The 72,089-nt window shown below is 39.1% G+C and overlaps 2 pseudogenes; one reads left to right on the plus strand and one right to left on the minus strand.

Moving 5' to 3' along the window:
- Positions 1-16,942: 16,942 nt before the first annotated feature.
- Positions 16,943-17,530, minus strand: LOC149170328 (pentatricopeptide repeat-containing protein At4g18520, chloroplastic pseudogene; annotated as a pseudogene).
- Positions 17,531-17,567: 37 nt separating this feature from the next.
- Positions 17,568-37,892, plus strand: LOC149170329 (putative long-chain-alcohol O-fatty-acyltransferase 5; annotated as a pseudogene).
- The last annotated feature ends 34,197 nt before the right edge of the window (positions 37,893-72,089 follow it).

Here is a 72,089-nt window from a genome sequence, read left to right on the forward strand (position 1 = left end):
CATTTCTTATTTTTTTAAGAATATTTTCCGAGTTTAACATGTTTTCACCTTTTCCAGATCAAGTTTTTCAAGAAGAAGAGGAGAAACATGAAATGGCCCTTGTAAGGGTTAGTTTTTCAAAGGTTGATAAAAAACAAAAAAAATAATATCCAAATAGGAAGGCACGAAAAATTAAAACGTTCAACTATAAATGATTTTTATATATGAATCAAGGATCTAATTAAAAAGCAACCCATGAAATGAGGTTAAACATTAACATGCACATAAATCAAAATGTAAATACTAAAAAAACAATGAAATGTTTTTGTTAGTGACTTTCTAACATTTGGAAATTAGCCAACAAGTGTAATGGAAGGGAAAACCTAACCATTTACCACGGAGTTGTCATCGTCTTTGTTGTGGATTATTATTGTTAAACTATAATAAAAAATAATAAAAAAGAGATAAAACAATGGTAATCTAAAAAAAGTTGGACCTAGCTAACCTAAAGAAAAGTATAAAATATAGATAGGGAAAGTAAAGAATGGAAAAAGAAGACTCTTGATAGAGCAAACAATAAGGAAAACATGTGTTCCAATTTCCCTTTAAATATTTAACATTCCTGTAACCAACAAACTAACCCTGTATGAGCTTGTTCATTCACTTGCAAAATATATTGTAAAATATATAAAATCAATTGTTAATGGTTAGAAATATGAAGTTATGACCAAGAAAAGTGGTAAGAAAACTTATTAACCAAACCTCTTGGGATTACTTATATAATGAACAAATCTACAAGTATTTCAACCATTCGCAAATAAAACATCAAAATCCTAAGAACTAGGAAGGGAAACTCTATAACAATCACTAACTAGATATCTTAAAAAAATTATGCATAACATAGATACTTTCATTTATAAATTCCCTTAAAATTTGTACGCAAGCATCTCATTTATGGGGTGGAGAAAGTGAAATTGAACAACCCATAAGCATCAAGGACTTATCTTGGGGTTTCAAGTCACTTGTCATGAACTAGAAAAGTACATGTGTCGCTTATTGAACCTTATAATAATTTTCAAAAGTCATGCCTCATAAAGTTCCTTGGGGGGTCGGGGTGAAGGGTATTTTTGCAAAAAAAAAGAAAAATTCAAGGGGGAAGAGGGAGAAGAGAGAGAGGGATATGGGGAGAAGAGAGAGGGTGAGATGGGGATAAGAGAATACATGCATGAGAGAGGAATAAATAAAAAATAATGAGTAAGGCTAAAATGAATCTTTTAAATTGGGAAGGAATGTCTCAATTTTCCTTGGATTTTTTCTATTAAGATTCTAGATCTACTGGGCACACATGGGGCATGTACTAGTGTCCCTTAGTGAACTAAGAAGTAGTAAATGAGATGCTTGATTACAATTCTATGCGAAACTAGTGAGTGCAACCATCAAACTTGTGGGGATTCAGAAAGTTCAGGGAAATATTTACCATGAGGATTCTACATAATAAATTTATTCTCCCATGCCCAATTATAGTTAAGTGAAACCTATTTTTCCCTTTGCAGTGTTGTAGCCTAGCTCAGGAGTGGCCAACAGTGAGGGATAGAAATTTAGTTGGGCTATAGTTGGGAGGAAAGTTATTCTTCCTTTGTTGTTCACAAATATTAATTCTCAGATAATTATTACAATACTTCTTAAACTCATTTGTTTGATAAATTTGAATTCTAGTTAGGTATACAATTTTCTATTTTGTATTTAAATACAAGGTGATGTATTTTATTTCTTATGAATGAAACTTCTATGCTTACCATGGAAATGACATAAATTCATTGGTGGTTATTACACATTAAATCACTTAGTAAGCATGCAAATTTTCATTCATAGTTTGTGAATGATAAATTTGGGTTTAATGTTAAGAATTTATCTCCATTTACATTGAGGTATAGGTTGGATATTTTGGATATAAAAGCTCGTCAATTTATTTCCATTATATATAATGAAGAATGGCATGAAATCATGTATATATTTACATATAATTATCTTGTTGTTAAAATAAGTTATTTTAATATTCCTTTATGAGGAAATTCAATTATTACAATGCCTATTTTTAATTTAATGAAAAGAATCGATTTCTTCCCTAATGATTGGGTAATATATATTTATCCCTAAATTATTGTAAATCTTGGTTCCTTTTCCTAAAATAATGGAAAAATTGCGTTCTCTTTTCATGTAAAATGAGAAATTTGTAATCAATGTGAATTTCACATCACTACTATGGTGAAATGTTGTAAAAAATCACATGCTTGGGAAATAGATCAATTTAAGCAAGCTTAATAGTATGGAACTTCCTTGAACAATTTATGGTGTAATTTGCATAGTTGTGCCCCCTATATGTTCAAGCATCTAGACTCTCTATTCTGATGGATCTCGAAAAATGATTGACAATCATTCTAAGGTATTTGGAGATATTCTTAAAGATCTTCCACCTATTTGAGATCATGACCATGTTATTCGTTAGTAGTAAGGAAGTGTCCTAAACAACATAAGACCTTACAGGTACCCATATATGCAGAAGAGTGAGTGAGCATATAGTTTTACAAGTGTTAGAGGCTAAAATCATTCAACCAACCCATAGTGATTTCTCTTCACTAGTGGTAATGGTTTACAAAAAGGAATAGTCATAGCATATGCATCTAGATTATAGAGAGATAAATAAGATGACAATTAAAGATAAATTTCATGTTCATGCCATTAATGAATTATAATGTGAATTACAAGGAATTTTTTTTATAAGTTAAATATTCATTGTGGATATCATTAAATTAGAATGAACCAAGAAGACATCTCAAAAACAACCTTTATAACACATGAAGATCATTGAGTTTTTGGTGGTGTCATTTCACCTTACCAAAGCACCTTCCACATTTCAAATTTCTATGAATTATATTTTCAAATCCATGGAAATTTTATATTAGTATTTTTGATGATATACTAATCTACAATAAATATTGGGAAGAGCAAGTATAATATGTTGATATGGCCTTAAAACTATTGGAGGAGCAACAACTATATGCAGTTACTTCCAAGTGTTCCTTTGGAGTTTAGGAAGCGGGATATTTTGGTCATATTATATCTCTTGAAGGTGTTAAAGTGGACCATGACAAAATTAAAGCTACGGTGTAATGTCCCATTCTTAAAACCACAAAGATTCTTAGGAGTAATGGGATATTGCTTCAAGTTTTTAGAGAATTATGGTCAAATAATAGAACCTATAATAAATTTATTAGAAAAAGGGGCATTTTATTGGATTCAAGAAACAAGTTTCAACTAAATATTTGAAAACTTAAGGAATTGATATAACAAATTCTCCTTAAGCTAATGTCCATGTTATGCATTTTTATGTTAAACTCCATCTACAATAATATCTTGAAACTTCCGTGGTGCTGGATATATAAACCAATTAAGAAGTTTATCTAATTAACAATTAATGAAGTCCTGGGTGCTAATAGAATCAATCAACATTATTACATTTTTAATTTTGTTATATCCTTCTATATTGAGAGTTTGTGAAGTGTTTTTTCTAGCCAATGTATGAAAATGTATTGTTGGAATAGTCTCTTGTAGTTCTAGCTCATGTAATGGTTTTAGCCCTTGATATTCTTCCTCTTCACAATCCATGTAGAATAATTTTCTCTGATTGCACTTATTCCCCTTACAATACTTATTTTCATAATTAAAACACAGTCCCTTTCTTTTCTTTCATCAATTCATTAAGATGTCAACCTTGTGGGATGAGTAAGGTTAGGAACATGACACTATCTATAGTTTCTAGTGACCACTCTTCTAGTATCCATTTTTTTACTTTCAACTTTTTTTACCACAATGAAAACATTCTCTAAGGATTTATATTCCAAGTGACACACTTTATATTGAATTCTCTCCTTTAAAGTGCCCATACATAGATCTAACAAGTTATCCTCCAAAATGTTTTTACTCTCAGACTTAGCTTTTGAAATTATTGAATGTGCTTTATAATTGGACCTCTTTGATGGATATTTTTTAATGGAAAAAAGAATATCTTGCTCCTAATATATCCATAATGTGTTATCCATTCATGTATAAAATTGACCAAGAGACAACACAATCCTTTTTCATTCAAAATTCCATTTGAACTAGATAAATTGATCAGGTTCTAAAAACAAGGATGCAAGAGTTACCTTTTGTAAATTTGGTACTTGGTATAGATTAAAATTTTTCTCCATCTAGAATATGCATGTTATATGATATTTACCATTAAGCTTCCCCACATCGATCTTGGAAATTAAGAAATTCGTCATTGTTACATTGAACTGACAATCTTGGATTTTAAAGGTCTCTTCTATCAAGGGGAGGGTCTTTCCTTTATTACCACTTTGTCTATTGTAAAATTATAAGTTAGAGGATCTTATAAGGGCTCATTTGGGGGTGGAAGGGGTATATTCGTTTTTGATAGGGTGGTGATGCTTAAACTGTCCTACCCACCAGATGGAATTCTTCATGTGTTTGTTGATATCATTATTGGCCTTCGAATGATGGATTATGATGTGCCTAATGCCAAAGAAGAATTTGATCAAAATTCTACATGTTTATGATACAAATGATTGCATCCATATATATTATTTAACAACCTGGTTGATATCTTCCCAAAGAAACTTATAGATGCCCATTTCCATGCAAATGCTAGCATATATATTAATGTGTCATTGCTCTTTTTCTTCACTCATAAAGTGAAAATTACCAATAACACTTCTATCCCTTCTAATGAGAAAAAGACCCATAATTGGACAGGAAGCTTTTGGATCCTTACCCAAACTGGTGTAGGGGACAAAGAGCCCATACATGGGTCAAAAGTTGGGAACCACTATTGGAGAACTAAGGAATTGTCGAAGTGAAAATTAAGGAATTCCAAGAAGAGGTGGTGTTGAACATCATTATAGTACCAAAGCATAAGCACACATATCTTAACATGTGGAATAATGCGCAATTTGATTATCTTGATTGATGCCATTGATGAACATACCCGTAAGATCATCTTTATATATCCCACAATATAATTTACTTTGATTGAATGAGAAAGACATATTAAAATTTGGTCATATTTGGCATGCCTTAATCTCTTGTATTTATGCCTCAACCTGCATAATAGTCCACATAGTCATTACCACCTTTGATTGTCCCAAATAACTAGTTGCCTACTTAGTCAACCTTCTTAGTCAACTAACTATCTCAATAATATCCAGAGATTAGATGAATGTGTTATTACAACACCCCATGTCAACACAATTCTATAGATATCTAGGAGGTGAAATAATATTTATATGTCCCCACATAATTAGAAATTTAAGAAGCTCAATAATATCTTGATGCTTCATACTTAGATTTTGTTAATGGATTTGTAAATATATTAGTGATTTGGTCATTTTTCTTGCAATAAATAAGAGAAAATAGTTTCAAATGTATCAACTTTTGTATTTAATGAGCTCAAAGCTCTACATGCCTCATCTTACTATGAGAAACAAGGGTTTTAGTTGCTTGTATTGAAATTTGATTCTCTCCATTCACTACAATTGATCCTTTAAAGGAAAATCAAAGCTCACACATTAGGTTGTGAATCCACACTGCCTATGTTTCAACATTAACCACATCTATATATTTAGCTTTAGTGATCAAAGAAGAGACCACATCATGCTTTTTACAAGACCAAACTATGGGTCTAATCTAAGATGAAACATATATGTTAGGCCCCTATACTACTAGTGTAACCCCTTATTGTTATTAGTATAACCCACTTATTATATTTATGTACCCATGTAGTGCCCATATTGTTACTATTGTGCCCCATAGAAGCCCACTATTGTTATTATTGTGCCCTTACATTATTATTGTTATGTCGGCTCTGATTATGTTATGACCCCTTAGACTCCTATATATAGAAAGGAGGTATTTTCATTTGTATTATTCAAGAATTGTTCATTTATGTAATGTAGAGGAGGTTGCTCCCTCGAAGAGGCTGAATTCTAAGGCGTTGATCTATCTTTTCTATCTTTTCTTGAGCTGGTTTCATAACATTTGGTATCAGAGCTTTGGATTCTAGGGTTTCGCTGCTCCAAATAGGTCATCGTGGCATTTTCGCTATAACTTTTTTTCTGTGACGTTTCAGAAGTCGCAAAAAAAACCCATTTGAGAATAAATCGCACTGAACCTTGGGTCCGAATTTTAGAGCTTTTCGCACGATATTTTCGGAGATATGATCTGAGGAAGTTGGTCTTTTTGGAGACTCCTGAATTACATTCAAAACAGGTGACCTGGGGAAAGTTGTCTTAACTTTCTCTCTGAGCATCGGATTGAAATTTTAAAAGAAGGTACAGAAAGAGGATGGACATTAGTTTTCGTTTATATATTTTTTAGAGTCAAAGCTTGAAACAGTGACACGTGGAACTTCATACAATTTCGCTCTACTGAACTAGTCTACAATCAGGTCACTGCGGGAGATTGTGCATAACTCTTTCTTGGAGAATCCAATTTGGATTAGACTAGTGGCATTGAAAAGAGGACACAGATGGCTACTACAGGTTGCAATTTCAGAACTTAAAGATCCAAAATTACAGAGTTACATTCGTTTCAAGGTCGAGATCCTAAAATCAAGAAAAAGCAAGATGAGGAAGTTTGATGGCAAGGATCCGGTAAATTGGATACTTCAGATGGAGCAATATTTTGATCTACATGGTGTACAACTGTTACAAAAGGTATGTATTGCATCTTCATATTTAGAACCAGATCAATTTTTATGGTACAAAGTGCTTTGTTCTCATAAACAACTTGTTACGTGGTCAATTTTCACGGAGGAAATGATAGCACATTATGAGGATACAAAGAGCAACACCTTCTTTAGAGCAACACCACAACAATTGGAAAGAGTAAAAAGGCTTTGTGACATAGTGGAAAGAAAAATTATGGAAACCAGGAAGCATACCCCTCACAACTATAAAGATGGAAGTGTTGTTTCTCCTAGCCTTCCACAACCTACAAGGGTTACACCACAACAATTGGAAGAAAAAAGAGAAAAAGGGCTTTGTTACAATTGTGATAGCAAATGCACAATATATATATAGAAGTCAACTTCTTTCCATCTCCATCTTCATCCCAATCCAAGTCAACATAACCAACTTATAGGTTCATATTATTACAAAAATACTCAATCCTAAGAAAATAAGTACCCTTGAAATAACAAGCAATCCTCATTGTGGCATTCACGTATCTCCACTTTAGACCTTGCATGAACCTAGAGACTGCATTAACACAAAGGAAATATTATGTCACTATGAGTTAGATGAATGAGGCTACTAACAAGTTACAAGTATAGAGTGACATCAAATTTCAAATATTCACACTTTTTATTCATTTTCACTCTTGATTGATAAGTAGTAGCACATGGCTTAGATTGTTCCATCTTGAACATCTATTCCATATTTAACACATAAAGGTTGAGAAATAATTATATTGTTACCCATTTGCAAAACTTGGATGCCAAAAAAGAAATGTGACAAGATAAGCTCAATAATTTCAAATGTATTTACTAATTGTTTTATCAAACCCAAAATTAGATCAAAAAAACTTCTAGTAATGACTAAATCATCAACATATAGTACATAAGGTATCATCATTTACTTGTAAATCATAATACTATGCTTTAATTCATAGCGTTCAAAGCCAAAACTGAGAAATAACTATTTGAACTTGTCATACTATGCCATAGAGGTGTTTTTAAAATCATTTAAGTATTTCTTCAATTGGAACACAAGAATGCCATCCTTCATAAATCTCAGAGGTTTCTCCATGTAAATCTCCTCAACGAGATCACCATGTAATGAAGAACTCTTGGCATCCATCTAATGCGTGGTTTTTAACCCTATAAAGTTAATTGTTTCATATTGATTCTTAATAAAAGAATAAAAGAGAAATGACACACTAACACATTTTACACATTTATTTTACCGTAGAAACCCAAATTGGGAAAACCAAAAAATTGTTTAGCGCCACACCTATAATTTTAACATTATTTGCAATACGATATATATAATCCCACAACATCCAAAACCCTAATCCATTAACTTGAATTATATTACAATCATAATTCCTTACTAAGAATTGGAAACCCATGGGCTGAATCCTTATCCACCACAAAACCACCAAAAGAGGAAACCATGTGCGGAAAATCTCTAAAAACACATGCAAAAAATCAACTTTTTTTTTTCTTTTTTAAGGGGATCTAGACTTCCTATGAAACCCCCCCCCACCTAACCCTCCATTGCGTTGGGTGCATATGAATCATGCATGGTGATACTTGTGTGAATAAAATAACACATACCCAACATTACCCCCCTTATTGTTTTCTTTGTATGCATGGGGTCACAAGAGTACATAATCAACAATCTAGGGAAACAATGTCCATTTTATACCATGACAAATTCTCAATGCTTGTATATTTTTCAATGAGTATGCAACATTCTTCAAAGTGTCCACCTTTAATAGCAACACCTTCTTTTCTTTAACCATGTTTCTCATAAAGTGATAATAAAATATCACTATGTTTTGTTTTAGACTGATAATTTGGGTTCTTTGCCAAGAAGATTGCACTGTGACTATCACAATATATCCTTACATCTTGTTGTACCAAACCAATACCTGAACATAATATTTGTAACCATACTAATTCCTTGCTTGCATGAGTGGCTACCATGTATTCAACTTTTATAGTTGAGAGTGCCACTCCAAACTGTCTCTTTCCCATCCAACTAATTGATCACCCAAATAGGTTAAACACATACCCACTTATAGATATTCTGTGATCAAGATCTATAGCCTAGTCTATATCAACAAATCCATGTATATCCAACACTTTCTCCAATATTTGTCTTCCTTGTTAGTGCAATCCACAACTAATATTTCCATGCAAATACCTGAAAACCCTCTATATTGTCACTCAATACTTCTTCCCTGGATTTGACATATACCAACTCAAAATTCCTATTACATCTGCCATATTTGGTGTAGCATAGACCATTGCATAAATCAAACTGCCAACCACATTGTCATATGGAACATGGGACATATTCTCTTCCTCTTCTTGTTTCTTCAGACAATAATCAACATATAACTTTACACCTACATGAATAGGGACCTTTATTAACTTACATTTTTGCCTATTAAACCTTTGCAATATTGCCTCAACATGTTTCCTCTAATTTAACCAAAGTTTCCTATTTGCCTAATCCCTTTTAATATTTATGACCAAAATAAAATTTGCAGCATCAAGATCCTTTGTGTTAAATTTAGAGGAAAATTGAGTTTTCACATCCTGGATGATTTCCTTGTCATTTCCAATCAACAACATATCATCTGGAAACAAGATCAACTAAATAAAACAATCACCAACTAATTTGAAATGCACACATTGATCCACTTTTCTCTTTGTGAAGCCAAGTCCCAATATGCAAGTATGAATTTGTTTATACCATATAATTGGTGATTAATTTAACCCATATTGGGACATTTTTAGCTTGCACACAAACTCTTTCTTTCCCTTCACTACAAAGCCTTTTGGCTACTTCATGTAGATTTATTCCCCGAGATAGCCATGCAATACTGTTTTCTTCACATCCATTTAATAGAAGTTGGCCACAAGAGAAAAAATGATCACTAAAGACAATTTCGTCTACCTGGGAATAACATTTTGCTACTAATTGAGATTTTTATTTCTCTGAATTTCCTTTTGAATTCAACTTCTTAATTCCCCACTTAAATCTTATCCTGCAAATTTTATTAATTTTTACGTTATATGAAAATATTGAGAAATATTGGTCTAATATAAAGTTCATGATTTCTATTATTCAAATTCCCAACTTGCCTTCTCAAATTGAATCTTAGGTAGGATATGGTCTCCTTCCATTTTTTCAAATAATATATATATATATATATATATATATATATATATATCTCACATTCCCCACTGTACCCTCACATTTACTTGGGAGAAGACATGGTCCTTTCCAACTAATTATCAATATATATTTTCATTTCACATTCCCCAATGTACCCTCACATTTACTAGGGAGAAGACATGGTTCTCTCTATTTAATTACATCTCATGTTCCCAAATGTACTCTCACATTTACTTGGGAGAAGACATGGTCCTCTCCATTTAATTACATCTCACATTCTCAAATGTACTCTCACATTTACTTGGGAGAAGACATGGTCCTCTCCATTTAATTGCATCTTATTCCCAAATGTACTCTTCTCTCACATTTACTTGGGAGAAGACATAGTCCTCTCCATTTAATTATCAATATATATATATATATATATATATATATATATATATATTCATCTCACATTCCCAAATGTACTTTCAGATTTACTTGGGAGAAGACATGGTCCTCTCCCATTAATTTCCCAATTTTATATTCATATCACATTTCCAAATGTACTCCCAGCTTTACTTGGGAGAAGAGAAGTCAACTGTAAGGATGGATGAGAAGTTATTGACATTAATGAGAGGTGGTTGAGATGGAGAAGAGAGGGAGGGTATAAAAAGGGAAGGGGGAAGGGAGAAAAGGGCATGTGGGGTCTTGCTTGATTTTGGGATTGGCTGTGATTTGTGTTGGCTGTGATTTTAGGATTGTTGTGATTTTTGGAGACCTTAGGAATCTATGGAGGTTTCTTGGGTTGTTGAGAGGAGGGAATTATTGTTGATATTGGTATGGATCAGTCATCTTGGACATACACCCTACATCTGGTTGGACTTGGGCTCGGAGGGCTAGGGAACCTGTGGAGGTTTCCTAGGCTAGGGATTTATTTCCTAGTTGGCTGGGAGGTAAATCCTGTTGGGTCAGTCAAGAGGAGTCTTCAGCAGGAGCAGCAGCTCAAAGGCATCTCGACCAGCCACGGATACATGTATTCCTCTATAGATTACTCATGTAAATTTATTAAAATGAAATGTTCACCATAAGTTATAAGGATTAGAATATAAATGGTAAAACTTTATTTGTTTAAAAGTCTTGTAAAAAAGTAAGCTATTGCCTTTTATTGCATTTAAATTCATTGGAAATAGATTTGTTAGAAGACCCTAGGATAGGGATCTTGTTAGCGCTTGAAATTTCACCTCAGGCTGAGAAAGGTAAACCTCAAGGCTACATCAAACCATTCAGCCTCGTAGCTAGCCCTACGGGGCAGGAGAAGGCTCTCTCCGGTCAATCTCGGTAAATTTTCAATAGAAAGAGATGACCAATCAAGGTAACACTGATATTAGGCTAGTAAACTGATTTGAAGGTTGGTTTGGGGGTTTTTGGGTTTTTTGGTGGCAAATTGAGGGTTTTTTGGTGGCAAATTGAGGAGCTGCAATTTAGGGTGCGGGGATTGGACACAGTTTCTGCAGGGGGGTCTTTGGGGCGAGGTAGGAGCTTGTATTGATGTCTTTAGCTGAAATGGGTGATTAGGAAGAAAGATAAGAAGGCTAAAGAGAGCAAACAATGAATCTGAATTCTCTTTAGACAGTAGAAAACATAGAAATTAAACAAATTTGAAAGCAGAGCATGGCAAGCATGAATTCTAACTTTATCACTTCATTTGTTTAATATGCAGCAGTATAGAAAGGAAATGAATCACATAACAAAGCTTACAATAACATGAAGAGACACACCATCAACACAATGAGTCCACAAGAATCCCAATGATGACTGCAAAACCCTGGTCTTCCTTAGCCAAAAATTGCAGAGATACAAGTGAATAATACAATGATAGTTCCTCCCTCAAGAGTCCAACCATGAAAATGAGCATGAAAGTACATAATATAGATTATCTAACTTCTTTCCCTGCCTCCAACGGTCGAGCTCACTATCCTAGGAGCTGTTTGAACAACTTCTAAACTAAGCACTACAAAATAGGCAGTCAAAACAACTTGCCTCTAAAAACTTGGAAACCAGTTCATACAGTCAATTTTACCCTTTTACATGAGAGAAACTTCTAGAAGAGTAAAACAAGAGTAAAAGCACCCAAAAAGTGCCACAAGTACAGTCAAAAGGATCATCATCGACCTCAGCAAGTCAAACTGGATCTAAACTGCAAATTCTGGGCTGAACTGGTCAAATCTGGCAAAGTTCCCTCAACGGGTCGCGCACATCCAGCTCAACGGGTCGCGCACTTTGGAGCCCTATTTGGAGGCCTTCCCAGTGTCAGAATGAGGTGCAGGATAGCTCGTTGGAAAGGTCTCTGAGTCTACTTTCCAAACCAACTGGAATTTTTGGATTGGGAGGTTATTTGCATAGTCAAAAGTCAATTCTCCCAAGACTACTTCTGCAGCTCAAAAAAGGGGCAGAAAGTCAAAATTTGGCTGTATTTTGACCTTTTGGAGGCCCAAAACTCCATGAAAACTCAAGGTAATGCATGGGCATATGTAACTTTGCATGAAAAATCCAAAAATGCTGAGTTTTTGCAAAACAGAGCTACGATGACAAAGGGTCTCACCGGGGGTGAGACCCGTTGAGGAGCCAAAACCTGTAAATTTCCAAAAATTGCCAAAATTACCCAAAATTCTCAAATTTTTTTGGGATTTGAACTGTGGCTAGGCTATTGAGTGCCATCATCTTTGAGTGAAGCCTCAGCCAAGATACGGAGGGGATTTGGCTTCTTTCTCCTTTTTTGTGCCTTGGCCAAACTCCTTGGATCCGGCGATTGTAATTTTGAAATTTCTCTAAAACCATGACACCTGTGAAAAAAGTGAAGGAGGTTTTTCTTCCTTGGCATGTTTTGAGCAAAAACCTTTCTCATTTTTGCAAAATTCATCTCTGATTGCTCTGAAACATCATTTGAGTGCAACTTGTCCCGATGTGTGAAACAAGGGATTTTGTCGAAATGGAGCGAAATGAAGGGGATAGGGGGCTTCTAAATTCTTGGGGAATTTTTTGGGAGTGGGGAGGGATGTTAGGAAGCAGGGGAAAGTGGAATCTTAGAGATTGAGTGAGGGGAAGGGGTCCAAAAGGGCAAAACACAGGCCAAACCTAGAAAATTGCCAAGTTGTAGCTAGAAACTAGGGTTTGTGGAAAAATGAGGAATTTGGCGGATTTAAGGGATGGGAAGTGTTTGATAAGGTACTTTAAGGATAGGGGATGGTGTATGAACATCAGGATACAAGTTTTTCCAATGATTTGACCGCCCAAGAGAAATTGCCTTCAAAACTCTAGGAGAGGGAAATGACCTTGCCTAGGTGCAACTGAAGCATGAACAAGGTGTGAAATGACTCATTAGACACTGACATGATAATGACAACCCTATGAATGATGATAGACTCAGCTGAATGATGACATGGACTGACATTTGGGCAAACCCTAGACCTAATGCATAGTGACCAAATTTTGCTTGAAGACTCACTGAAATGACAAAATTTGACCTTGACACTCTGAGACCACTTTGTAAGAGCATATTTGATCACTGTAGGAAGGCTGGAAAGACTGACACTAACAGATCTTACACATGGTATCAGAGCCTTGGTTCAAAATCTGGACCTTGAAGCCTACATGTTGGAAGCGTGGGACTACTACAACATCCTAAATTGGTAAGAACCTTTGAGCTTTTGATTTTTCCCCTTTCCAGGTCTTCAAAGATGTTGTTTTTAGCGTAAGTGATTTCAAAACTTCTGAATTCATTTTTTTGAAACTCATAGACATTATGTTTATGATAAGTCTTCGAGAACAGTAAGGGTATTTTGTGAGATTTGAGCGTAAACGGTAGAAACATGCCCAATATTTATTAATAGTTTGGGAACGTTATTTTTTTTTTTTGGGTCAATGCAGATTTCTTTTACCTGAAAGCTATCATTATTTAGAAGTGTCTTACTTGAATTCTTTCACAAAAACTTTTGGGGGCAATCTCGTAATAACCCAAAACAATGGTAATTCGAACTTTTTCTTGTTTTAACTTAAAAACTTTGACTGAGGTTTGCATCTCGTGTTTTTTTACCCTTTTAGAGTTTAATAAATGTGGGTTAAAATGATTTGATACAACAGACAAAATGTGTGTCAAATACGCAACTCATTAAGGAAGATTCAACAAGAAAATTCAGTAGAGACACAGGCACAGCCTCGACAAGTCAATATGAAAAGCAGTTATTTCTTTTCTATTCTCTCTATAGACTTCTTTCAAAAATAGTAGTTTTCGCAGCCTACTCTTTCCTTTTTTTTAAGGAGACTCCTAAAACTGTCAAACACCAAAATCTAAAGGATTCCTTAAAATTCATAACCAAGCAAACAAAATTGTCTATTAACTAAATTTGCTAAAATAAATTAATGGATGTGGTTTCTTATCAAATCTAATTACATCAGTTTTGGTCTTTTTTTTAAAGCTTACTTTTATTTATCAAAATTGGAATTACATTATTTAGATGCTATTCAGAAATATATCAGATTGGAGAAATATATCATGATTTTTTTCTTCAATCCCTGAAAAATTCCGCCTATCCACAACTGTGCTATATAACATTCCTCATAAACTAGAGCTTAGATCTCTAATGTTTCCAGAAAATATTATATTCTTCAAAGTGCAGTCAGTATCGTAGATATCTACCTACAACCCTTTATGCAGAAATACATGTATGTTGACTAGTGGTTTTGTTGAAAATAAAGATCAGACAGAGAAGCACCATATTTTGTTTTGATGCTCGGTCATATGGAGCATGCAGAGGGTGCGATATTTTATTTTGGCATAACCCAATTAGAGTGGCTTTGTTTCATAGTTTCCATTGAGCTTGGCATTCTAAAGCAAGTAAGTAGCTTAGGTCTTGAAACCAAATACAAATAGAGCCATTCACGCCTCTCAGTGAGTAGCATTTTAGAAGCATGATCTCAGTTGACAGTGACTGCAGAGACATACAATTTAATTCCTCAAAGAATAGTGGGATCCATGTTGGTAAGATGAAAAGGCCACAGGCCTACCGTTTACTGATTAGGTGGGGAACTTATTTCCCGTGTGGATTTTGCAATCCACTACTTGATGGTTGATATGAACCATCTCCAGCTGTAGGAGGCACCTCAGGAACCGTCTCCAACTACACAAAATAGTTGTTGCTTCGAATGATTAATTAAAAAAAAAATTGACAAAGAAAACATGTGGAAGTTTTTGTAGGGAAAGAGATTTTGTAGCGGGGAGGGGATGGGGACCCACATCAAATGGGAGAACTGTTATTCTATGTTAAGAGCATGTGTTTCCTCTTGGATGTGTCCACCATACGAATGAGTTTTACATTTAATGCTCTGTTTCCTCCTCCATAATTTTAACCATACCAATTCTATCCACCTGTGTATGCATGTCTCTGGATTCAGATTCACCTTAACTACCTGTGTACGCATGTCTCTGTGTATTGTGTTATGTGTTTGTTGCTTTAATCCAAGGCTTTTAACATGTCAATTAAACCCACAAATGAATTTATTGAGTTTAATGGAACCATCTTCCCGCTTCTATCATCTTGCGGTTACCCTTCCTTTCTTTTGACAGGTTTATTAAACTTTCAAATTAATATATAATATCCATTTTCAAATTAATAATATATATATACATACAACTCTGTTCTGTGGGTTACTCTTCTTATCATCAATGGTTTATTCAACTTTCAAATTAATAATAATCCAATCCAGCTCAGCTCAGCTCTATTCTTTCGCATCAACTGAAAATTCTCAGTTATATATGTATAGCCCTCTTTAGCGTCAATTCCCTAGACTTAGTTACATTACAACCTTCGCCTTCTTTGGGGATTCAACGCCCCCCCATCAAGTCTGGTCTAGTATTAGCTAGTCCCTATACCATTCCTACTGTTTTTTCCTAGAGATAGTTTAAGCCACATAAATTGAAATGGCCTTCTACATATGTTGTTTTATATTTTTCACACAGCTGCTGGAAAAACCTCTCATACATTTTAAAAATCAAATTAATTATATCATTAATTACGATATATAATCGTAATTCATACTATATATTTTTATTTAAATTATGTTTATCATTTTTTGGGTTATTTTATGAATAACAATATTTGTTTATTTATTTATTTAAAAACAAAGCATCTAGTGTTTCTTCCACCATCCTTAAAACAATGACTTCTGAGAGTGCATATAATTTTCATCTGATAGGTCAGGATCATTTCTTTGATTCTCTCCTATGGCTAACATCAGGAAGCCATACTCTTTGTTTCTTTGATTTTTTATTTTATTTTACACAACATTATCTAGAAAAATATTCAACTCCCAAAAGGTATGCTCTGGTCTAATAAATTATCTGTTTGGTCAACTATAGACGAACATATTTTACAACGTGGTTTCCTTGAGGAACATTAGTTTACCTAGATCATAATCCATGAGGAGCAATGTTTCAATATTCTATTGTGTATTGAGGTTTGAAAAGTTTATGAAGTGTTACATTTTCTCGATTCCAGCATCTTTCTTAGTTGGAATTCCACTTACAGGTGGCAGCATAACCTCTTTTCTTCAACCTATCCTTTATACCAGAAACATCATTGAGTCGAGAAAACTTTTGAGCATCATATTGTGCTACAGAAAAAAAATAAAATTCAAATGAGATTTCTTTGAAGATGCCATCCTAATATTCAACCTTTAATTCTTCCAATGGTTACTTGAGAAGCAAACAAGAAACCTTCCATGAAATATTCACCAGTGACAAAACTCTTATAGTTGAATCTATGCACAATTTAAAATTTTCCCATTATATTCTATCTAGCTATGCAATCATACCATAAAAACTTGTGACCTAAACCTACACTAATCTAAAAATTAATTCCAACAACCACATATTGTAGCTGCAAAACAAAATTCATAGTGTCTAACTCATTTGGCTATGAAGTTAAGATTTCATAACAATAAATCTTCTTCAATATTTAAAATCCTGCAACCATTGCATTATATGATACCAAGTTTGGTTCAGGCATATTGTCGAGCACATTCTGTGCATCTTCCGTTGTTCCACATTTCCCATACATGTCTACCAGGGCACTGCCAACAAATACATCTGATTCGAATCCGGTTTTAACAACATAGGCATGAACCTACTTACCCTGTTGTTCTATAGTCTGGGCTATACCACAACCACAACATGCTTTAACAACACTGGCAAATGTGAACTGGTCTGGAATAGCACGTGTTTCTTGCATTTTGCAAAATAATTTTAGAGCGTTCTCATTCAAGCCATTCTCAGCATACCTTGCAATCATAACATTCCATGACACCGCATCCTGATAAGACATATTGACAAACACCGCTTGTGCACATCGGATATTTCCACATTTTGAATACATGGTAACGATGGCATTCCCAATTGAGACATCCGATTGGAGTTCATTTTTAATTACCTGCACATGTAGTTGAACACCCAATTCCATGAGTTTCAACATACCACATGATTTCAGAATGCTAATAAAAGTGAATTTATCAGCAAGGATACCAACTATAGCTGTGTGCATCCGCATCCGCAGGTAAAATCTCAAGGCCGTTGAATATCTGCTCTTCCACCATAACTGATGTTATTGGAGAGCCTGTGCTTGAAGATGTTTGCCATGGAAGGCTTTAAGAGCAGCTTTGCAATAGCGGGTACCATTTTATGCGGGATAATCTATTCATATTATGTTGTATTAAAGCTCCTGAGGGGGCTTCCACGCATTGTAGCAGTCTTGCCTGTCATTGGTATGTACATAGTTCTGCCATGGCAAGTTTCTACTGTGCATATGAGAGGGATTATGTCCTTTATGTTTATGTGGATCAACTCTTTCAAGCTTCTAATGCTTCTTTCGATGTTGGTCCTCTAGAAAAGCCATGGACAATGCTAAATCTAAGGAATTTCATGGCTGTCTCCATTTTCCCTATAGAGATTCATGAGTTTGGGTCCAAACCCAACTCAGCAGGCAAATTCAGAACATTGAGAAACGTAGCTCTGGAAGCATGTTTGTTATCAGTAGTTATATATTCATATTCATTCAGGAATTCGTTTTCCCCCAGTTTTATAGTATTGCTTTACTGTTTGCATATTTACTTAGCTCTGGATATCGTACAGGTATTCCTTGCTGCTCTTGCAAATGTTTGTCTTGGGGTGCAATTAGAGCCCCAATTCAACAAACCCTATCTTTCGAGATCCCTGCAAGATTTCTGGGGTAAGAGGTGGAACCTTATCGTTACCAAAATTTTCCGCCCATATGTTTATGATCTTGTCTTGTATTTCTGCTGGAAGGTCCACATCAAGTTATACAAGAAAATTAATGAAAAGAACTAGCCAAAGGAAGTTGGAGGGAAGATCCCTCTTTGGGCCCGAGCAGTTGCAGTGTTGTCTGTGTTTGTAGTTTCTGGACTAATGCAAGAGTTAATATTCTATTACATGACAGAGACCAAACCCAGTTGGGAGGTTACAACTTTTTTTACTCTACATGGATTATGCCTGACAATTGAAATTGGTTTGAGAAGAAAAGTGCCTCCATAGCTAAAAGTACCCAATTTCATTGCAATCCCTGTGTTGAGTCCCAAACTTGCATCTTCCCTACACACCTTTTCAGCCTTCTTTTCCATTTACTTGGCCCACCAAGCTATCAAATCATTGCATATTAGTTTAAAAAGAGCTTATAAAATGGTTTCCTAACTATGTTTGTCACTGCTGTTTGGTTTAGATTTTTGTTCAATCAGCTGCGGAAACTTGTCACTTTCCGCAGCCAGCTCAAGTTTCCACAGCCATTTTGTTGAAGACTATGTTACAGGTGTCCACTGGAGAATCCGGCCACATGGGCAAGCTGCAAATGACATGTACATGGAGCGTGTCCCCTTGGTTCAGCCGAACCACTCACAAACAGCCATGGTCAAGGACGGTCAAAGGAGTGGTCAAACCAAGAGTTTTGCGGTGGCACAGCTCTGTTTTTCCCATGTGAAGTTTTGCATGGCAAGTTCCTCAATCTCTGGAGGTGTGCTAACACCTGTGGATCAATCCGTGAACCAAATCGAACAACCACCACTCCATAGATTTATTTGTCACGACTTCCATACTGCTAGATCTCAGGACGTGGAGATTTACGTGTCTGTTTGGTAGCGTAGAATTTAGGAATCAATTATAGCATCTTCAGTTATAAATAACGCATTATCATACGCTTGATAGTTAGCTTTTTACATGTAATCTTGACTGTGTTTGCGAGCCCACTGTGTCGTGCTCTATCTTTATGTTTTGACTGCACTTTAATATATGAGAAGACAACATTCTTAAGTTCAATTCGTGACTGAGTATTGATTGGCCGAGGTTGCAAAGGGCCCCTGTACACCAAGGCTCTGTATCTACTGTATAGTTTCTCACTTTCTTTCATTATGTCACTTCTTTCATAATCGTTTACTTGTATATTATTCATGTTAACTGTTATCCATATTTCCTTTTATGCTTTCTCATGATTGTTAGCTGATCAGTGTTTTTCTTTCAGGTTCTTGTAGGTAGCCCGGGCAATTTACATAGTTTTAGTGACTAATGACATGAGATCATCTTGTCCTTTCTGTTGATTCATTTTCTGAGTTTTAATTCCAGCATTGTCATTTCTTTCAGTTTTGCTTTGCTTATTTACTTTTATGCAATTTAGATATCATATTACTCATTTGTTTATGATTACCTTCCTATAGCCAAGCGACTCAAATAGTGAGGAATCAGAATATTACTTGATGTAGTATGATTTAGTTTACTTTCCTGCAAGTTAGTGATTAAATTACTTATGTCATTTTCAGGGATTGAAGTATGAATGAGTAGTTTAATCTTAGTTTCATTTTATGCAATTTCATTTCCTGCAATTTAGATATCAGATTACTCAATTTGTTTATGATTACCTCCTATAGCCAGAGCGAGTCGAAAGGTGAGGGATCAGAATATGAGTTGAAGTAGTGTGATTTAGTTTGCTTTGCTTACAGCCTTTTAATTGCTTTGAGTTCAATTTTTATTTTCTTTTTATACAGTAGTAAGGATACTGGGCTTCATTGTCACTAGTTCACTGTTTTGTAATATTTTTATTTTCTTTTGAGAATTGATTTCATCACAGCCAGTTTGAAACCTTTTTGAGAACTTTAAAGTTTGGAAAATCATTGTAGAAATCACCATTACCATCCATACTTGACTTTCAATTCTGCCATCTTACATTAGGGAATCAACAGAAGATAAACAAAAAAAAAACCAAAAACTCAAAACGAAAAAGAACTAAGAAATTGATTATCTTGCATATACAGTGCACTTCACTTCAGTAGTTTACGACTCTCAGATTGAAATTTTGAATAGAAATTTAGGACACACTAAATTGACCAAACATTTTGGCGCTGTTGCTGGGGAAGTGAAACTAGGTAGCCAATTTCTTAAAAAAAAAAACAAGAAAATTTCAAGGAAGGTAAAAATTGATAACTTTTCAAAGTATGCTCTCCTCTTGCACCTAGTGTGATCTGGAGGATCAGAAAAGAGAGTTATTGGTTTAATAATTTCTTGAGTATGCTCTCTTCTTGCACTTAGAGTGATTTGGAAGATCAAAAAGAGAATTATTAGCCCGACTTGAAGAAAAATAAAAAATGACATGCATAGAGCAAGAGATTCTAGGGGAAGGTTTTTAGCTAGGGCCAAGAGTTCGATTTTTACAACTCCAACTACTTCAAGGAATAGACAAGAAACACCTCCATCATCTCTAACTCACACTCCTAGCCTTAGGATTCCTGGAATTCAAGAGGCAGTAGTTGAATTAGGAGACTCTCCCACACTATCCACCGAATCTGAGTTAGGAAGAGACCCTTTCTCTACTTCTACAGGAAAACACATTGTAATTGAGGAAGTAGAATCACCTGAAGAAGAAGAGGGAGAAATTCCTCCTCGTTCGCCATTAGTAGAGGAACCAGAGGACTCTGAAGTCTCTGAGGAAACTATCATGACAGAGGAAATAGTAAATGGATTTGGTAGAGGTAGAGTTAGAGGAGGAGGAGGAAACAATGGAGGAGGTAGAGGTAACAATGGGGGAAATATGGATGGAGATAACTCATTCGGATTTCCTATAGTTGATGAGGATTCTCGAGCAACAATGAAAAACATCTCACCATCTATCCTCCCAAACTTTCATGGGTTACGAAGTGAGGATCCTGAAACATTTCTATTTGAGTTTGAAGTCGCGTGTCGAACTTATGATTATCTAGAAGACTTTCAAAAACTCAAATTGTTTCCTTCGACATTGAAAGGAGCTGCTTTGAAATGGTTCATGGGATTAGTCACTCAATCCATTAGGACTTGGAATGATATGAAACAAACATTTTTTGATAGATACCTGGACTATTGTATGCCCACTAATCACAAGGATGAGGTATTCAAAATGGTGCAAAGAGAAGATGAAAACTTGGAAGATTTACTTGAAAGATTTCAATACAACCTGAAAAAGAGAAAAAATGAATAACTTAGATGAGAAAACCTTGAAATCCCTTCTATTAAAAGCCATTAGGGATGAATGGATAGATATTTTGAACATGATGGGAAAAGGAGATATATCTCAACTTCCACTCCATGATATAGTAGAGCTATGTGTCCATCTCTCAAGGGGCAAATCTAAAACTGGAAAAGGGCCAAGAGATCCTTCTCTCATTAGAGCAAACAAATCTGCAACTGGATCAGTAAGTAGGGCTGAGATTGGCAACATGCTTGATGAATTCAAAACTGATATTTTAGGGAGTCTTAGTGAGCAACTAGACACCCTTAAGATACAAAACAAGCAGAAAGCAGAAGCTGAAGCTTTGGCCATCTTTTGTCCAAAATGTAGGAAGAAACATGCTATAAGGGAATGTCCCTTGGATGCAAAAGTTGTAGAAACATGTGTGATTTGTTCAGAAAACCATGAGACCAAGGATTGTCCTTCAATTCCTGGGCTCAAAGCTATCTTTCAAGAAGATCCAAATTCAATTGAGTCTCTTTGTTTTGTTGCAAGGAGACCTTGGTAGGGGCAACAAAATCAAGGGTTTAACAACTCTATGAACTTTCAACCCCCACCAAATTGGAATCCTTGGCAACAACCTTGGTCCCAACCTCAAAATCCTTTTCAATCATGGGTACAAGGTATGCAAAATCCTTATGGGAGATTTGCTCAATTTTATCAATATCATCCATCTTTTCAAAATCAACAAACTCCACAACTTCCAAATCAAAATCTACAACTATCATTGCCATTTACACAACAACAACAACCTTCTCAACAGAATCCAAATTCTCAACTCTTGCTTCCATTCCAACAGAAGACAAATCAACTACCTTCCTAACCATTGCCGAACCCCAACAATAAAAACCCTCAAAATGATTACATGGTAGAAGGACAATAATTTCCTACCTATATGATTGTTCCTCTTAATGATGTACAACTCAGATCTGGTAGAGTTTTAGAGAAGCCTTCTATAGATGCTCAAAAGCAAAGCATTTCTGAGGAAGATTCTCTTGAAGCCAATAAAGGTTCTGAAGCACCTCTTAAAAGCCCAAGCATTCAAAAAGAAAAAGGAAAAGAGTCAACCCCCACAACTCCTATAGTTGAGCAACCCGCATCTTCATCTACACCTCATTTTCCTGAAAGATTACAAATTGACAAAGGGGTGGAAAAACAAATCTTGTTGCCTGAATATGATTTTCTAGATGAATTAAAGAATGTCTGTATCAAGATTCCCTTGTTACAAGCCATTAGAGAGATTCCTATTCTAGCAAAAACAATAAAGGAGTTGAGTCTTAAAAGACCAGGAAGGAAACCAAGAGATACAAGAAGAATCCACCTGGTAGGAAAAATTGCAAATATCATGATGGGAAAAATTACTATGCAGAAGTATGTAGATCCCAGTAGTCCAATTGTCAAAACACATATCAATGGGGTAGAAATTCCAAATACTTTGATTGATTTAGGGGCTGCTATCAACATTATGAGTAGACAGACTATGGAACAGATAAAACTTCCTAATCTTCTTTTTACACCTACTTTACTACAACTTGCAGATCGATCAATTATCAAACCAGATGTTGTATTATAAGACATTTCGGTCTCCTTAGATTCTTGGGAATATCCAGTAGATTTCATGATTTTAACTCCCAAGAGTAATCTAGGAGGACACCCTCTCATCTTAGGAAGACCTTGGCTAGCCACAACTGATGCTTTTATCAGTTGTAGATTGGGGGATATGTATATTTCTGATGGTAATTCGACAAAGAAATTCAATCTGTATCCTCCAGCAAAAGCAATTACAGAAATAGGAGATAATGAGTGGGTTGATGATGAGGATACTATACAACCTGTCTTTGCCATTTCTGAAATCAGTGAATATAGTCAAATTCTGAACACATTAGAAAACTTTGAAACATCTTCAGAATATGACCACACACAATTTCAGTTAGATTCTGACATTGAGTATCTATCATCTAGACAAATGTCTCTTTACTCTATGGAAGAATTTGGTAGTTCAGCCATTGATATCTTTCCAGGTAAAACATTGAATATCAACAAAAACTTGGAAAAATCACAACAGGGAGAGCTAACCAAAATCTTGCAAAAACATTCTACTGCATTTGCATGGGAGTATACTGATATGAAAGGTATTGACCCTAAGACTTGCATTCATCACATCTACATTGAGGAAAACAGTAGACCAATCAGACAACCTCACAGAAGGATGAATCCAAACCTTAGGGAGATAGTGAAAGAAGAACTCCAAAAACTACTCAATGTAAACTTCATTTATCCAATTTTAGATAGCCGATGGGTTTCTCGTTTGGTTATAGTACCTAAAAAGAAGGGTAAATGGAGGGTATGCATTGATTACAGGGAATTGAACAAAGCAACTTTGAAGGATCACTTTCCTTTACCCTTTATCGATCAAGTATTAGATACTTTAGCAGGCAAAAAGTACTTTTCATTTTTGGATGGTTTTAGTGGCTATAATCAGATTCAGGTAGCACCTGAAGATCAAGATAAGACCACATTTACCTGTCCATGGGGAAATTTTGGTTACCGAGTACTTCCTTTTGGATTATGTAATGCACCCGCAACATTTCAAAGGGCAGTACTAGGAATATTTTCTGATCTAATCCATGATTGTGTAGAGGTTTATATGGATGATTTTACAGTTTATGCTGATTCATTTGAAGAGGCATTAGAGAATTTGGAAAAAGTCCTTATAAGGTGTAAAGAAACAAACCTTTCATTGAGTCATGAAAAATGCTTTATGATGTTTACTGAAGGTATTGTTTTGGGACATCATATTTCAGGGGATGGGATTAAAGTTGATAGATCAAAAGTTGAAGTCATCTCCAAGTTGCCTATTCCAAATTGTCAAAAAGATGTTAGAAGTTTTTTGGGATTTACTGAATACTATAGAAGATTTATCGAAAACTTCACCAAAATAGCATCTCCACTCTTCAAATTACTTACAAAAGACTGTGAATTCAAATGTGATCCTGATTGTCAATCTGCATTTGAAACTTTGAAAACAAGAATATCTGAAGCACCCATTTTGAGAGGGCCAAATTGGAAACTTCCTTTCCACATTTCTACATATGCTTCAGATATAGCTCTAGGAGCTGTGTTGGGTCAAAAGGATTTAGTTCCTTATGCCATTTACTACACCAATAAAAATTTGACTTCCACTGAGTTGAACTATACTGTGACTGAAAAAGAGTTCTTAGCTATTGTTCATGCAATCAATAAGTCTAGACATTATATAACAGGCTATGAAACTTTTGTCCATACTGATCATTCTGCAATTAGATATCTAATGAACAAACCTGTTACTAATGGCAGAGTTACAAGATGGCTCTTACTTTTACAAGAATTCAATATTACTGTATTGGATAGACCAGGGAAACAAAATACAATAGCTGATTTCTTGTCTAGGATCTGTTAGTGTCGGTCATGATGACCTCCATCAGTGATCAAATATGCTCTTACAAAGTGATTTCGAAGTGTCAAGGTCAAATTTTGTCATTTCAGTGAGTCTTCAAGCAAAATTTGGTCACTAGGCATTAGGTCTAGGGTTTGCCCAAATGGCGGTCCATGTCATTATTCAGCTGAGTTTATCATCATTTAGAGGGTTGTCATTATAATCTCAGTGTCTAATGAGTCATTTCACACCTTGTCCATGCTTGAGTTGCCACCCAGGCAAGGTCATTTCCCTCTCCTAGGGTTTTGAAGGCAATTTCTCTTGGATGGTCAAATCACTGGCAAAACTTGTTTCCTGATGTTCATACACCTTCCCCTATCCTTAAAGTACCTTATCAAACACTCCCCATCCCTTAGATCCGCCAAATTCCTCATTTTTGTACAAACCCTAGTTTCTAGCTACAACTTGGCAATTTTCTAGGTTGGGCCTGTGTTTTGCTCTTTTCGACCCCTTCCCCTCACTCAATCTCTGAGATTCCACTTTCCCCTGCTTCCTAACATCCCTCCCCACTCCCAAAAATTTCCCCAAGAATTTAGAAGCCCCCTATCCCCTTCATTTCGCTTCATTTCGACAAAATCCCTTGTTTCACACATCGGGACAAGTTGCACTCAAATGATGTTTCAGAGAAATAAAAGATGAATTTTGGAAAACTGAGAGAGGTTTTTGTCCACAACATGCCAAAAAAGAAAAACCTCTTTCACTTTTTACACAGGTGTCATGGTTTGAGAGAAATGTCAAAAATACCGGCGAGAACGAAGGTGCTCCAAGGACGATGGGCCAAAGCACAAAAACGAAGGAAAACGCCCGATCCACTCCAAATTTTGGCCAAAGCCTCTTTGATTGAGCATGGTACTTGATTGGGGACTCCCAGCCCAAATTTCAAGAAATTTGGAGAAAATTTTGTCATTTGTGAATTTTTTGTGCAATTTACAGGTTTTTCCCGTGGAATGGTCTCACCCCTGGTGAGACCATTTTGGAGGACTGCTCGGAATTTTGAAAACTTGGAATTTTTGGAAAGGGCATGCAAAGAGAAAAATTACCAATACTTGGGAGAAGCCTGATTTTGAGATTTGAGCCTCCAAAAGCTCAAAATACATCAAAAAAATGACTTTCTGCCCACTTTTTGAGTTGCAGAAAGTGACCTTGGGAGAAATGGTTTTTGAGGGGGAAAAACAACTCCAAATTCAGAAATTCCACTTGGGATGGAAAGTAGACAGACCAAGCTTTCCAATGAGCCATCTTGCACCTGATTTGGACCAGTGGAACCAACTCAAAAGTTGCTGCAAAGGGGCGCGACCATTCGAGCCAGCTTTGCCAGAGTTGACCTTTTTTGTCAAAAAACACTGTTTTGACTATGGTTGACCATTTTTACTTGTAGATGATGGATACATGTAATATTTTCATGGCACTTTGATAGATTTTATCTCTCTTTACCCTTCTAGAAGCTTCCTTGATGTAAAAAGTGAATAATTAATGCATGAATCAGTTAGCTAAGTAATAGAGGCAAGTTGTTTGGCTGCCTATTTTTTAGTTCTTAGTTTAGAATTAGTTCAAACTGCTCCTAGGAAGCTGAGCTCGACCCCTAGAGGTGGGGAAAGGAGTTAGATGGTCTATATTATGCTCTCTCCTTCTCATTTTCATGGTTGGACTCTTGTGGGAGAAAGCTTTATTGTGTATTGTACATCTATTTCTGCAATTTAAGGAAAGGAAGGCCAGGGTTTTGCAGACATCATCGTGGATTCTTGTGGATTTGATGTGTTGATGGTGTGTTCTCTACATGTTCTTGTAAGTTTGTTTATGTATTCCACATCTCTCTTTTGCTTCTAATTGGACAGATGAAGTGGTAAAATTTGAATTCATGCTTTGACATGCTCAGCTTTTTAGTTTGTTCAATATTTATGTTTTCTACTGTCTAGAGAGGATTCAAAATGGTTGTTTGCCCTCTTTAGCTCCTCCTCTATCATCCCTGATCATCCATCTTAGATTAAGGCATCAGCACTCACTCCTACCTTGCCCCAAAGACCCCCCTGCAAAAACTATGCTCAATCCCCGCACCCTGAATTGCACTCCCTCCAATTGCCACCAAAAACCCCAAAAATCATTAAATCAACCCCCCTATCAATTTACTAGCCTAAAATCTTTATTCTTAATTGGTCAGCCTAATCATATTGAAAGATCTATCAAATCTGACCCGAGAGAGCCTTCTCATACCTCGTAGGGCTAGCTACGAGGTGAAATGGTTTGATGTAGCCTTGAGAGTTTATCTATCTCAGCCTAGGTGAATTCCATGCGCTAACATAGTGGCGACCATACTGGGGAGAACAAACTTGTCTGTTGATTGATGTGTTTGTTTCATAAGTCTTAGACGGAGCCTGAAGTTACGCCAGAAGCCTTCGAAAACGCTCTTGTTTTACATCAGCGTGAGTAGATAAACGCTGCTTCAGTCAATCTCCGTGAGCTTGTGAAAACAACACTTCGTTTGCATTTTACCCCAGTACATGTATCAAGTTCAGATCTGATTGTTGATAGTGGACAACGATCAGACACTTGAAAGGCTGAAATCATTCACTTGGCGACTCCTTTCACTGAAGAATCCAGCAACCTATGCTACATGGTGACTTCACTGCAGAGAGATCAGTAGCTTTGAGCTTTCCATGATGGACCTAATCGCAAGAAGATATGCTCCCTTGAGCCGAGATCACATCCCCGGTTTTCCAAATGAAATTCCGAAGGTAGATTGGTCAAAGAATTTGCCTATATTTAATGATGATGGTAAGAAGGATGCTGCTTTACATCTGGTTAGATTTCACATGCATATTCGCAAGTTGAAGGTGGATTTTCCTGAAGATTGCTTGATGAAGATATTCTTGGCCACTCTGGAAGGTAAAGCCCAATCATGGTATGAAGGTTTGCCGCCTGCTTGTATTTATTGTTTAAAAAATTTTCATGCTATGTTCATTGAAAGATATAAGGACTCTTATCCATCATTGAATTTAGTTCAAGACTGTTGCAAGCATGCCTATAGTTTTATTGAAAGTCTTGAGAAGTTTTATGAAGATGATAATTTCATGGATGAAGAGATCATGGAAGCCCTGTATGAAAAGCCATTTCAGCAGCACACAGAAATCTTAGAGGATATTTGTCAAGATCAGCAGGTTGAAGATGGTCATATGGCTGTAGATGATGAAAAAGAAGAGCTTGTTTCAGATCTGCCCACAGAAGACAGCAGCATGCAACACATCAAGGAGAGCTTTGCTGTTGAGATCATAGACAAAGTTGTGGATTCAGATGTTCATGAACAGCAAGGTGAGATCTTTGTGCAAGTAAGTGATGAATCTCCTTTCAATAGCTCAGTACTAAATGATAGTTTGAGTGCCTTGTCATATGAAGATAATCATTGTTTAAGCAAAAGAAAACAAAAGGCATTGTCTCCTTTGTCTGAAGAGGAGATAGATCAGCTTTTGAAAGGTCCTTCTACAACCCAAGCTAAAACAAATCGGCAGTGTGCACATGGTCACGAAAGTGTTGGTGAAACTTCTTCCTCTGTTGAAGAAGATGATTGTCTTGTAGATTAGCAAAAAGATAATGATAATCCGGCTGCCATATCATATGAAGATCACCCACCATATTGTCTGACTACTGAAGATCATAGCATACAGGATTACCTTTCAGATTCTTCATATGTTTCATGTGCTGAAATACTTTTCCAAGAAGAGATCTGCTCATCCATGTGTTCAGAATTTTTTGAGGACCAGGAACATACTCTTTCCGAAGCACATGATGAAGGTAGATCAGAATTTGAAGCAAAGGAAACCTTGTTCTTTCAGCAGGTGGTGGCAGTGGCAAATCTTCATGTTTTTCACGATCCTCTAGCAAGTTTGTTGCAGCCAGCAGTGATAGTGTTTATTGCAGTGTTCAGTGATGAAGGAGGTCATGGTCAGCTATGTTTTTGGATGCTCAGTGATAGGTTTGTATTGTTGACCAGAAAATCTAATCAGGAGAATCAATCAAGAAGGCATCTGCTTGATTGGTTACATTGGCATTATGATATAGTTTGATGTATATTGTCTTGTAAGAAACACCGGTGGTTGTCATCATGATTCCAAATCTTGATGGACTGCTGCCCTTCAAAAAGCTTTGTAAGTTCTTGTTTTAAGTTAAGTCAGTCATGAGTCATTTGTGTTTGGTCTGTTGAGTGAGTTTTTTCAAGTTATTTCAGTTTGCCATCGAGTCTGTTTGAGTCAAGTTTCAGTTAAGTTTCAGTCAATTTTCAGTCAAGTTTTCATTCAATAAATGTGTCAAAGTTTTGGGTCACATGTGTAAATAATGACTCCATCGCCCAATGGTTGAAAGGCACTGGTCTGCTCTCCCAGAGGTCTAAGGTTCTTGGCACCTCCAAGGAGCTACCATCCCCATTGGAGCCAATGTTAGTGTCGGTCATGATGCCCTCCATCAGTGATCAAATATGCTCTTACAAAGTGATTTCGAAGTGTCAAGGTCAAATTTTGTCATTTCAGTGAGTCTTCAAGCAAAATTTGGTCACTAGGCATTAGGTCTAGGGTTTGCCCAAATGGCGGTCCATGTCATTATTCAGATGAGTTTATCATCATTCATAGGGTTGTCATTATCATCTCAGTGTCTAATGAGTCATTTCACACCTTGTCCATGCTTGAGTTGCCACCCAGGCAAGGTCATTTCCCTCTCCTAGGGTTTTGAAGGCAATTTCTCTTGGATGGTCAAATCACCGACAAAACTTGTTTCCTGATGTTCATACACCTTCCCCTATCCTTAAAGTACCTTATCAAACACTCCCCATCCCTTAGATCCGCCAAATTCCTCATTTTTGTACAAACCCTAGTTTCTAGCTACAACTTGGCAATTTTCTAGGTTGGGCCTGTGTTTTGCTCTTTTCGACCCCTTCCCCTCACTCAATCTCTGATATTCTACTTTCCCCTGCTTCCTAACATCCCTCCCCACTCCCAAAAATTTTTCCAAGAATTTAGAAACCCCCTATCCCCTTCATTTCGCTTCATTTCGACAAAATCCCTTGTTTCACACATCGGGACAAGTTGCACTCAAATGATGTTTCAGAGAAATAAAAGATGAATTTTGGAAAACTGAGAGAGGTTTTTGTCCACAACATGCCAAAGAAGAAAAACCTCTTTCCCTTTTTACACAGGTGTCATGGTTTGAGAGAAATGTCAAAAATACCGGCGAGAACGAAGGTGCTCCAAGGACGGTGGGCCAAAGCACAAAAACGAAGGAAAACGCCCGATCCACTCCAAATTTTGGCCAAAGCCTCTTTGATTGAGCATGGTACTTGATTGGGGACTCCCAGCCCAAATTTCAAGAAATTTGGAGAAAATTTTGTCATTTGTGAATTTTTTGTGCAATTTACAGGTTTTTCCCGTGGAATGGTCTCACCCCAGGTGAGACCATTTTGGAGGACTGCTCGGAATTTTGAAAACTTGGCATTTTTGGAAAGGGCATGCAAAGAGAAAAATTACCAATACTTGGGAGAAGCCTGATTTTGAGATTTGAGCTTCCAAAAGCTCAAAATACATCAAAAAAATAACTTTCTGCCCACTTTTTGAGTTGCAGAAAGTGACCTTGGGAGAAATGGTTTTTGAGGGGGAAAAACAACTCCAAATTCAGAAATTCCACTTGGGATGGAAAGTAGACAGACCAAGCTTTCCAATGAGCCATCTTGCACCTGATTTGGACCAGTGGAACCCACTCAAAAGTTGCTGCAAAGGGGCGCGACCATTTGAACAGGGGGCGCGACCATTCGAGCCAGCTTTGCCAGAGTTGACCTTTTTTGTCAAAAAACACTGTTTTGACTATGGTTGACCATTTTTACTTGTAGATGATGGATAAATGTAATATTTTCATGGCACTTTGATAGATTTTATCTCTCTTTACCCTTCTAGAAGCTTCCTTGATGTAAAAAGTGAATAATTAATGCATGAATCAGTTAGCTAAGTAATAGAGGCAAGTTGTTTGGCTGCCTATTTTCTAGTTCTTAGTTTAGAATTAGTTCAAACTGCTCCTAGGAAGCTGAGCTCGACCCCTAGAGGTGGGGAAAGGAGTTAGATGGTCTATATTATGCTCTCTCCTTCTCATTTTCATGGTTGGACTCTTGTGGGAGAAAGCTTTATTGTGTATTGTACATCTATTTCTGCAATTTAAGGAAAGGAAGGCCAGGGTTTTGCAGACATCATTGTGGATTCTTGTGGATTTGATGTGTTGATGGTGTGTTCTCTACATGTTCTTGTAAGTTTGTTTATGTATTCCACATCTCTCTTTTTCTTCTAATTGGACAGATGAAGTGGTAAAGTTTGAATTCATGCTTTGACATGCTCAACTTTTTAGTTTGTTCAATATTTATGTTTTCTACTGTCTAGAGAGGATTCAAAATGGTTGTTTGCCCTCTTTAGCTCATCCTCTATCATCCCTGATCATCCATCTCAGATTAAGGCATCAGCGCTCACTCCTACCTTGCCCCAAAGATCCCCCTGCAAAAATTGTGCTCAATCCCCGCACCCTGAATTGCACTCCCTCCAATTGCCACCAAAAACCCCAAAAATCATTAAATCAACCCCCCTATCAATTTACTAGCCTAAAATCTTTATTCTTAATTGGTCAGCCTAATCATATTGAAAGATCTATCAAATCTGACCCGAGAGAGCCTTCTCATACCTCGTAGGGCTAGCTACGAGGTGAAATGGTTTGATGTAGCCTTGAGAGTTTGTCTATCTCAGCCTAGGTGAATTCCAAGCGCTAACAGGATCCAAAATACTAATGAAGATTCTCCTGTAGAGGATAAGTTTCCAGATGAATATTTATTTGCAGCAACTACTAAGACTCCTTGGTATGTAGATATTGCTAACTATTTGGTTACATGGAAGCTACCTCCACATTTATTTCCTAGTGAAAAAATAAGAATTATTTAGGAGAGTTCAAATTATTCATGGATTTCTAACGAATTGTTTAAAATAGATTGTGTGATCAGAAGATGTGTTCGGGAAGATGAAATGCCTGACATCCTCAAGGCATGTCATGATGAACCATGCAGTGGACACTTTGCTGATAAAATGACGGCCTATAAAATCCTTTCTTTAGGATATTATTGGCCTTCCCTCTTCAAAGATACAAAACAATATGTCAGAAGGTGTGACAGCTGCCAAAGAGTAGGGAAACCAACTCTTTCAAATGAAATGCCATTACAACCACAGGTACTCATCGAACCCTTTGAAAAATGGGCTTTAGATTTCATTGGACCCATTAATCCACCATCTAAACAGAAGAAGTATATATTGGTATGCACTGATTATGTCACTAAATGGGTAGAAGCCAAAGCATTACTTTTTGCTACTGAAAATTCAGTTGTTAATTTTCTTTATGAGGATATTTTTACTCGTTTTGGTGTCCCAATAGAAATTGTGACAGATCAGGGAAGTCAATTTACATCTAACTTGATGGAGAAGCTAATGGAAGAATACAAAATCAAGCACAGAAAATCTACGCCTTACCATTCGCAAGCAAATAGCCAAGTGGAGTCTACAAACAAAGTTATTTAGAACATCATCACCAAAAATATTCATCTACACAGAAGAGATTGGGCAGAAAGGCTTCCTGAAGCCTTGTGGGCCTACAGAACTACATGGAGGAGTACAACAGGACATTCTCCCTATGAACTCGTTTATGGGAAGGAAGTCCTGCTCTCCATTGAGTTTCAAGTCAAGACTTTCAAGATGGCAGTTCAGTTGGGGATGAATCTATCAGAAGGCCAAAAGCACAGAATGGAGCAACTGAATGAGCTAGATGAGATCAGACAAGAAGCAATTTTAAGAACTGATCTAGTTCAACATCAAAGAGCTAAGTGGCATGACAGATACATCAAAGAGAAAAAGTTTCAAGAGGGAGATTGGGCACTATTGTTTGATTCCAAGTTTAAATACTTCAAAGGTAAATTTCAGACCCATTGGCTTGGGCCATATGAGATTGACAAAGTCTTTAGCAATGAAGCGGTAAGAATCAAGACCATTGATGAATTTCAAACTCCTCTTATTGTGAATAGCCACCGATTGAAAATTTATCATAAGCCACTCTCAAAAGAGGAATTTGTCAAAATGTTTCAAGAGAATTCTGCAATAAGGCTGGTGAAGAAGAATCCTTCTTCCCCACCAGCCTAGCCTTTGTTTCTTTCAGTCAAAAAAAAAATTTTGTATAAGCCTGAAAACCAATCACTGATTGGCGGTCTTATACAAAAAATATAGAGTGAAAATCAGGGGCACCTGACACTCTATATTTTCCAAAAAAAAAAAAATTCTTCTCTCCTTCCTTTTCCATCTTCACTCCACTTCATTTGCCATCCCACTCGATCTCCATCTCATTTTCATTTCACTTCACTCCGCTTCATCTCACTCCATTTCATTCATTTCATTCCATTTCATCAATAAATGTCTCTTTCAGGACCATTTTCACTCAGTTAGTTATTATCTAACCATCTTTGTTCAGCCAAGTGGGTGTTGTGTTAGTTTCCGCAGCCAGAAGCAGTTTCCGTAGCCACCACTCTGTTTTTCAAATTCACAGTCAAAATGTTAGTGCAATAATCATGAAAATGCAGGTGTGATTGAGCATATGCTATGAAAAAATGGAGCATCTCTAGACATCAATAAAGAGCAGTTGGTTAAAAGCTAATGGACAACAAATGACAAGGTTCCCAAAGGTATGAGAAAAATTTTCTTTCAAATAGCAATTGAAGGCACAATTTTGCATAGTTGTCAAACCATAAAAGCTCTACTATGTGCAATGATTATCACGATAGCTCCATTACCCATTACCATCCCACGACATTATTCCGCACACCATGCATTTATTCCTTAACGGTCTTATGATTTATTTTCGGGTTTAAACTCATAGTCGGCTGCACTTTCATACACCACTTGTAATCATGAGATGTGACCTATTTCACTACGGCTCCTCTCCACCGCATTTTCCGCAGCCATTCATTAAACGTGTAACATTTCATACGCAGTCGTTTAATTCAAAATCCTGACTCCTCTCCATTTCCTTACCATTATGTTAAGACCATCTTCTTCACATACGTCTGCACTTCATTTTGTGAACTCACCTCGGCTGCTCATCCTCTGTTTCCGCTTGCAGTTCTAGAACATTCCCGTTACTTGTTATCCTCCTTTTGCAGCCACTGTGTTCTTGCCGTAAACCCTGCAACCGAACCTCCTTACCTCTGCTAAACCCTCACACCCAATTGAATTTTCAGTTGAATTTCAAAACAGAGGAAAGGATGGGACAATTACTAAGGGCAGAACCGGAAGGACCTAAATATTTAGAAGGTTACCCTCAAACAAAATATTTGTTGAAGAAAGAAAAATGGTTACGCTTCATCCAGAAATTTAAGGGCCATAAAAAGGAGGTAACGAAAGCTTTTGCACAGTCTTTCGACGGCCAGATGGTGGAAATTGGAGACTTAAAGCTCACGGTCACTGAAGCAACAGTAGTAGCTGCCACAGACTTGCCCCAAGAAGGTGAGCGATGGTTTAAAAACAAAAGTGTGGACAAACAGGCATGGAGAATTATGCTATGAAACCCAGGTATGGACGTTACTGTGTTTACAAAAGGAATTCCTGTTCATCCATTGAAAGAAGAATGGGCCAGCCTACTGTTAGTTATCCAAAAGTTTATCACTTGCGAAGGACGCTTTGGTTCAATGTACATGTACCATGCTAGGTTGTTGATGAACTTCTTAGAGAGTCAAACTCTTAATTTGCCTTATTTCTTACTGCTGAGCTTGAAAAAGATGAGTACCACAGTCCAAAAGCACATAGGAAATATAGAACCTCATTTATATCATCATGGACTTGTAAAGATTCTCATTGAAAACCAACTGAAGAAAAACAAAGATACCTGGGAACAATTCTTAATAAGAAATTACTTTCAAGAACCATCTGAGGCACCTGAAAGTAGTACACCAAAGACACTGAGAAGGAGTAGGAGAAAAGAAAAGAGTGCCATAGTCCAAGACTCTCCTATTACCAAAACTCAAGAAGTTGGTCAAAAAGAACAGGAGAACAGAACTAAGGACAAGAAAGAGAGAAAATTGAAAGACAAAAGAAACATAGAAGAAGTCTACCAATCACCTGAGCCATCTATAGAGGAAGACTATCAAACATTGTCTGAGAGACTAGTGCATCTTCAAAAACAGGTTGCTACAACAAAGAAAAAGGAAAAAGGAAAACAAAGCATAGAAGAAGGGAGTACTAGTCCACCGTATTTAAGAAGAAGCAACAGGCTTAGAGGAAGGGGGAGTAAAACACAAGTAAAATGGCCCCACTTCATTGACTTGGGTGGGGAGACACCCGAGAAACCTCCAGTTGGCCGTATTCCACCTCGTCCTCAGCCAAGTATTGAAGCTAGTCCTCCACATGTTGATGAAATCCCTTCTCGGCCAGAGTTAGAAAGCAGTCCTCCTCCTCCACAAGACTTTGAAATAAGTCCAAGAAAAACACCCGAAATAGATCCAAGTCAACAGGAAGTGTATGACTACTTTGAATCTTTAGAAAAGACAGCTGCAGGCCCGAGTACCACTCTGCCCCACATGACACAAGATGCACAAGTCCAATCCTTAAAGCAAGAAGTGTTTGAATTAGAGGTTCTAAACAGGCATATTAAGCAGGAAAATGAAGCACTTAAGGAGCATATCAAAGTGGATAAAATTATTCATGATAATACTATGCTTCATTTGGGACTATGGCAAAAGAAGAACAAGAAACTAAAGAAAAAGCGCAGAAAGTTGAGCAGAGAATTGATCAATCTCAAATTCAGATGTTTGATAAGGAAACCCAGGATGGTGGTAGCACCAAGAAAGAAGAAAAGAGGACTAGATGTCCTAGCAGAGGCTTCAGAACATATGGATTAAAGAGGAATGACTAAAATTTTGGTCGCATGAGGACATGTAACACCTTCACAGTGGGGGTATGTTGAGTCCCAAACTTGCATCTTCCCTATACACCTTTTCAGCCTTCTTTTCCATTTACTTGACCCACCAAGCTGTCAAATCATTGCATATTAGTTTAAAAAGAGCTTATAAAATGGTTTCCTAACTATGTTTGTGACTGTTGTTTGATTTAGATTTTTGTTCAATCAGCTGCGGAAACTTGTCACTTTCCGTAGCCAACTCAATTTTCCGCAACCATTTTGTTGAAGACTATGTTACAGGTGTCCATTGGAGAATCCAGCCACATGGGCAAGCTGCAAATGACATGTACATGGAGCGTGTCCCCTTGGTTCAGCCGAATCACTCACAAACAACCATGGTCAAGGATGGTCAAAGGAGTGGTCAAACCAAGAGTTTTGCGGTGGCACGAGGTGTGCTAACACCTGTGGATAAATCCGTGAACCAAATCGAACAACCACCACTCCATAGATTTATTTGTCATGGCTACCATACTGCTAGATCTCAGGACGTGGAGATTTATGTGTCTGTTTGGAAGCATAGAATTTAGGAATCAGTTATAGCATCTTCAGTTATAAATAATGCGTTACCATATGCTTGATAGTTAGCTTTTTACATGTAATCTTGACTGTGTTTACGAGCCCACTATGCCATGCTCTATCTTTATGTTTTGACTGCACTTTAATATATGAGAAGACAACGTTCTTAAGTTCAATTCGTGACTGAGTATTGATTGGCTAAGGTTGCAGAGGGCCCCTGTACACCAAGGCTTTGTATCTACTGTATAGTTTCTCGCTTTCTTTCATTATGTCACTTCTTTCATAATCGTTTACTTGTATATTATTCATGTTAACTGATGTCCATATTTCCTTTTATGCTTTCTCATGATTGTTAGTTGATCAATGTTTTTCTTTTAGGTTCTTGTAGGAAGCCCGGGAAATTTACATAGTTTTAATGACTAATGACATGAGATCATCTTGTCCTTTTTGCTGATTCATTTTCTGAGTTTTAATTACAACATTGTCATTTCTTTCAGTTCTGCTTTGCTTATTTACTTTTATGCAATTTAGATATCATATTACTCATTTGTTTATGATTACCTTCCTATAGCCAAGCGACTCAAATAGTGAGGAATTAGAATATTACTTGATGTAGTATGATTTAGTTTACTTTCCTGCAAGTTAGTGATTAAATTACTTATGTCATTTTCAGGGATTGAAGTATGAATGAGTAGTTTAATCTTAGTTTCATTTTATGCAATTTCATTTCCTGCAATTTAGATATCGGATTACTCAATTTGTTTATGATTACCTCCTATAGCTAGAGCGAGTCGAAAGGTGAGGGGTCAGAATATGAGTTGAAGTAGTGTGATTTAGTTTGCTTTGCTTACAGTCTTTGAATTGCTTTGGTTCAGTTTTTATTTTCTTTTTATACAGCAGTAAGGGTACTGGGCTTCATTGTCACTAGTTCACTGTTTTGGTATATTTTTATTTTCTTTTGAGAATTGATTTCATCACAACCAGTTTGAAATCTTTTTGAGAACTTTAAAGTTTGGAAAATCATTGTAGAAATCACCATTACCATCCATACTTGACTTTCAATTTTGCCATCTTACATTAGGGAATCAACAGAAGATAAACCAAAAAACAAACCAAAAACTCAAAACGACAAAGAACTAAGAAATCGGTTATCTTGCATATACAGTGCACTTCACTTCAACAGTTTACGACTCTCAGATTGACATTTTAAATAGCAATTTAGGACACACTAAATTGACCAAACACCCTGTTACTCTCACATTCATCTACATAACAACACTCTGGCTTTTCTTTCCACCTGTCACCAGATTTGGTACAGATCTCAAGACCATTGCCGAATATGGCACTGTTTTACAGCTCTTGTTTTCAACTAATCAGTAGTGTTGAAATTAAGCTCCATTGCATTTTATGCCATCTTTTTAAAATTATATTTTTTTTCTTCAACTAAGAAATTCTCGAGCTAGCTGGGCGATCCATGATTCAATGACAACTGTATCTATCACAAAATAACAATATTGTAGAATCTCAGCTTTGGCATGTAAAACCAGGGCCTGCATTCCATGGGGCCATCTATTAGAATGTTTGATCGTTTTGTTGGACTTGAAATATTCTGCAGTGATTTCTCTTTGTTCTAAATTCGATTTATAAATGGACACATGGAAAATTAATCAGGCCTTTTTTTTTCTAAGAGTCTTTTTTTAGGTGTCAAGGATATAGTCCGCTAGAAACTTTTTTTTCACTATTTTCTGCATAAAATTTCTGAGCCACTGTTGTGAAACATAGGGTCAAGAACAGATAGCACGAATTGGGCCAGATTCACGATGCATAGTTTGAGAGTGGTGAATGGCTGTCCAGTGTCAAGTCCATATCTGGGTTTTAGCTTTGGTAATCTTCAATCCTCCTCCAGTATCCCGTAGCTAACAGTGGCACAAGTCTAAAACACTTAAGCATGTGATCAGGGGTTGACAAGAGGGAGCTAAAGTAGTTTTTCACATTTAAGTATCATTCTAATGGATTAGTTTAGCCCTGTTTTGAGAGAAATTTAGTTGTAGCAATTTACATGAGAAACACTAACCCAGCAAACAGAAATGAGGTGTTGGTAGGCAGGTAAAATGAACACAACACTTAAATAGAGCACCAACAATGTTTTTTTTTTTTGTACTAGTGATGTAGCCTATGATAACATGTTCTAAAAATTTAATTTCGTGGCCAAGAAGTAACTTGGCATAACTTGAATTGATCTATTGCTTGGGTTCTCTTTGGACTATCTAGAGTGTGGTAGAAAATGTTAGGAATAGTGCTAGTAAGGGCTAGAATTTTGAACCAGTGTTGCATAAAACACCTTAGCATAATCAGACTCGAAGCGAACAATTCAAAATGAACAGAGCAGATCATTCCAAGGCAAAATCTAGATCAAAGTCTCTAAGCATCTTCAAACAACTAGAAGTACTTGTGATATTAGTAATATAAAGGTACTATTGATGTAGGTATGATACTACTATTGATGTTTTTCAGTTGAAAATATTATTGTTTAGAAGTTGTTGTTAAACAGGAAGAGCATGAGAGAGAGAGTTCCCGTGCATGTGTATTGTTGGGATTTGGTGATTGGAAGTTTGTTGAACCAATTGTAACGTGATATTGTCTCATCTTAAAATGAACAGATCGATGAAGGATGTTGATCTAATGACTCTGATGATTCGTTATATCTCTGTTATCTGAGAAGATGCATGGAAACTATATGATTATGATTGGATGACCTTGGCACATGAACCAAAGAATTAATGACAGGAAAGTTAGTAGGTTGCAGATAGATCGATGGTTATGGGCAAGGTCACTTTCCCGACATTCAGAGGGATTTATGGTCAAGCTATGATGATTGGTTTGTGAAGATGTAGCTATTCTATTTCAACATGTAGCCCAAGTTCATTAATTGTATAGTTAAGTCTGCCACATCACAATGATTAAATTTGGCTGAAGGTTGTGCCACTTGAACATTTTGAACAAACTTTGTAATGGTCTCAGAATTCTGATTGAAGAATGATATGAACTATATTTACATTGAAAATTGCATTTTTGTTCCCACTAATCTGTACTTGAGGTCTTTTTTTTTACCAACCACAATGCCTATTAAATATATGGATGGTGTGAACAATATTTGCACTGAAAATTGCAGTTTCTGAGCCAGTAATTTATACCCAAAATGTGTCCCAATCCAAAGAATGTAGTCAGTTATATTTTACATACGAGGGTGGCTTTTAATTATGTTGATAGCATATTATCATTATTCTTATTTAAGATACAATAGATTTTCCATTCAGATAGTAGGATTATCTTTCAGATAGTATATTTGTCATTCTTCATGGAGGAAGTCATAATAACAAATCTCGAGTTTGAGAAGTAAACGACTATGAAGCATGGGAATTTAGATTAGGATGTGTTGAAATATCCTATATGTTGAGTTAATGGTTATTCTATGAGTGGTAGAATTTTCTAGTGAAAACATATATTGAATACCATGGACTTGTGTAAGCCTTACTGTGATAGTTGTTTTTAATGATCCTAAATTAAATGAGAAGATCAATTCGTAGAGAAATTGGGATTTTAGAATGGAAGCTTATTTAGTCAATAAAAGACCAGTGAAAATATTAGGATACACTTTTACCCTTATTCTAGCGTTGAATAAAAATGCCGTGAAAAATAATATCTCTTTAGTTTTGGATAAAAGGACCCTCAACTTTCTTCACAACTATTGTGGTCACTGGCCACTTGTGAAAGGAGTAGGCATCTTTAGAAATGTGGTGCCATTTAGAAGGGAAATACTAATATCAACAGGGCAAAGGCAATTATTATATTCGTTTATTTATTTCTCATTTGTCTGGTCATATTGTGAGCTACAATATATATCATGAAATTGTTTTAGTACTAGTAAACGATGATTAAATATATAAAACCTTTGACATTTAGAGGACGTTTCTCTCAATTTACAAAAAAAATAAAGTGTATGAAAATCCTGAGGGAAACAGTTTCTGAAGTTTTGAGTCTTTTATTTTCAAGTTAACTAATTGGTTTGGAAGATGAAAAGCCAGCAAATTGGAAGAGTGAGACTAAGGTATTTATACTAGTGCCTTCTACTAGAATTGATAGTGCACTAATAAGTTGCTTGCCAATATTTTGGTTTTGGTACCACCTTATAGCATATCTGGGTTCAAATGCTATTTTCCATGGGGACAGTGAATCTGTTTCAACTCTAATTATTATCAAGGGGTTCCACAAGGTTGTCACATGAGCATCTGTGATGCCCATTTTGACTTAGACAACTACCTATGTTAAGGTTCTATTTTGCAGTTCCATGTTATTTATTTATGAACATTATGTAATATTAATGCATTTGGTTTGACACGTGAAACTACTTATACGAATCAATTGATAGATTTGATATTGATGATAGAAATGGTTGATGTATGGCCTACATGTATGACTCGCTTAGTGATGGATTATCTAGTGCTTAACTTATCAGAATTATTTTGGTTCATATATAGCTCAAGTGGATATGATTTATTTAAATGAATGACTTAATGAGTTTATGATTTACTTCCAGTGAGAATTTCCAAATTGATACATGGATACTAGACTTAATAATGTGATGATATATGTCTTGTGGTTATATAAATGCATGAATGAGAGCTAACCTGCAGGGAGAAAAGAACTATATGATAGCTGAGATCTACTCTTCTGAGGGAAGGTCTAGACATATCATGAGGAAGGTATAATGTACACTATTATACTACATTTGGTATCTACTTGATATGCACTCTTATGACGCGAGTAAAATGTGAATGACAGGTGGCAATATGACCTGACTGGATTATTCAATGACAAGTCCAACGAGCTCTGTAGTGTGGTCCATATTAGGGTATTGACCTTAGTTCTGAAGGAGGGGTGGAGGAATTTCCCACCGTGTACCCTCCGAAACTTGGAATCATGGGAGGGCAGTGGTGGACACGCTCCCCTAGACGTGTGATGACGATTGCCAGTTTCCTGCTGGGGAAGTTAGGTCGATATAGTTGATGCTTCCACCATGTCGGTTTTATCAGTGGTTAATATGGCCGTTGCCACTGATAAAGCAACAAAGGATGGATAGGGTGGGAATGGAAGTAGGTTAGGATGGATAGGAGGATATAGATCAGTTGGAGACTCTTGATGGGAAGTAATGTCATTGTCTGACTTATCAAATTTTACTGCTATAACTCTCTTTGGTTTGCTACGCTTTCGAACTCTTCGTATCTTTTCATTATTAAGTGGGGTGTATGTAATGCCCCACTTAAATCTTATCCTGCAAATTTTATTAATGTTTACATTATCTAAAAATATTGAGAAATATTGGTCTAATATAAAATTCATGATTTCTATTATTCAAATTCCCAACTTGCCTTCTCAAATTGAATCTTAGGTAGGATATGGTCTCCTTCCATTATTTCAAATAATATATATATTCATCTCACATTCCCCAATGTACCCTCACATTTACTTGGGAGAAGACATGGTCCTCTCCAACTAATTATCAATATATATATATTCATCTCACATTCCCCAATGTACCCTCACATTTACTAGGGAGAAGACATGGCCCTCTCCATTTAATTACATCTCACATTCCCAAATGTACTCTCACATTTACTTGGGAGAATACATGGTCCTATCCATTTAATTACATCTAATTCCCAAATGTACTCTCACATTTACTTGGGAGAAGACATATTCCTCTCCATATATATATATATATATATATATATATATCTCACATTTCTAAATGTACTTTTAGATTTACTTTGGAGAAGACATGGTCCTCTCCCATTAATTTCCCAATTTTATATTCATATCACATTTCCAAATGTACTCCCAGCTTTACTTGGGAGAAGAGAAGTCAACTGTAAGGATGGATGAGAAGTTATTGACATTAATGAGAGGTGGTTGAGATGGAGAAGAGAGGGAAGGTATAAAAAGAGAAGGGGGAAGGGAGAAAAGGGCATGTGGGGTCTTGCTTGATTTTGGGATTGACTGTGATTTTAGGATTGTTGTGATTTTTGGAGACCTTAGGAACCTGTGGAGGTTTCTTGGGTTGTTGAGAGGAGGGAATTATTGTTCATCATGGTCTAGATCAGTCATCTTGGACACACACACTACATCTGGTTGGACTTGGGCTCGGAGAGCTAGGGAACCTGTGGAGGTTTCTTGGGCTACGGATTTATTTCCTAGTTGGCTGGGAGGTAAATCCGATTAGGTCAGTCAAGAGGAGTGTTCAGCAGGAGCAACAACTCAAAGGCATCTCCACTAGCCACCGGTACAGGCATTTCTCTATAGATTACTCATGTAAATTTATTAAAATGAAATGTTCACCATAAGTTATAAGGATTAGAATGTAAATGGTAAAACTTTATTTGTTTAGAAGTCTTGTAAGAAAGTAAACTATTGCCTCTTATTGCATTTAAATTTCTCGGAAATAGATCTGTTAGAAGACCCTAGGATAGGGATCTTACAATTTACTTCAGATTGAAGATCTTCTAATCAATAAATCCACTATATGCAAGCCCTTATTCTTGTCCAAGGCTTCCAGTTCTTCAACCATGGCCTTTTTCCAAAGTTTTCCATCCTTTGAATCCATTTCCCCCTTAATAATTCTAGGATTATCATCAATAATAAACAAAGCAAAATTAGAACAAAAACTGAGTGCAATATACTTGTTTGAATTCCCTCTTTCCCAAATTGATCTCCTTAAGTAAAAATTGAGTCATTTTCCGATTAATTTTTGTCTCTATTGTGAGGACATTTTATCACTATAATGAAAAAGGGGAGTTTTTCTAAACATGGAACGTGATACAATCACATTGTCAATTTTTTCCAAATTCATCATAATTCCAATACCTGCCACACATCGGTACACCGATGAAAGGACCACCACACATCGGTACCACCGATGAAAGGACAATTACTGCAAACAGATGTTCATTTGGAAAATTATCTGAAACAGGATTCAGATCACCAGGTGTATGAAGTCTTGAAAAGAAATCAGCTACTTGATTGTCTTTACCTGGTCGATCTTGAATTGTAATATTAAATTCCTGCATTAACAATAACCATCTTGTAATTCTACCATTTGTGATTGCTTTGTTCATTAAGTATTTGATTTTTGAATGGTCTGTGTGAATGAACACTTGGTAGCCTATTATGAAATGCCTGAATTTGTTTACTGCATGTACTACAACTAACATCTCTTTTTCTATGACTGCATAGTTCAATTCTGTTGGTGCTAAGTTTTTACTTATGAAGTATATAGCACAATTAAACTGGTTTTCTTTCTGTCGAAGTGATGCACCTATAACTGTATCATATGCATTAGTGGAGATATGAAATGGAAAAGACCAATTTGGTCCTCAAAGAATGGGGGCAACTGATAGTTTTTTCTTTCAATATTTGGAATGCATTTTGACAATGATTTGTCCATTGGAAATCAACATATTTTGCAAGTAACTTGACTAGAGGCAGAGCTATTTTACTAAAATTTTCAATAAATCTCCTATAGTAGACTGCGTAACCTAAGAAAATTCTTACTTCCTTTTGAGTTGTAGGTGGAATTAAATTCACAATGACTTGTATTTTTGCTAGGTCCACCTTGCTTCCTAATGAGGAAATATGGTGTCCTAACACTATCCCCTCTGTTAACATCATGTAGCATTTTCATTACTTAGGGATAAATTTGTTTCTATGCAACATTTTAAAACTTTCTCAAGATTTTTCAAACAATCATCAAATGTGTTTCTGTATACAGTGAAATCGTCCATATAGAATTCTACACATTCGAGGATCAGATCTGCAAATATTGCAAGGATTTCCCTTTGGAAAGTAGCAGGTGCATTACATAGCTCGAAAGGAAAAACATTGTATGCATATGTTCCCCATGGGCAAGTAAATGTTGTTTTGTCTTGGTCTTCCATTGCTATTCTAATCTGATTATACCCACTAAATCCATCTAGGAAAGAAAAGTATTTCCTCCCAGATAATGAATCTAGGACCTAGTCAATAAATGGTAGTGGGAAATGATCTTTTAATGTTGCTTTGTTCAATTCCTGGTAATCTACACATATCCTCCAATTCCTGTTTTTCTTTGGCACTATTACTAATGGAGAAACTGGTGGGCTCCAATATTGTAGCAATAATGCTACAACTCCTGGAGCTTCCTTCTCTAATTTTATCAACCGGTAGTTCGTAACAAACTTGGAAGCGACGGTGTTGTATGCACAAGTACTAGCTCTTGTCACAGCTGTCACTTGGTCAGCTGGCACAAGTCCGCTAGGGCTCAAGCCAACTTCTATGAGTTCTCAGAAGAAGCTTTTTAACCGATGAACGAAAGCTATCTCAAAGGAAATTAACCTACTATAGGAAGGAACTGAAAGCCAACAAGAGATGAAAACCCTAGCAAACCCTAATTCTACCAGCTAGTCCTACTGATGCAAAGGTGGGAATGCAAACTATTGAAAGAGGTGCCATTACTTCTAGGAAGGTGAGATGCATGTGTCTAGACTACTTTGATCTAAAGAAAGCATATTTTTGTATTTTTGTTCAAGTTGTTGGAATTATTATGTGTGTGCTTCTAACTGGGTCTTGACTGTGCAGGGATAGATCAAGGAGGGAAATGCTTGGAAAAGGTCAGGAAGGCTCAGCTTGGGTCTAAGGAGTCCCTAACATCCTTTCAGAGAAGTTCACAAAGTTTAGATGCCTGGAAACCATGTTTACAAGCTTCTATAGGAAGTCTGCAGGGGTTCTACAGGATGTTCAGAATTTCTATAGGAAGTTCAGTAATTCCTACAGGATGTTCTACAATAGGATTTTTGGGTGATGGATGAGTGGAAGAGGCTATATGGATGGACAGGGAGGTAGAAGGGGAGCTTGTGATGGCTTATGGACAGAGAGATGAGATGAAGAGGGGGTGTGCAAAGCTGGTTGGTCTAGAGGAGGTTAGAGGAAATGGAAGGCCGAAAAGGTAGAATCACATGGGCGATAGAAGAGTTAGGAGGCAAGTGGTCTAACTGAGAGATGAGTGGATGGCCTAGGCACGGCTTATAAGGATAAGGGAGTGAGGGAGTAGGACTGCACAGTGTAAATGAAACAAATCATCCATGTCTTGCACATAACCGAAATTTCATCAACCTATTCTAACTGTTTTTATGAAACCACAGAACAACAACGTGATTTTGTAAGGAAAATCTTGCATGGTACTGAAGCAAAGATTCATTCCACAAGATCTGAACACATGGACGCTGCTACAACCGAGAACATTGCATCAAAGCTTGCACGAACATGTAAAACAGTGTTTTTGGTGGGTGGCACGGTCTGCAATTCTAGTCCCTAAACAGAGGTGGAAGTGAGTGTGCAGTCAACCCTTTTTGGAACTCTGATTAACTCCAATCTCCTTACTCTAATCTAAACTACTGAAAGCAACTTTGTTCATAAAACTAACCTACTTGACCACACCAAGAAATTCAACTCAGCAAACTGTGTTTCCAAATGCATGTAAAGGAAAAAAAATGCAATGCTGAAAGAAAGGTAACAATACAAAGGAAGGAGGCCTATTGCTCTTAGGTTGGGCCTGTTAGCGCTTGAAATTTCACCTCAGGCTGAGAAAGGTAAACCTCAAGGCAACATCAAACCATTTAGCCTCGTAGCTAGCCCTACGGGGCAGGAGAAGGCTCTCTCCGGTCTGTCTCGTAAAATTTTCAATAGATGAGATGACCAATAGGGTAACACTGATATTAGGCTAGTAAACTGATCAAAGAGTTTGATTTAGGGTTTTTAGGGTTTTTTGGTGGCAAATTGAGGAGAGGGCAATTTTGGGTGCGGGGATTGGACACAGTTTCTGCAGGGAGTTCCTTGGGGCGAGGTAGGAGACAGCGTTGATGCCTTTAACTGAGGTGAATGGTCAGGAATGAAATATGAGGAGCTAAAGAGAGCAAACAATCACTTTGAATTCTCTTTAGACAGAAGAAAACATTGAAATTAAACAAACTTAAAAGCAGAGCATGGCAAGCATGAATTCATACTTTAACACTTCATTTGTTTAATGTGCAGAAGTAAAAGAAAGGAAATGAATCACATAAAAATCTTACAAGAACATTGAGAAACACACCATCAACACATGAGTCCACAAGAATCCCAAAGAGGACTGCAAAACCCTGGTCTTCCTTAGCCAAAAATTGCAGAGATACAGTGAATAATACAATGATAGCTTCTCCCTCAAGAGTCCAACCATGAAAATGAGCAAAAAAGTACATAATATAGATGATCTAACCTCTTTCCCTGCCTCCATGGGTCGAGCTCACTATCCTAGGAGCTGTTTCAACCACTTCTAAACTAAGCACTACAAACTAGGCAGTCAAAACAACTTGCCTCTATAAGCTAGGAAACCAATTCATTCATTTAATATTTACCCTTTTCATGAATGAATCTTCTAGAAATGTTACATAAGAGTAAAAGTGTCTTAAAAGTACCATAATTACATAAAAGAGAATCATAATTCACCCCAAAAAGTCAAACTGAGTCAAATCTGCGTTTTCTGGGCTGTACAGTGCATTTTTGAAAAAACTGCCTCACGGGTCGTGCGCCCCTGCTTGACAGGTCGCGCGCCTTTGGAGCCATCTTTGGGGCACTTTCAGGTGGAAAAATTGAGCAAAAGTAGGCTTGTTGGAAAGTTCTGTGAGTCTACTTTCCAACCCAACTAGAATTTTTCAATTTGGAGTTCATTTGCCCTGTCAAAAATCAAATCTCTCAAGACTACTTTCTGCAGTTCAAAAAGGTGGCAGAAAGTCAATTTTTACTAGTTTTTTGACTTTCTGGAGGCCCAAAACTTCACCAAATCTCAAGTCCATCCATGAGCATATGTAAATTTGCATGAAAAATCTGGAAATGCTGAGTTTTGGTCAAAAGGAGTTTCCCTGATGAAGGGTCGCGCGGGGGGTGAGACCCGTTAATGGGAAAAACCTGCAAATTGCCAAAAAATGCCAAAATTCATCCAAAATTCTCAAAATTTCTTGGGATTTGTGCTGTGGCTAGGCTATTTAGTGCCTTGCTCCTTTAGTGAAGCCTCAACCAAGATACGGAGGGGATTAGGCCTTTTTCTCCCTTTCAGTGCCTCGGTCAACCGCCTTTGAAACATTTTCATCTTTGCCTTGCACACATGCATTCTTGCCCAGTAATGGTTCTTCATGTTCCTCAACAATCTCTTCTCTTGGTTGGCCTTAGCCAACAGCCTCTCCAAGTGTGCATTGACCCGGATGAGCATAGACTCTCGGTCAGCGGGCAATGGGTCACCGGGTCTTCTTCGGTTCAAGATTCGGTCACTACGAATCCTCCACAGCTCATCAAGTGCTTTCTCCTCTTCCAACTGTTTGTTGCGCTGCTCCAGGTATGTGATGGTCCATTGTGCACCCTCTAATCTCCTCTGCAAGGCATCATTTTCAGCTCTGAGATGCTGAATGACCTCCTTTGCCTCTTGGCTCGGAGAAATGGTCTCAAGATCAACAAGCTCAATATCTGGAACTCCTGATGGCCCCTCATCAATCATGGGTTGTTTGCCCCTCCCTGGTACCTGTGCTGGTGAAGAAAGCGAGGCCCCTTCCACCTGATGTGGAGATAACACTCGCTGAGCCGATGAAGAAGGCGAGACCCCTTCCACATGCTGTGGAGAAAGTACTCGCCGAGCTGCTGCAAATAAGGCCCTCTGGCCTCTCTGATAAGTAACCAATGGTGAGGAGCTGACATGTCTAGTGACGGGGATGTCATGCTGCTGTGATGGTCCTCCCTCCTCATGAATAATCTCAGGAGGTGGCGAGGGTGGTGCTGTGAAAAACTCACGAGAGATGAACTCCTCCCATGAGATGCCCTGCTGAGTCAACTGATGCAATACTACAAGCTGAATCAAACCATAATGGTACAGGCTCCTATACTGCTGTGCCGGGCTCTTCCTCTGTAACATGGGCACCATCCTCTAAATGTTCTTATAGAAGAAAACAGGGATGTTCACCATCCTCACTCGGGTGAAGTGCATCAAGAGGCGAATATGATATGAATATACCTGTGAAAATCTGCCCTCACAGGTAAAATAGTGCATGATGAGCCTCATCATGGGAGCATACTCACTCCTGAGAAACCTGAATGGAAACACACCTGCCAAATGTCTCATGAATGGTGGCCGGAAAAAAGGCTCAAAGTTAACATTATCCAACACCTTGCACTTGTTCCACACCTCCCCGACATTAGGTATCCCTGTGGCATGTGAGATCACCTCGGGTGTCAATGTAAAGTTTACCCCTGCAAGGTTGACATGTCCATCATGCAAGTGTAAGACAAATAGGCGAGCCAACTCTCTGTGGTGCTGAATCCATGAGATCCTCTCACAAAACTCATAGCAAGACATATACTGAAAACATGTGACTACCATAGGACAAGCCTGTAACTCTGCTAAAGAGGTGGGCTCCTCTCTCTTATGATTTCCACCCTTACCGCCCTTATGAGGCCTCCTCTGTACCTCAATCTCTGAAGCTGATGACTGGTCATCACTTTGCTCATAGGTTTCGGTTTCTGACATGTTTAAAAGAGCAAAGTGGACAAAATGTACTGCTGCTTCTGCTTTATAAAATGCTGATTTGTATGCTGTTTCAAGGGGACAAGGAACATGAGGGAAATGTTAGGGGAGGGACATTTTTACAAGGAAAATGGGAAAACATGTATACAACAGGGAATTTAGGGAAATACACTGCAAACATCACTGCACATGCATCATCAAATTCATGTGTTTACATAGGTATTATGAGGGGTAGGGTTTAGGGCTTGATTTTTATTTTTTTAGGGAAAAGGGGTAGGTTTTATTTTCTTTACAAATTTAAAAGGGAAATTGACATGGAAATATAGGAAAAATGAAATGGGAATGAGGAAAATAATTACAAGGGGAAAAACCATGAAACAAAAATAAACCCTAGCACACTTTTACAATGTAACATACAACCATATGGAGGTCTTGCTCTTGTACATTTCGATCATTAAAAACACATTCATAATATCCATCAACCATAACCAGCAATCATAACCAAGATTAGGGAACCTACCTCAAGCAATTTGATGGCTTGGAGGGCGTTTGAGCAAATTTGAAATAGGTTTGAAGGGAGGTTTGCTTGACGGGTCGCGCACCTCGCCCAACGGGTCGCGCGGGCCTGACGGGTCGCGCCCGTTGAAAATTTGCACTGCAGGAAACCCTCTGATGGGTCGCGCGCACCTGACGGGTCGCGCACCTAGCCTGACGGGTCGCGCGCCTGTCACTCGCCCGAACTTGCTCTGCTTTCGCTCCTTTCACTCTATCACTCACTCAAACTTCTCTTGCAAGTGTCTTGGATGCACAATGAGAGTGAAAGGAGGGAGATTGGGTTTTTATAAGTTTCATTTGAAAAAATTTCATGCTCAAACCCACTTTCTAATGTTTCTCTTTGACACTTTATAAAATTGACTTTTTGGTTTCCTTTGTCCTGAAATTGACTCATTTAGTGCTTTGACTTGATTCTTTTTGCAGGTAGATCATCTGAGGGATCTAGGCAAGGGGACCAGGGTTGCATATTGTCCGCTGAAAACTTTTGAAATTTCATCACTTTTTACAAAAATTTGAAAAATGACCTTGGCTTTAAAAACAGAGTTTTTAAATCCAAGGTGAGAATTAACTGTACAAGATAAAAACTTCGAAGAAACATCTTTACAAACATCCCCCTGGCTTGCTGAACACTCATTGGCTTTCAGACACATGACCTTGTAAACATATTTGACCAAAACCCTAGACCTAGGAAATTGACCTCAAGACAAGACAAGACAAGCTTTGAAAGAGCTTAATGACTGAAATGACCAGATCCAGCGATGCCAAGAGGGGTAAAATATACCAGCTCCTCCATCAGGGTTATAGCATGCCTAATGGGATGCAAAAATTGACACTGATGAGACACCTACTGGATCACTAATGGAGGGCTCAAGACCGACTCTAACATTGGCTCCAATGGGGATGGTAGCTCCTTGGAGGTACCAAGAACCTTAGACCTCTGGGAGAGCAGACCAGTGCTTTATTAACATTGGGCAATGGAGTCAACTTTTACACATGTGACCAAATTTGAACAACTTTATTTGACTTCGACAATTGGCTGAAATCCTAGACTAACTTTGACACTAACTAACTCACTTTATGCAGAAAATAAACTGACTGAAACAACTTCAGAAACTCACACCAACTAATCACCATTTTCAGAATTATAGCCTTCACCGCGGGCCCCAAACTGAAGATGGGAGATCAGTTCACACTTGCTGCAGAATGAAAGTAAAATGGTAATTACAATGAGAGTGATTAGAGCAAAAAATGCTCAAGCATGATACCTTTTGAGCAGCCGGCCATTCACTGACCCACCAAGACATTCATCACCGTTCATTTCTTTGAGAAGAAAAGCATTTGGACCACGGTATGCTGCAATTTTGTAGGGACCTTTCCACAAGTTGTCAAATTTTCCATGTTTCCCTTTGTCTTCATTTCGGGCATCCCATCTCAACACAACATCATCGATCTGAAAATCCTCTGATTTAGCCTTTTTGTCATAGATTTTCTTTATGCGCTCCTGCAACTTAAGGGAATTTTGATGAACCTCCTCTCGTGTCTGCTGTAAATGAATCATTTGACTGATCCGCCGTTGCATAGGATCCTCCTCGCCACCAGCTTCTTGAAACAACTTGGCTACTGGAACACTAAGTGAAGTAGGAAACACTGCATCAACTCCATAAACCAGCTCAAAAGGTGACATACCAATTGACTTCTTTTGACTTACCCGATCAGCCCATAATGCATTTACTAACTTTTTGTGCCAGCTCTTCTTATTTATTTCCAACAATTTCTTTATGATGTTCACTAGAGATTTGTTCGAAGATTCAGCCAGCCCATTACCTTGCGGATGGTAGGCGGTTGAATGCCCCAAGCTGATGTTATATTTATAGAAAAAATCAACCATTTTCTTCGATTTGAATGCTGCAGCATTATCTGTAATCAACTTCTGTGGACAGCCGAAACGTGACAATATATTACTTTCAAGAAAAGAGATAATTACTGAATCCGTGGCCTGCCAGGTGGGAATGGCTTCAATCCATTTCGTGAAGTAATCTGTGGCGGTCAAGATCCATCGATGCTGCCTGGAAGATGCTGGGTGGATTTCGCCAATAAAATCCAAGCCCCATTGCTGAAATGATGCGCTGATTTCAATGGGCTTGAGAGGCAACGACTATAACTTTTGCTTTCCTTGAAAAATTTGACATTCATGACAGCTCTTTACCGCTTTATACACATCAGAAAATAAAGAAGGCCAATAGAAATCAGCTCTCAAGATCTTATTAGCCGTGGTCTTCCAAAACAAGTGACCCCCACAGTCACCTTTATGAAAATCTTCTACCGTTGTCTTAGCTTCTTCTTCGACCAAACAGTTCAGCAATATGCCACCGGGATCTTTCCAATAAAGTGCTGATTTGATAATGCAAAATTTGGCAGCCTTTAGCTTCAATGTTCTAGCTTTGTTTCTAGGCATCCCAGGGGGTGAAGACAAATTTTGAAGCACATAAACTATATCAGCATACCAAGGAGAAGACACAAAGATATCGGATACCTGTAGAACTGAATTTTCTTCATCTTCATCGGACAAGGCAGCAATCAAATTAATATCAAGGACGTGAAGATTTGTTTCAGCCATCAACTTAGCAAGACCTTGACCTTTAATCAACTTGGTAGGCTTAATTTCTACATCATACTCTAATAGTGCAGCGATCCACTTACCCCTTCTTCCTTCCGGTTCCGTTTGTACTAAAACATCCTTAACAGCTGCATTGGGAACATATGCTAAAATATGAGAATTCAATATGTATACCCGGAAATATTTCAAGGCTTTGATCAGCGCCAATGCTTGCTTCTCAATAATATTATAATTCAGTGCTCCGTCCCTTATGATACGGTTGAAAAAAGCGATGGGCCTTTCAACCCCCTCTCTCTTTTGCATCAATACGGCTGCCAATGTATGCTCAGAAGCAAATGAAAATAAAATAAAATCCTGTGTATAATCTGGGCTGATCAAAGTTGGGGCTGAAGATAAGATTACCTTTATCAAATTAAAAGACTTTACCGCCTCTTCGGTCCATTTGAGCTCGCTGTCCTTCTTGAGCATGTTGGTTATCTCTCTAAGATGTTCGGCAAGATTGGGGATGAAGCGACGCAGAAAATTCAATTTACCATTGAAGGACTGAATTTATTTCTTGCTACGGGGCTGCTCTAATTGCTGAATTGCTTGCACCCATGCAGGATCGATACGAATGCCCTCTTTAGAAATGATATGGCCCAACAGCTTGCCTTCGCTCATAGCAAAAAGACTCTTCTTCGGATTCAATGAGATACCATACTTTCTGCACTTTTGAAACACCTTAGTCAAATGAAACAAATGCTCTTCATCTGATTTATAAAACACGGTCAGATCATCAAGATAAACAACTAAAAAGGCATCCTTCTCATTTGCAAAGGCCATGTCCATTGCCCGCTGAAATGTGGCACCCGCGTTCTTCAATCCAAACGGCATCTTGGCATAATGAAATGTACCCCATGGAGTAGTAAATGTTGTCTTGTCACGGTCATCTTGATGTACCAAAATCTGATTATACCCGGAATAACCATCAAGCAATGACATCCTTGATGCCCCCACTACCCGCTGTAATATATGGTCCATTTTGGGCAGCGAATAATTGTCCTTTAATGACACCTTGTTCAGATTTCTGAAGTCTATACACAATCGAATCTCGTCGGTCTTCTTTCTCACGGGCACCAAGTTGGAAATCCAATCAGAAAACCGGATTGGCACTATGATTCCAGACTTATACAACCTGTTGACTTCCTTCTCAATCAATGGCAGCAATTTAGGATTAATTCTTCTCAACTTTTGTCGGAAAGGCTTTTGATTTGGCTTTATGGGAATGGTATGCTGAATGATACTTGTGTCATAAGTTTTCAAATCTGAATAGTCCCATGCAAAAACATTAGAAAAAGAAGACAATAATCTGATATACTCTTTCTTTACCTTTGGCGGCAATGCTTTCGAGAGCTTCACCATCTTTGGATTTTCGGCTGTCCCAAGATTCACATCTTCAACTCCTTCGTCCGTTGGTCTCAAAGTTGGCTTGCGGGCCACATCATCTTGATCGAACAATTCTTCCAAAGGAATTAATCCTTTAGGAATGTAATTGTCCTTGAGCTGCAACACATCCATATGATTAACTCCTTCAGCTTCTGTGTCTATTGAAATGTCTTCGAATTTACCCTCAATTTGCAGAAAATCTTTGATTTCTTCGTCATCTTGGAAAACTTGCCAACACCTTTGATTATCTGGAACTGTAGGACGATGCTTCACATATATCTCAAACTTATTGCTGGAATTCATGGGTATTTTCATATTACTTGTTGCCTTTGCCAATGCATCCGCAACACCATTTTGAATCCGGGGCACACATGTCAAAGTATGTTCTGAAAACCGCTTTAAGATATCTAGGACAACATTCTGATATGCTCACATACGAGGATGTTTGGCCTGAAATTCACCTTTCACTTGCTTGATAACCAACTCGGAGTCACCATATACCGCTATCTTCTTTGCCTTCAACTTCCGAAGGATTTTCAAACCAGCAATAAGAGCTTCATATTCCGCCTCATTATTTGAACAATCAAATGCCAATTTATAAGAACATACCCGTACCTTGCTTGGAACTTGGTTTTGGACTAAAAATGGGCTTCGAATCCATACACCTATACCAGCACCATCGCTGCCCACTGCGCCATCAAAATCCATTGTCCAAAGACCATCCTCATCATCTTCTAAATGCTGAAAATCTGATGTTGATGCATGATCTGTTTGCTGCCCATTTGTTTCAGCAATTGGCCTTATGACAGCAGACCTTTCTTCACTTTCCTTTGTCAAAACTTCTCTGAAATTTTCTGAAATGCCTGGTATATCTTCTACTTGAACTAACTGACTATCTACCTCATTGAAATTGTCCGCAAACAAAACAAAAGATTCTAAATCTGTTTGTACATAATTTACAGGATGATTGACGGGCTTTTCCTTACTAGTGATCATGTATTTCATCTTTTGTTCCCGATATAACTTCCTCATTTGACCGAAAACTGGAATTGTAGCATAAGAAAAATCAAGCTGAAGTGTACCTTTGAGCTTGGCTCCCCATGATCTCGACAGCAACATGCCAAACCGCGGAGGAATATCCGCCACCACCACATCCATCAAAACATTCTTCGCGGGAATTTGATCTAGACTCACCACCAAGTCTTTGATCAAACCAATACATCTTACCCGACTGGAATCAAACGAATACAAATCATGATACTTCCTTGTGATGTCAAGTCCCAACTTCTCCATGATCGTTTTCGGCATCAAATTATGCGAGGCTCCCGAGTCAAACATGGCATTGTGCAACACAAACTCATGCAATCGCAAACTGATATAAAATGGAGGAACATCACTTTCAGGAGACTCACCATTTAAAGCTGGCCCAAAAATCAACTCCGGCTGATCATCTTGTACATTCACCGTGTCTAGCATTGGATCAAAATTCAACATCTTGGAGAGCTGACCTCGGTAGGTGCTATTCTTCATGATTTCTGTCAAAGGAATGGGCACTTTCAACTTTGCAATCTCATTCTCCAAACTGAAAACTAAAACCTTCTCACCTTCTTTAGCCGGATTATCTCTTTTTTCAGCTTTATCTTTTGGCGCATTTGATGGCTGATCCGTCTTAGCTGCTGGTGATGATTGACTTGTTGAAGGACCGACTATATCTTTTCCTTTTGCGTGTGAGGAAGCTGAATCATTCTTTGTTGATGTATCTTTCCTTTTCTGAATGGGATTTATGGGAATAGCTCGGTTTCTCAATTGCCTTTGCTGGCCTTGCTGGGCTGATAACGCATGCAAATACCCTCTTTGATACTCTTCGGATTCTTCTTCAAGTATTGCATCGTTTGACAAAATATAATGCTCATCTTGGGGAATGACGGAATTACTCACCAACTCATCTTCTTCTGTAATATAAGTGGGCATATCATCAGGAGTGAAGAAGTGATTTTCCTCTCCAACATTATCACCTTCATCATCAGATTCTTGACTAACAAAATTCTGCTGAAAAGGAGGTTTCATTTGCTGCTGAACTGCTGCCTCTTGTGCCTTTGTTTCACGCTGCTTGATCCTATATTGTTGCTGCTGTTGACCTCTGAAATTGGGATTACGAATCTGAGGCTCTGGCTTGTCAATAGTAACCTTTTCAAGTGCCCTCTTTATCTGTTCAACATCACGAAGTAGCTGATTTGAAGTGGATTCTTCCTCTTTGATTGTGACTCGCTTTTCTGCCTTCATCCTTGCTCTTTTGTCATTCAAGTTTTCCTCAACGCTGACAGCAATCTTCTGCATATCCTCCAAGGTAGGTGGATCTCTGTCTCTCAATGAGTAGGCCATCTCCGGATCAAAACCATCCGGGAACTTAAGAAGTGCTAATTTTCTTGACGGTCTCAAATCGTCAGGAATAGCATTGTAAACTGTATTGAATCTGATTATGTAATCTTGAACTGACTCACCCGGATTGCGCTTGAGGTTGTTGTATTCGGCATTAATCTGAAGCGGATCCTTTCTGATTTCCCATTGATCTAAGAATTGATTCTGAAGTGCTTCCAAGGTGGCAATGCTGTTAGCTGTCAACCCTCTGAACCATTTTCTAACTTCTCCTGCAAATGTTTGCACGAACAACCGCATGGTAACATCTTCTTCATCTAACTCATATAGATCAAAGAAAGTGGTCATTTTGTCGATATGTTGCTGAGCAGTAATACTTTGCGGAGTACCATCAAACATGGGAATTTTGCTTTGATAATCAGCTGGCATATCATGAAGATTTGCAGGCAAAGCAAGTGGGGCAAACCGAGCAACCATTGTTCTAGGAGGGGGAGTAGGATGAGTATGAAGAGGAGGAGCTGTGATAGCAGGGACTATAATAAGAGGAGGTTGTGGAGTCGGGGGAGTCGGAGGGGTAGGGGAAGTAGGAGGAGTATGGGGTGTAGAAGGAGAACCGACTGTGGATTCGAGATAGGTGATTATAGGCGAAACTGAAACATAAGGAGGATAAGATTCTTCGTGAGCCGTGATAGTGGATCCAATATGATCAGAGATATTCTCAAAAAATCAGCAAGGGTAGTAGCTTGAATATGCGTCTGAAGATGTCTCAAGATGAAATTTTCGACCAATTTTTTATGTTTCTCAAATTCAATAGCAGCTGCAAAATCAGGGTCAAGGACTAGAGAATCAAGCGCACTTTCAGATTTGGCTTTAAACAGAGACAACTCAAAGCTTTCGTCAAAATCTAAATTTTCAAGATAATCAAAAATAGCTGCGCATGAATGAGATCTGAAAATGGGTCTAGGATCTGTAGCCAGCTTGTTTTTCTCAAAAAGACTAGGAAAGAAAAACCATTCAGCCTATGAAAACTCTCAACCTATCATCCACGGCTCAGAGTTAACAATTATATTGGGATAAAGTGTCAATGAAGTGCTACGTTCACAAGCTCACGGAGATTGACTGAAGCAACGTTTATCTACTAATGCTGAAGTAAAACAAGAGCGTTTTCGAAGGCTACCTGGCGTAACTTCAGGCTCCGTCTAAGACTTATGAAATAACACGTCAATGAGAAAACGATTAGTTTGTTCTCCCCAGTATGGTCGCCAGCATGTTAGCGCTTGAAATTTCACCTCAGGCTGAGAAAGGTAAACCTCAAGCCAACATCAAACCATTTAGCCTCGTAGCTAGCCCTACGGGGCAGGAGAAGGCTCTCTCCGGTCTGTCTCGTAAAATTTTCAATAGATGAGATGACCAATAGGGTAACACTGATATTAGGCTAGTAAACTGATCAAAGAGTTTGATTTAGGTTTTTAAGGGTTTTTTGGTGGCAAATTGAGGAGAGGGCAATTTTGGGTGCGAGGATTGGACACAGTTTCTGCAGGGAGTTCCTTGGGGCGAGGTAGGAGACAGCGTTGATGCCTTTAACTGAGGTGAATGGTCAGGAATGAAATATGAGGAGCTAAAGAGAGCAAACAATCACTTTGAATTCTCTTTAGACAAAAGAAAACATTGAAATTAAACAAACTTAAAAGCAGAGCATGGCAAGCATGAATTCATACTTTAACACTTCATTTGTTTAATGTGCAGAAGTAAAAGAAAGGAAATGAATCACATAAAAATCTTACAAGAACATTGAGAAACACACCATCAACACATGAGTCCACAAGAATCCCAAAGAGGACTGCAAAACCCTGGTCTTCCTTAGCCAAAAATTGCAGAGATACAGTGAATAATACAATGATAGCTTCTCCCTCAAGAGTCCAACCATGAAAATGAGCAAAAAAGTACATAATATAGATGATCTAACCTCTTTCCCTGCCTCCATGGGTCGAGCTCACTATCCTAGGAGCTGTTTCAACCACTTCTAAACTAAGCAATACAAACTAGGCAGTCAAAACAACTTGCCTCTATAAGCTAGGAAACCAATTCATTCATTTAATATTTACCCTTTTCATGAATGAATCTTCTAGAAATGTTACATAAGAGTAAAAGTGTCTTAAAAGTACCATAATTACATTAAAGAGAATCATAATTCACCCCAAAAAGTCAAACTGAGTCAAATCTGCGTTTTCTGGGCTGTACAGTGCATTTTTGAAAAAACTGCCTGACGGGTCGCGCGCCCCTGCCTGACGGGTCGCGCACCTTTGGAGCCATATTTGGGGCATTTTCAGGTGGCGAAATTGAGAAAAAGTAAGCTTGTTGGAAAGGTATGTGAGTCTACTTTCCAACCCAACTGGAATTTTTGAATTTGGAGTTCATTTGCCCTGTCAAAAATCAAATCTCCCAAGACTACTTTCTGGAGTTCAAAAAAGTGGCAGAAAGTCAATTTTTACTAGTTTTTTGACTTTCTGGAGACCCAAAACTTCACCAAATCTCAAGTCCATCCATGAGAATATGTAAATTTGCATGAAAAATCTGGAAATGCTAAGTTTTGGTCAAAAGGAGTTGCCCTGATGAAGGGTCGCGCGGGGGGTGAGACCCGTTAATGGGAAAAACCTGCAAATTGCCAAAAAATGCCAAAATTCACCCAAAATTCTCAAAATTTCTTGGGATTTGTGCTGTGGCTAGGCTATATAGTGCCTTGATCCTTGAGTCAAGCCTCAGCCAAGATACGGAGGGGATTAGACCTTTTTCTCCCTTTCAGTGCCTCGGTCAACCGCCTTTGAAACATTTTCATCTTTGCCTTGCACACATGCATTCTTGCCCAGTAATGGTTCTTCATGTTCCTCAACAATCTCTTCTCTTGGTTGGCCTTAGCCAACAGCCTCTCCAAGTGTGCATTGACCCGGATGAGCATAGACTCTCAGTCAGCGGGCAATGGGTCACCGGGTCTTCTTCGATTCAAGATTCAGTCACTACGAATCCTCCACAGCTCATCAAGTGCTTTCTCCTCTTCCAACTGTTTGTTGCGCTGCTCTAGGTATGTGATGGTCCATTGTGCACCCTCTAATCTCCTCTGCAAGGCATCATTTTCAGCTCTGAGATGCTGAATGACCTCCTTTGCCTCTTGGCTCGGAGAAATGGTCTCAAGATCAACAAGCTCAATATCTGGAACTCCTGATGGCCCCTCATCAATCATGGGCTATTTGCCCCTCCCTGGTACCTGTGCTGGTGAAGAAAGCGAGGCCCCTTCCACCTGATGTGGAGATAACACTCGCCGAGCCGATGAAGAAGGCGAGACCCCTTCCACATGCTGTGGAGAAAGTACTCGCCGAGCTGCTGCAAATAAGGCCCTCTAGCCTCTCTGATAAGTAACCAATGGTGAGGAGCTGACATGTCTAATGAGGGGGATGTCATGCTGCTGTGATGGTCCTCCCTCCTCATGAATAATCTCAGGAGGTGGCGAGGGTGGTGCTGTGAAAAACTCACGAGAGATGAACTCCTCCCATGAGATGCCCTGCTGAGTCAACTGATGCAATACTACAAGCTGAATCAAACCATAATGGTACAGGCTCCTATACTGCTGTGCCGGGCTCTTCCTCTGTAACATGGGCACCATCCTCTGAATGTTCTGATAGAAGAAAACAGGGATGTTCATCATCCTCACTCGGGTGACGTGCATCAAGAGGCGAATATGATATGAATATACCTGTGAAAATCTGCCCTCACAGGTAAAATAGTGCATGATGAGCCTCATCATGGGAGCATACTCACTCCTGAGAAACCTGAATGGAAACACACCTGCCAAATGTCTCATGAATGGTGGCCGGACAAAAGGCTCAAAGTGAACATTATCTAGCACCTTGCGCTTGTTCCACACCTCCCCGACATTAGGTATCCCTGTGGCATGTGAGATCACCTCAGGTGTCAATGTAAAGTTTACCCCTGCAAGGTTGACATGTCCATCATGCAAGTGTAAGACAAATAGGCGAGCCAACTCTCTGTGGTGCTGAATCCGTGAGATCCTCTCACAAAACTCATAGCAAGACATATACTGAAAACATGTGACTGCCATAGGACAAGCCTGTAACTCTGCTAAAGAGGTGGGCTCCTCTCTCTTATGATGTCCACCCTTACCGCCCTTATGAGGCCTCCTCTGTACCTCAATCTCTGAAGCTGATGACTGGTCATCACTTTGCTCATAGGTTTCGGTTTCTGACATGTTTAAAAGAGCAAAGTGGACAAAATGTACTGCTGCTTCTGCTTTATAAAATGCTGATTTGTATGTTGTTTCAAGGGGACAAGGAACATGAGGGAAATGTTAGGGGAGGGACATTTTTACAAGGAAAATGGGAAAACATGTATACAGCAGGGAATTTAGGGAAATACACTGCAAACATCACTGCACATGCATCATCAAATTCATGTGTTTACATAGGTATTATGAGGGGTAGGGTTTAGGGCTTGATTTTTATTTTTTTAGGGAAAAGGGGTAGGTTTTATTTTCTTTACAAATTTAAAAGGGAAATTGACATGGAAATATAGGGAAAATGAAATGGGAATGAGGAAAATAATTACAAGGGGAAAAACCATGAAACAACAATAAACCCTAGCACACTTTTACAATGTAACATATAGCCATATGGAGGTCTTGCTCTTGTACATTTCGATCATTAAAAACACATTCATAATATCCATCAACCATAACCAGCAATCATAACCAAGATTAGGGAACCTACCTCAAGCAATTTGATGGCTTGGAGGGCGTTTGAGCAAATTTGAAATAGGTTTGAAGGGAGGTTGGCTTGACGGGTCGCGCACCTCGCCCAATGGGTCACGCGGGCCTGACGGGTCGCGCCCGTTGAAAATTTGCACTGCAGGAAACCCTCTGACGGGTCGCGCGCACCTGACGGGTCGCGCGCCTGTCACTCGCCCGAACTTGCTCTGCTTTCGCTCCTTTCACTCTATCACTCACTCAAACTTCTCTTGCAAGTGTCTTGGATGCACAATGAGAGTGAAAGGAGGGAGATTGAGTTTTTATAAGTTTCATTTGAAAAAAATTCATGCTCAAACCCACTTTCTAATGTTTCTCTTTGACACTTTATAAAATTGACTTTTTGGTTTCCTTTGTCCTGAAATTGGCTTATTTAGTGCTTTGTCTTGATTCTTTTTGCAGGTAGATCATCTGAGGGATCTAGGCAAGGGAACCAGGGTTGCATATTGTCCGCTAAAAACTTTTGAAATTTCATCACTTTTTACAAAAATTTGAAAAATGACCTTGGCTTTAAAAACAAAGTTTTTAAATCCAAGGTGAGAATTAACTGTACAAGATAAAAAATTTGAAGAAACATCTTTACAAAAATCCCCCTAGCTTGCTGAACACTCATTGGCTTTCAGACACATGACCTTGTAAACATATTTGACCAAAACCCTAGACCTAGGAAATTGACCTCAAGACAAGACAAGACAAGCTTTGAAAGAGCTTAATGACTGAAATGACCTGATCCAGTGATGCCAAGAGGGGTAAAATATACCAGCTCCTCCATCAGGGTTATAGCATGCCTAATGGGATGCAAAAATTGACACTGATGAGACACCTACATATGCAAATGCAAAGAGTTTTGATCACTGATGGAGGGCTCAAGACCGACTCTAACAGGGCCCAACCCCGAGAGCTATGGCTCCTCTAAGAACTCAGAACTGAACTCAAATCTGCCTGCTTTTCATTAAAATATAATAGTCATAAGTCAAATAACATGCCAAAAATGGCTTACAAAGAGCAAAACAGAGTTATCAGCTCGTAGTTTAGAATATGCAACAAAGTTTCAAAAAAGTCCCCATCGAAGGCTACAGCCTCATCATTTATACATTACGAGGGCCAAGTTGGCCTCCTAAATTAGTGGGGTTTGGCTGACCAAACTAAGAGTAATCTGCTGCTTCCTCAAAATCCGTTTGGCTGCCTTCTAGCTCGGTGGTGGTGGCTGTTGGAGCTCGGAGTTGGGGGTGGAGATCATGAGGAAGGCCATTCAATGCTGTGGACAACCTTCCTACAAAACCTCAATCCCATCTTGGCTGTCTCCTAGCCCTCATCTGCGTGGTTTTTCTCCATTAAATGTCAAAAAACCTGAAATAAACATGTGTTAGCCACCTAGGAATAGTGACTGCCCTCATTCGTACAAATGACATAAATATACTAAAAAATGATGCATAAGTTATGAAAAATGAAGGGTTGAGCAAGGGTAGTTAGGCCAAATGAGCCCAAAATGTTACCAAATTTGGGGCTCATCATCACCCCCCAGCTAAAATGATTGCTCATCCTTGAGCAACTAATCCAGCTCCTCATCCTTCATTGCTGTTACACAATAATTTGTCACCATTGGTCACCGTCCCTGTTACCCCTGTTTCCGTACGTTGGAGGATGCATTTCGGGACCTGTGAGCAGTGACATAACCTAAAAACACTTGCATTATGTTTCCCTGAGTATGTACTTCATGTTCCCTGAAGACACCTTCTGCAAAATATCCCTGAAAAGTGCCCTTTTCCCATTAGCGCGGGTCCACAATGTCTTACCCGCGCCAATCACTGAGATCCTAAAAAGAGGGTGTGACCATTGGCGCTATGTCTTGTAACAACACCTGCGCCAACCAAGTTTGGTAATGATTTTTGACAAACGCGCGCCCAGATGTTTTTTCCCTTCAGATCACGAAGTCTTTTGAGGATAAAGTTTATCTGATAGAGGTAGAGAGTCATCATCTATCCTTGACATCTATCCACAGCGGCTTTTCGGAGATAATGCCAATCCGCAATGGGTGTCCTGATGCATTGTATCTTCCTCCCTTCTCCATCTATAAAAGTTTGTCCTCATGCATTAGACAAGCTAGTTTTTGAGTAATGCTAGTTGTGATTATGCTTGTCTTGAGTGATAGTAAGAGTCTTGAAGCATAGGGAGGTTATGCTGCCGGAAGTCTGAGAGAAAGAAGGTCTATTGCAAGACATACATAGCTTCTTGCCCAGCCAGAGGAGAGGTTCAACGTCAGAACCGTGGTTGTATCTTTCTCTGTTGATTATTCATTAATAAACGACTACTGCTATGGTTCCAATCTCATTGTTCATCATGATAATGTTTGATTTATTTCCTTTCTGACTGAAATATAGTTGTATTTTAGTGGATTTTATGCTTGTATTCGTTTCGTTCTTTGCATGTGCAGGTATCCATACGCGGGAATCGCAAGGATTGTGACCTGCCGGAGCAAGGGAACGGGAGTATCAACTCTTCTTCAACTTTAGCGTTGGACTCCAGGTTGGTTTTCGTAATCCACTTTTAGTATGCAACTAGGAACTTGCATAGTAGCGTGAATTGATTGTTGCTAGACCCATTTTGGGCTAGTGGGATTGCCTCTGTCCGCAGAGGGGATTTACCTCTCCAACAATTGCCTTTACTGCCACCCTCACATCCCAAGCTTCTGCAGTAGTGTCCTCCTTACTGACATGGAACCCAGCCTTTCTTTCCACCTCTTCCCACTGTTCATGCTCATCTCTCTCTGTGCTGCCTTCCATCAATCCTAACAGCAGAGGTGGGCTTAGCTTGAGGCCAATCCAGCTGGCCTGGAAGTTTTGCATGGATTTCTTATAAAGGGGCACCCGTACTAGAGCTTCCCTCATTCAAGTTGGAGTATGATATTCTCTGATTTTTAGACTGTGGGCCAATGTATTCCATTTCCGGGTGCAAGCTTGAACATAGTTGTCCCCTAACAGTCTCTCCATATCCTCGAAATGCGCTATGGCCTGGGCCTGTTGATCCATATATTTCAATGAAGCTTGAGGGTCGGTGGATAACTATTGGTGTGCTGATATTAATGCAGTTGGATCCCCTGGTTCTGCTCTAATTAGTAATGGCTCATTCAGCTCTCGGTTCATGACCACTTTGGCTTCTGCTGCTTTTTTGTCTTCATGGTTCAACCATGAGGCAAATGCCATTAACTGCATATCCCCTAAGACCGTGTTTGGATCCCATGAAGTCACATTAGGAAGGACCAAATTATGGAGGTAGAACTCCGATAGTTTGGCCTTATCCTCTGATGAACTAGTATTGCATAATTCAGTTAATTGCTGCGGGTATTGGAGCTGAGAGATACCCCTTTGCGCCAAGGTATTGATTTGAAATTGTAGCCATTGGTCTCTCAGGTACAGGCCATAGGATTTGGCCGGCTGTTTGCATTGTATAGCATCCATGGCCTAACTGGCCATGCAGGCCAATTGTGCCTCTTTCTGCTGCAGCTGTTGTCTGAGAGCTTGCACCTCAATTTGTGCTTGCAGTTCTGTTTCCTGTAGATGCGTGGTTGGCTCCCCAAGACCGATTTGCAGTTCCTTTCTGCCTTGCTGTTCTGCTGTGATGTCCCCTGAGGATGTGCATGTTCCTCTCCTCAGCTCCTGTAGCTGCAGTCTAAGTTTTTCGTTTTCTTCCTGTAGGAACACCCGCTGGCAATTTTCCACGTGTTTAGCCATAGCTAATTCCTTTCTTGCCTCCTTGAGTTGTTCCTCCAAGGGGCCTATGTCCGCCACACCTTTTGATTTGGCTATTTTCATCCACGTGTGGGTTCGTACTCGCTCTTCCTCCAATGCAAAGAATAGTGGCACAGTGAATTTCTGTGGTATAATTTTGCCAGCTTCTAAGAAGTTGTAATATGAGCTCAGACTTGGCTGAGGGCTAGGCTCTGGAATATGCTCTTTCTCTTCCTCTCTTGGTGGCTCTACTTCGTCCTCCCTCGGTGGTGATGAGGGTGCTTCTCCTTCCATTCTCTCTGTCTCCTTAAGCTGGGCTAAGGTTTCCTGTAGAGCAGCCTCAGCATCCTGCAGCCGGGCTTTTGAGGCCAACTGGTCCAACCTCTCTTTCCAAGTAGTTGTTTTCGGGCTCCCCCTCTCATAGGTGACTGATATCTTTGAGGGGGACCTCTCCCTGGGTGAAGTAGGGGCATCCTCTATAGTGATTGGGCTGCTGGATGGAGGCTGTGGCTTGCCCGTTTTTATTCTCACACTTCTCCTAGCTTTAAAATATAGAGGGGCCTCCCTCTTTCTATTTTCCTTTGGCTTAGGAGGTGTACTGAGGGTGGCCAGCATGGCTGCTGCCTCCCTTGCAAGAACGTCGGCTTTCTTTTCCTTGGGTTTTCTTTTCTCAGGGCTTCCTGTAGAAGGCCCTTTTTCAGCTGATTTCTGGCTTCCTGTAGAAGCCGGTTTTGGTTTTCCTGTAGGAACAGGTGGCACCGTTTTAGTTTGTTTTGCTGAGTGTGTTTTGCTTTTTGACTTGGTCGAGGCTGCTGTCGAGGTGCCCTTACTGACGTGGACTGGCTCAGTCCTGTCCACCCTACTTTGTAATCTTTTCTCTCTGGGCGTTAATATGGGTGTGTCATCCTTCTCTTTGGCACCCTTTTTCTCTTGTTTCTCCTTTGGCTCTGTCTTCGGTGCTTTGGCCGTGGGTCTTTGGCCTTTTTCTTTCTTCCCTGCGGGTACTGACTCCTTCTCCTTGCTGCTGGAGGAACCAAGCTTTTCAGTCAACATTTTTATATCGCCATCCTTAGTCAAATTTCGGAAGGCTTCCCATGAGAGAGGGACTTTGTATGTGTGGAGTGCATCCTCCACGAGGAGCTTAATGAGCCCGTGATGAGCTACCTGGTCTGGTGTGCCTTCTCTCAACTTGGTGGCACATTCAGTCATAAACTGCAGTAGAAAATAGGGAATACTTAGTTTGTTCTCTGCAGGTAGGTCCATCTGATGCCTTAATTCTGCGAGTAGCCGAAAATGGTACCCATACACAATGTTAAACCGTCCTTCGCAAGTGATGTATTTCATAATTTGGAGGCTGACTTCGCTCCAAAGTGGCAGTAAGCTGGTTCTGCGAACCCCGTTCTTATCCTCTGAGAATTGCTCCTCTGGTGGAAAGAATTCCTTCTTAGCCTTCTGGCCTAATTTCCTCTCTTCTTTGTCCCATGGTACCCCCATTGGGAGCTCAGTAACTCGACTGATGAACTGTGGGGTGAGTCTGAGACTCAAACCCCTGAAATTGACGGTGACTAATGTCTTTGATTTTGGCTTCAGAGCTCGCAAGAACTCCTCTGCCACCTCATCATCATACCCTTGCAGTTTGTCACAGAACGACATCCATTGCGCGCGAGTGAACAACTCTACCACCTCAGGGTTCTCTCTTAGTTTCTTTGAGTTGGTTGGTTCCTTTCTGATGAACCCACCCGGCATGGTGAAAATGGCTACGTTAGCTGGAGGTGGTGGATGCAAAAAAACTAGCCTTTTTGGATAGAGCGTGGAATTACACCTCTGCCACGCATACAATTCACGAAGACTATCTCCAGATGAGCCTTAACAGGGCTTAATTACAAATCATATCCTGTAGGGAACCTTACATACACTTCGATGATAATTCCTTTTTAATTCGCCACCTTTGACATGAAGAGCCCAATTTTCCTCGTGGCAGTGAGCTTCCTGTAGCGGAGCTTTCCTGTAGAAGCAGCGCACGGGTTCTGGAGAACACTGCAGTGGTTCTGCGCCCTTTATGCTGCTATCAGACGTTTGAACAGGCTGAAGACTTGGAGTGTCGAGCTTCAGAGGAATCCGGATGCTCACTCGACTTCTAAACGGCTGATGATAAATGCGTGGGGTGGCAATCTAGCCGATAGATTTGAATCCGGCGGAATCCGTGGCGCGGGGGTGAGCTGTCCCTGCCGGACCGTTGGACGACATCACTTAATCATTCTACTGCAAGTTCCCTGACTGCCGCATCATTCTCTGTAGATACGCCGCCGAAATTTCTGTTAAAACGCGCTTCTCCCCGACTGGATGGCTCTCACATGTCCACTACCCGTTCTTCTTGCCACGACCACCTTTTACACATCCGACTAGACCATCTGACTGGTCGACGTGGCCAGTCGAATGGCCATACGACCGCTCAACCCATTCATTTCATACTTGCAAACATTTCAAAGTAGTATTCATGTAATTCGACGAAAGAAAGGGCGAGGCACTTACCTGTGCGGCCGCGACATGATTTTCCAGGCTTCAGGACGACGATGACTAGATTTGCTTGCTGCTGCTTAATTGCACAGGCCCGGAGGTTCCTCTTCGCAGGCTGCTGATGATGAAGCTTGTGACTCGGCTGCATGTGCCCGCTTTATTATTGCATGTTGCAGGCGATTGAATGGTGTACACTCTAGTTGGCTTAACTGCTACGGGATTCCTGTAGGATGTCCTGTAGCAGTTTTTCCTCCTCGGGTGCATGCTGAACGGTGAAGACAGTGGCATCATGATCACGCTCGCAGGGCCCTTGGATAGTTGTGATGGGTATTGCATGGCATCTCGACATCTTTTTTCATTTAAGAATTGCTTCCTCTTGATAATTCAATGATCTGTTTTGATTGTGCAGGTACTTTGATTGCATGTCAACTGGGGTGGTAGAAGGAGGTGACAACAGTGTGTGATGGAGAAAATAGTAGCTTTCATGCCTCCATGTCGAACCGTGGTCGTTAGATCTCCCCACACAATTAGTTCTAAGCCGTCCAAAACTTCTACAGGAAGTTTCCTGTAGAAATACAGAACTTCCTGTAGAAAGTCTGCAGCTTCCTGTAGAAGACTAAGCTGTGATGAAATCGTGCCCATACCTTGGAGAAGATGAGTGTTTTCGGAGGAGGTGCTAGTGAGGTCACCTGGTAGCATGATAAGGACCCTTGACTTTGAGTTGAGAGACCTCCTCTCCTTCATAGAATACCTGCAACCTGCATGCATTGCCACATTGTGAACTTGTTGTCCTTGTTTTTTTGTTTATTGTTTTTTTTTTTTTTTTTTTTGAAAGACAGCAGGGGCACCTCAATGAGGTTTTCACCCTTGCCATCTGCCTTAAGCGCCTCAGAGAGGTTTTCACTCAAGGATCTTTTTCAAATCTCTTTCTTCCCTTTTTTTTGAAAGACAACAGGGGCGCCTCAATGAGGTTTTCACCCCTACCATCTGCCTTGGGAGCCTCAGAAAGGTTTTCACCTAAGGATCTTTTTTTTTTTTTAAGATCTTTCAGGGTATGCCCAAAACAGAGGCAGAACCCTTCTCTATGACCAACACTGATTTCTCCACGGTTTTGATGAACTCTTGTCTTGAGAGAGGTTTCCTGTAGATCTTCAGTCGATGCCCATTGACAAGCATGGGGATGACCTCCTCATCAATGGTCCGAATAAGAACAGATCCATTGTCATGACATTTTTCCACTGCATATGGTCCCAGCCATCTGGTTCTCAGCTTCCCCTTGAAATCTTTATGCCTGGAATCATACAACAACGCCCAATCTCCTGGCTGAAATTGATTGTCATTGAGGTGTTGGTCATGCCACACCTTTCTCTGAAGTTGAACCACTTATGAGTGAAGGAGGGCCTGCATTCAGTGCTCGTCCAATCCATTCAGCTACAATAACCTTTCTTGTTGGGCATGGCTGAGATCTAGGTCCAGCTGAGCTTCCATCCTCAAAGTGTTGTATTCAAATTCAATTGACAACAAAGCTCTCTTTCCATAGACTAGCTCATAAGGTGTGAAGCCGGTTGTGGTCTTCCAAGTGGTGTTGTAAGCCCATGTGGCCTCAACCAGGCGATCTGCCCAATCTTTCCTACTGCTGCTCACCACCTTAGTCAAAATCCCTTCCAATGCTCTATTGGTGACTTCCACTTGCCCATTTGCCTGAGGATGATAAGGGGTGGAAGTCCTATGCTTGATTTTGTGATGAGCTAGTAGGTACTCAATTAAGTTGGATGTGAACTGGCTTCCTTGATCGGTGACTAGCTCTCTTGGGTAGCCAAATTTGTAGAAGATATTTTCTCTTAAGAACTCAGCCACCTTTTCTTCTGTCGCTGCTTTGATTGCCTTAGTTTCTGCCCACTTTGTCAGGTAGTCGGTGCACACAATGATGTAAGAGCTTTGCCTCGAAGGAGGGTTGATTGGACCCAAAAAATCCATACCCCACTTCTCAAATGGCTCAAGAGTCACTTGAGGTTGGAGAGGCATCTCATCCCTTTGAGTCGGTTTCCCCATTCTTTGGCATCGGTCACATTGGTTGATATACCTTCTGACATCTTGATGAAGTGTGGGCCAATAGTAGCCTGCCTGCAGGATTTTGAAGGCAGTCCTCTTTGCTGCAAAATGTCCTCCACAAGGCCCATCATGACAGGTGAGGAGGATATCAAAGACTTCCTCCTCCCTTACAAAATGCCTTAAGATCTGATCAGGGCCAAGCTTGAACAAGTTGCCCCCGATCCAAGTGAATGAGGCACTTTTTCTGATGATTATGCTCTTCTCTCTTGAGGATAGGTGCGGAGGGACTGTGCTGAAACAAGGTAGTTTGCTATATTAGCAAACCATGAAGAGAGTACTGAAATAGCAAACAGATGTTCATCGGGCATCTGGTCATCCACTGTTCCATCCTCATCTGTAGATAAATCCAATCTAGATAAAAAGTCAGCAACAACATTTTCTTTACCTGGTTTGTCAACGATAGTCAAATCAAACTGCTGCAACAAAAGTAACCATCTAATAATACGAGCATTCACATCTGGTTTATTCATTAAATATCTAATTGCAGCATGATCAATATGTACAAATGTTTGATAGACAGTGATATAATGTCGGAACTTGTTCAGTGCATGGACCACAGCCAAGAATTCTTTCTCAGTTACAGTGTAATTCAGTTATGCTTTGGATAAGTTTTTGCTAACAAAGTAAATGGCATACGGAAGTTTTTGTTCAACTTGTCCTAAGGCTGCCCCTGTGGCTTTGTTCGAGGCATCAATGTGGATGTGGAAAGGTAGGGCCCAGTTTGGACCTCTCAAGATTGGGGCAGACACCAACTTGTCCTTTAATTCATTCAGAGCCCTCTGACAATTGTCAGTCCATTTAAACTCCACATCTTTTGCCAACAGGCCAAACAACGATGAGGCTAGCTTGCTGAAGTATTTAATGAATCTCTTGTAATACCCTGCTAATCCTAGGAAACTCCGAACATCCCTTACCTTTTGAGGAGGTGGAACCTTCTTGATGAGAGCAATTTTGTTAGGATCCACCTGTAACCCTTGGCAAGAAATGGTATGGCCTAGCACGGTCCCTTCAGTCATCAAGAATTCATATTTTTCAGGACTAAGGGACAGGTTCATCTCAATGCATTTGGTTAGGACTTTTCCCAGATTGGACAATGCTTCCTGGAAGTTGGACCCATAAGGAGTGAAGTCATCCATATAGATTTCCACCGCATCATGGACCAACTCAGAAAAGATGCTCAAGACGGCTCTCTGGAAGGTAGCAGGAGCATTGCATAGCCCAAAGGGAAGAACTCAGTAGGCAAAGGTACCCCAAGGACAAGTGAAGGTGGTCTTATCTTGGTCTTCGGGCTGATTTGGATTTGGTTGTACCTGCTAAACCCATCTAAGAAAGAGAAAAACTTCTTTCCTGCCAGTCCATCCAACACTTGATCTATGAAAGGTAGAGGAAAATGGTCTTTCTTGGTAGCTTTGTTCAGTTCTCGGTAGTCCACATAGATTCTCCACTTCCCATTTTTCTTGGGCACCAACACCAGAGGGGACACCCATTCGCTATCCGAGATGGGGTAAATGGATCCGGCATCCAACAGTTTTTGCAATTCTTCCTTGACGATGTCCTTAAGGGCTGGATTCATTCTCCTCTAGGGTTGCCTAACCGATTTACAATCCTCTTTGATGTAGATGTGATGGGTACAGACCGAAGGATGGACTCCTTTCATCTCCTTATAGCTCCAAGCAAAAGCATCTAGATGACTGGCCAACAGACTACACAGCTCCTTTCCCTGGGAAGGAGATAGGGAGGAGCTAATCTTTAACATTCTCTCAGGGCCGAACTCCACATTTTTGACTCTGGGAGTGACAAGGTTGGTAGCACAAAGGTCCACTAAGGTGCTGGCTTGGGCATCCTCCACCAATTCCTCTAAGGACAATGCACTGGGAGGTGGATTCTGGATCAAGGTCTCGATCAAATCATCCTCAGTTGGGGGGTCTACCCTAGTGGTGTCTAAGGTGCACAAAGGTGCTGAGTACACCTCATCCTCTTCTCCTTCCTCCAACCAAAGTGGTAAGTCATGCTCTAATGAGGGTTGGGAAGGAGGGTATAGGACTAGCTGCTTGGACATAGGACCATTTTTGATGGTCATGTTTCCTGCACGGCAGATTATGTAAGCATCTGCAGTGGCTAACCAAGGCCTTCCCAAAATAAGAGGATATCCAGTGAGCTTTGCCTTTGGTTGCAGAACCAAGAAATCTGCAGGGTATTCCCAAGAGTCAACAGAGACCAAGACATCCTCCACAATCCCTTCAGGAGTCACGCTGGAGCGATCTGCTAGTTGTAGGACTGTCGAGGTCTTCCTCAAGGAACCCTGAAGGTTGAGTTTGAGCATGGTATCTCTGGTCATCACATTAATGGCAGCCCTCAGATCAATCAAGGTGTGAGGTATGATGGTGCCATTGATGTAGACATATACTACAGGACTCCCAGGATCTAGATACTTTGGGCAGATGACTTGTCCCAACATAAGGTCAGACAGTTGTCCTATGACATTGATGGTTGAAGCATCCCTCTTTCACCTGCCTGGGTGTCTGAAACACTTTTCCTTAACCAGTTTGTTGTATATTGGTACATCTTTGATGGCTTGGAGAAGTGGTATTTTCACACACAACTGTTTGAGCTCTCCCAGAAGCTCATCCTCCTCTAGGTTGGGTTGTGTGGTGGCTGTTAGTCTCTTAGGAAAGGGTGGAATAGCCTTTGGTTCACTTTCCTATTTATCTTCCTCGTCCTCTGGGGGAGGAGGTTGGCGATCCGGAAGAGTCTTTCCAGATCGCAGATTGATCTCCTGGATCTCCACAGCATAGGTAGG

The sequence above is a fragment of the Pinus tabuliformis genome, chromosome 4_2 (assembly GCF_031772625.1).
Source record: "Pinus tabuliformis cultivar Carrire ecotype Pingquan chromosome 4_2, CPIR1, whole genome shotgun sequence".
NCBI classification, from domain to species: Eukaryota; Viridiplantae; Streptophyta; class Pinopsida; order Pinales; family Pinaceae; genus Pinus; species Pinus tabuliformis.